Genomic DNA, 72,089 nt, shown 5'->3' with positions numbered 1-72,089 from the left:
ATTTCAGTGAAATAACATTAAGGAAAATTGTAATTCAATTTAAATTCGATTCTTTATAAAAAATGTGTGGTTTTATCAGCATTGAAATTTTTTACATTTCGAAACGTAAAACTAAATGGTGAATGTATTGCATGTTTTTGGGGTCTTCAACTTTTTGCTGCTTGGTGCCCCTAAAACGCTTATTCCGCTCCTGATAGCACCTCACACATTCCATGTCTCTATTGAAAAGGAACTCAAACACAACAGCATTAGAACCTTTATATCCTAAATATTTTTAAAGTTCCTTTGAAACGTTGAACAGAATATACATCCAAAGTAGCCAAATATAACTAAATGAAATTGTAACATGTTGCACTGAATTTGGCATCTCTAATTTTATATCATTATAGAAAATGTAGTAAAAATAATGATTCACTTTCACTTTTTACTTTTTCGAATCAGTTAGGACAAAGACAACTTAGGATTTATTTTGTCCGACAGTGCCACATTGTATAAGTTCCGTTAGAAAAAGTATTTGGCCTAAGGCAGGTGTACATATAGCCCGTAGAAACTTTTATGTTTTACATCTACCACAAGAATACAAGCCCTGCAAACACTTTTCACAATATTCTTTTACTTTCCTCGCTGTAATACAGTATTTACTTTCTTCGCAGAAACTATGAGACATTGATGATGTTTTCGTCCAATATTTTTTCAAATAGTATATGCAGATCCAGTTATTCCATTTTCCCCTAAATGTAACGCCACGCGTCGTAACGTGACATCGCAGAATCCTAGTTGTATCATGGGAGAAAAGGGGAAATTGATCATATTTACACGAAATTGGTACAAGTGAGTGATAAGTATGTTTACGTAAATGGTAGTTCTTCGCATTTGAAACATGAATATTTAATCGACTTTGAAGTTGAACACTAGCAAATAGAGGCATCGTTCCAGCACTTCTGGCACTCAACAATCCAAATCGAACACGTCATTTGTCATTCGATCGTATTAGCAAACACTGCGCTAATTTGCACTTCACCAGAAGCTAAAGGATTTGCAAACAGTGATTCCATTATGGTAATAACAGGCAATTAGATTGCGATGGTGCTACTTTTGCCACCGATCGGTGGCAATCATTTCGACAAACACACTCCTAATGCCACTGTTTACTACATGCAGACCGTAGTGCTTCCACGGATGTGCAATGATGAAGGTGTGAACCGCGATAGTTTTTCAATCGGGCAAACAAACGGAGGGGTTTTTGGAGTCTCGAGAACCCACCGTTTGCTGGAAATTAACAGACTCCACCAATAATGGACAAATTGATCGCAAACTACCCGAAACGCAGCCTCACCCACAAAGCTCATCGATTTTGACCGATTGTTGACATTTGTTAACGCATCGCAATACTTTGCACACGTGGTGCGGTTTAGTTGCGAAATCGGATTTAGAATCGCTTTCCACTGGAAAATTGGGTGCAAAATTTAGTTAAAAAATAGATTCAAACACCCTTCGCTCGAGCATTTTCCGGTGGCGAAACGATCGGAGGAGAGGGTTGGTTGACTCATTAACTGCCTGTCAATAGGCGAGCGGCAAATCAGCATCCGTGTCGTGCAGAGTTTGCATTTTGGTGGACAAATTGTGTGCGGGGGGGTAGGGTGGGGGACCACCGCATCCGGTTTCCCCACAATCGACGATGCCAGCGTGATTATGACAAGTGACAGGTGAACCGGAGTGAAGTGGCCCCGGCTGCGAATCGAACGGGATAAATTTGATTCACTTATTGGGGTTTGCCTTAGTGGCACACCTCGCCTTTGCTTTGTGTGCACCGCTGGGGGGGGGAAGGAGAAGGGAGGGAAGGGGGAGCTGAAGTGCAACCGATTGGTCCGATCGCTTGTTGTCAACCATTTGATGCTGTTAATTGAAATCGAGTCCAATCGAGGCCCCACTTCGCTCAATCTGCCAGCCAATTAGTGCGCTCGCTGATGGGAAAATATGATTTGACATTATTCTATGCGCTGTGGGAAGGCCTAGCACACGTCACCGGGGAAGCGGCAAGCGGGTGGCAGGTGTGGTTTTGCGCAACACACCGGGAAAAGCCGCCAAAAACGCACCCCCGGGTTTGAGGTTTTTCCTGCTGCAAGCAAGAACGTTCCACAAAATAATCCGCGTCCGGTAGACATTTAATGCTTCCCGACATAAATGCGCTTTTGAGGTTATGGCAACAGCTTAACGAAATAATTATGACGTAAATTAAAAATAAAACAAATACAGATCGCGTTTCATTAACGTTTTTTTTTGTTGACTTTTATGACATCAAAGACATGTGAGTGACATCATTGAAACAATGTGCAGAGCGCGAGAACCACTACTTCATTAATGTGATATTCCCCATTTTATTCCATTGGTTTTTTTTTCTCTCTATCTCTTTTTCTCTCTCTCTCTTTCTCTCTGAAAAGCGGATAGTAATAGTCCACCACGGGTAAAAGATTGGTATTAAATAAATTGATATTTAAATTCCCCAGGTCAAAGTATATGGAAACCACGATTAAACGTGTTGAATGAAAGCATAAAGCACATTGAATGAGTGAATTGGAAGCCCGGGGCAAAGCCTTTGTATCGTTGTTTGTTACATAAACCTCACTTTCCTGCATTTATGCACTAGAAAAATGCGACAATGTTGCTGGCTGCTAATTAAGCCGTCAATTCGTAACGTATTTCTCTATGAGCTTATCGTAAAGAGTTAGTAAATTAAATAAAGTAAAAACGTAAGATTACTGATTTACGGGGTGTAGTTTTTTAAACTTAACTGAAATAAACTCTTTATTCGATTTACATCTCTAAGTACATCGAGAGAACAATGGCATGATATCCAAATCGAAATCAAATGGCAAATCGAATTCTCCTTTGTTAGAAACGTACACGCTCTATTGCGCCATTCGAATAATATCCCAAAATATGGACCAATCTTATCAGTCATATGGTAACGTAACTCGATTTCCCGAGCGAATAAAGGATCGTTTGCCAAACCTCGCCGGAGAAAACGCACCGGCTTTTCAATTGATTTCGATTAGTTCCAAACCGTCGCTTTTCACCTTTCCAATGGCTTTACGTTCCGACCGGTGGCAGGCAGCTCCCACCGGAGCCCATTAAGATCGTTACCCGGGAAAACCCATGCCCTGGATTGCACAGGGCAAGTCCAGAAGGAAATCTCCATTCTCAAACTGCACTTATGCAAATGTACCGATCCGGTGCGAGAAACTTCACCCAACATTATCATGATTTTTATCGGTCCCCAAAGCTCCGAACGTCATCATCCCTCCCCTTAGAGGGGGTGGATTTTCCGCCCACCATCGATAACGGACGCGGCTTGCAGCCGAACGCGGGAAAACGTGGTTAAATTTTATTGTACTCTTGAAATTTGACTCGCCGCAGCGGAACACCGGATACTGTTGTTGGGCCCGCGGTCTTTTCCGATGGCCTCCCATGCCTCCCACACCTCGTAATCTTTTGGGAGTGAAGGGAACAACCTTTAACTTCATGAAACTTTACCTGAGATCATTCACACCATCAAACGACGAACGGCGCGCCCCACTTAGACACTTTCCTTCCACATGTCGCTGCAGCGTAAGGATGTGAAACGCGCGCGCCCCGTCTTGAAGAGGTCCTTTGGGAAATTCCAGTTTTACAACCCATTACCCGGGGAGGAAACGGCTGGACATTCCGCTGCCCAGGATCAGGTGGTTGTCCGGCCCAGGAGGGAGGGGGGCCTCCGGGGTGGACAGGAACAGGGACGGATTGGACGGCTTCCGATTGACGATCGGGCGGTTCGGGAAAACAACTTTCGTCAGCCTTATTTTACGAACTGTCGGAAGTTCGCAACAGTCATAAAGAGTCACGAGTGGCGGTCCGGGCTCGTGTGGGTGTGTGTTCGTAGCCCACCATCATCACCATCATCTTTGAAGCACGATCTTTAGCGCAAAAGCCGATGAAATGGGCGCTGGAAGTTATGGCCCCGCTCGTGTGCGGCCCCGGGAAAAACCTTTGCCACAGCATCGTTCGGCGAAGTTTTCGTGTTAACCGACACCGGGCGACGCCACCTGGTAATAACAATAATCTATGAAGTGTAATGGAACTTGGCGTAAACTCCAGATTGCTCCGGCAACGTGGGGCGGTTCGATGCGGTGCAAACAAATCTGTAGGATGGCGCGTTCAATCGATTTAAGCGTAAAAACATGCACTGGTACTAGCAAAAGCAAACCTCACGCTCTAAAACACGCCCAACGTGTTGCTTCGGCGTCCTTAAACATGGCCATCAATACATCAGCGGAATGCTGATACCGTGCCTTTCCTCAGAGTGTTTGATTTGGAACAGCATCTTTAAACAAATAAAAGACGAAAACTCGCGGGACGATATAAATCACTATCAATATTCCCTCGAGCTCGTCCTAGGAAAAGGTTACTCGTGCGAAAGCCGTAAAACTTAATAACCCGGAAAAACAACAGGAACTTCAGCGAGTATTTTTCGAAGAAAAGAAATAAACGTTAAGGATCCTCTCTAGGGGACATTTGCGAGTGTCATGTATTTTCGTTGAAAGTTTTGAAAGAACCAAAATAACGAAATTTCCTTAACGTCAACAGAAAGAGAGGGAAATAAAATTAATCGGATAACGTTTGCATTAAAACAAATAGACAAACTTCAACGGCATTTCATGCAAAAACGGAAAGCACTAGTAACTTTCTGTTCAAATCAAAATAAAGAATTGCATTTCTTTTAACTATTGAACAAATTTGACAACTGAACCAGTTAAATTGCCGTGACCAAAACATTAAACCATCTACGTTCAATAGGGTGTTAAAACATCCAGATTTATCGCGAAACATGTGACCAAAGATTATTGAAAGACGGCTACAAGTGGTAAAAAACTCTGGTACTTTACGTTGCTTTTGAAGCTTGTTACAGAATATAAAAAAAATGTTTGGGTCCCTTAACTCCCATAGAACGCCATATTGTGGCTGAAAACCAGCGAGAAGGCTTTGAAGAAAGTCGCTGCTCTTTCTGTCAAGACTTCCGGCGTATGGAGAAGTGTATAGTGTGCAGTACCTTCCGGAATTAAGCAACTTTGTCAGAAGCTTAATGTTTGAATCGGTTGAGTTGAACGGGTGAAAAATAATTAATATACCCCACAGTGCTAACCAGCCTTATGCCTCTCAACTACAATAAATCGAAAAAAACAACCAACAACATTTTAAAGTCCAACCGAAGTAGCATTTGGTCATGAAGACTTCATAACAACTGAAAAATATCCCTAGATAACTGGTTTTGTCAGCTATGGCTAAAGTTTAGGCTAAGGACTGTAAGGCCGGCTTACTGGCCGTCGGAATATTTTTTGAAAGTAGTTAAAAAATGTAACTTTACAATAAAATTTATTTCATTCAATTAGCTCGGTTAATTTTTTTCTTATCACCGATGAAAACGTGTCTATTTTTTGTAATGCAAACGTTAAGCAAAAAAATGAAAATTTCTCTCATCACATACGAGCATCAACATCAGTACCTGTTACGAGCAAGTACTGTTTTATTTGGTAATTTATTATTCTAATAGACATCCCCCCCATTGTGAGGAAATTAGTTTGCAAACAACATCTCCATGGCATTCCGAAAAGAACTCGCTGACGCTCTGTTGACACGAATAAAAGTGGTCAAAGATAGGAAAATTTTTCCAAAAACCTTGCAAGCTATAATAAAAAGAGGCTAAAAACCTACACACACACTCACACGCACACAAACTAACTCTGCCACGTGGTGATCCAACCCACGCATCTCCACCCACTAGCCCGTACACTTTGGCGAATGATCCGAAGTGGAAAATTTCTCATGCGAATCGAGAACATCTCGTCCGGTCGGTGGAAAGCTTCTTTGGGTTTGGAGGCAGGCTGTTGATTTGGTGGTCCTTTTTTGTGTGTTGGCCACAGTTGTAGTAGTTGAGTCTTGAGGTACAGAGGGGAGAAGGCTCAGGCCGGGTGGAAAGTGGGAAAACTGTTTGCTACCATCTGGTTGTCGGAACCGTTATTCTTCTACTTTCTGGCCGGAACTTCCTCAACAATACTTTATTAATTCCTTTTGTCCGGACTGGGGTTCCTTTTGCCTTTTTTCCCACATTTTCATTCTTCCCACTCGTGCTGCTCCTCGGACCTTTTCGCCCACACCGAAACCAAACATGCTTGTATCCAAACGCCCCATAATATCCTTCCTTCCTTCCGGCCGGACCTCCGCTGCCATTCGCTTTTCTTTATTTTACTTCATCTTTCAAACCAGCATTGCGCTTCGTTTCCCCATCATTGGCTTCATATGAAGAACGGATGCGGCCAGCACCGCTGTGAAGGACTCCCAAGGGACCACCGCCGAGGCAGTGTGTGGGTGTGTGTGCGTGGGTGGTGGAGACATGAACATTTCCACCAGGCGAGCGAGCTTCATTCCGAATCCCGAGCCATCGCAACAGTTATCGGTTGCCGTTGATGAACTTGTTTGCCGATTTTGGTCCCCTTCCGTTACGCCCACCCGTCCACCCGGTCCTCTCCCCCCCTTCCGAACCGAATCACCACACATGCGGACCGTTGTTGGACCGCACGATGGTATGGAAATTGATTGTATGTTTGTCGAAATGAGTAGTACAGCTGTCTAGGGATTTCCCTGCCATCGTCGGGCCGAAAGTTATCTTTTCTACTTTTCTTTATTCTATGCCCGTTGTATTCTTTGTTGCTATTTCCACTCTTTCTTATACATTCTCGACGCTTTCGACGCAGGTGCCCAACAATGAATGGGACGCTCCGAACGTGCCCGAGTGACGGTAAAGGCTGGTAACTTTTCATTTTCTCAACCAGTTCCGGTTTTGTTTGCACATTCCCGCACGCTTCCGTTTCGATTGGGTTTGATTTTTCTCCATCCTTTAAAGTCATCGGTTGTGCTGTTTTTTATTTCATTGTGATTTTCCGGACTTTTCATTCTTTTTATTTCTAAATGTTTGAGAAACCGAACAGGAAGCATTTGGATTTGCATAATGTTGGAATGTAGATGAATGTGATTTTTTGTTGTTTTTCCTTTTCTCTTCTTTCGAATTCGGTTTGTTCAATGTATGTTGTCCTACTAGAATACACACGTTTTTAATCACACGTTCGTTTGAGTCCTTGTTTCCCAGTCGAAAGCCCTCATTCCTTGTGGGTCATATTTTTCCCCCACAAAAGACATTACAGCACCTCGAGAGCACTTCACAGATTTAATTGAGCGTGTGGCAAGGAAAAACGAATAAAAGGATGCTTCCATCCGGACAACGCACACGTGTTTCTCCCTCGCTAATCCAATCTCGGTGCTCAGCTGCAGTTTGCCCGTCCGCCAACCTCGACGCCCGACGGATGCGCCCTAATCCGGCAAAGTGTGATTTCAAAAATATTGTCAATCACTTTGTCACTCCATTCATCGCGCCATGCCACCGACACAATATGCTCGAACATGGCAGCGGGGACACACTCCTTCGTTAAAAACCTTCGCTCGGCTCAAAAGGCCATCGCTACACGGACAAAAACGCCAGCGAACCCTGCCATTGACAACATGCACTGGTAAGCATTTTATTAAAATAAATGACAGAGGTGACGGGCACACTTTCCGCGGACGCCTCGGGCGAGGTGATGAGAGGAAGCGGAAGAGTGACGAGGACGTGTCTCACTTCGCGAATGAGGCAAGGACTCGCTTTGCTTCCCTCCAGTAAGTGCGGCGGAACCGAAAGTCAATGGAGTGACGTGCGTTCGCACAAAGTGCAAGTCCACCAACGTTTGGCAGGAAGTTGACTGTCGGCGAGACTATGTCCCGCTTCCGACCACCCTCGCTCGACGACATGTTGCAATGTCCTGCGCCCTGCGACGAACCGCCGGCCCGAGCAGATAATAATGCGAAGCCAGCGTTTTCATTATTGACGTTCGCCTTAAAAACAGATGTGCAAAGTAGTCACTTCCATCACTTGTTGGAAGATGCCGGATCCTCACCCTCACCCTCCACAGCTTCCTTTCTATCCTCCCAAGCGCGGTGACAGTGATTACTATTCATAATGAACGCCATGACGAGTGAATCATCTTTCCCTCTTTTTTTTGTCCCTTCCAGCCTAAGGATTTTTGATAAGGGAGGAAAACCGAGCGCCACAAAAGCGCCACACGAAGGCTGTCAATATCTTTTTGCAATATGCGCGAGAGCTCCTCAGCAAGACTTTCATTCCATCCGGTGTAAATCACTGCTACTTCCAAATGCAAATCCCGTGGCCACTTTCACTCGTCCGCCGAGAGGAAGTTCCGCAAGCATGGATCTTCAAAACGGTTCTGACAGTTCCCTTTTCGCGCGTGGTCTCCTTCTCCTCGTCCTCCTCCTCCTGTCAGCGGTCGGTGGAAAATTGCTTTCAGAAAGATTAAACCCAAATGAAAATTGAAATTCGCAGAAGGGCGTCGCGGGAGCCACACGACTCGCCGGCGACACGTGGTTTTCCCGAAAGGTGGAACACCCATGTGGAATCAATCCTCGGTGCCATCTAATCAGCGCGAGTCTCCGGAGGCCGACTACCGCGAATCCCGGTTCGATTGTCGGAAGAAAGGTTCTGTTATGATTGAAGCGGGCACGATGTTTCCCGTGTCCCGAGAATTTCCAAGCTCGCTGGTGAACGAGTTAATCGCAACAAGATCCGCACGGAAATAAACAAACCGAGTAGGAGGAAACTCTTCCCCGAACCATTCGTGTACGTACCCAATGCGTTGGTGCACCTTTTCTCATTAATTTACCTTTCCGGAAGCATAACCTCACGCCGGGTGTAACTAATCCCGACAATCGTACCGGGCGCGCAAATCGTATCAACTTCGTTCCGCTTGACCACCGATTTTCCGTGCGTCCATTTTCCAATCGGCCTTTGATTTCCGACGGTCGCACGGTTTCGGCAACGGTTTTCGCAACGGCGGGCCCAGGTTGCGACTGCTTCCCGATTGGCATTGTAATGAAATTTGCCCACGAATCCCGATTAAATTAGCAGCCGAAGCGGACACTCTTTCGGGAGCACGTGGAAAGGAAGTTGAACAAACGCTGCTGGCGAACATCGGCCCAATCGCAGGCCCCATACGCAAGAGTGGAAACTGCATTACTTCGAGGCGGTACGAAAGCGGAGATGGTTGGTTTACATGGAGATTAAATTTGAATTGTTTCGGAAGGATCCAATTATTCACACGCTGCCAAACGCTCGAACCTGCGATGATCGTTGGCAATTTTTATATGAACGGTAATAATTTCATTTAATAACGTTGTTGAAAACTATTAACGTTGTTAAAACTGGGACTAATATTTTATTATTAAAACCTGCTAATATGGTAACATATTATAGATTGGATTTATAATAAAAGTTTATCATTTTAATAATATTTTTCCAATACTTCTTTTTTTAAGGGACAATTTTCATTCGAAAAATCAAACCAAGCGCAAAGTTAATGTTCGCTCGTCCATGTCATCACACACACTCACAGGGAATAAAACCCGTATTTTCCGCGCCCTGGACGACCTTTGGGTGCAAGTGATATTTATTGTATTTCCCACTTTAATATGTCGTTCTACTGTTTTATTGAATTATAATCGGGTTTTAGTGTGCTCGCGCGAAATGAAAAAGCCGATTGTGGGCGGGTGGACGTTGGGGGGTTGTAATTTTTACGCTCCGGAAACAAAACTGACAATAGCAATGGCAATGATGTTGGAAATTTTCTACCTGACCACCGCTCGTTGAAAGCGCCCAACAACCCTTCCAGCCTCCCCCCATCGGTCCAAAATGACGATAAAGGGGGGATGTTTTATATCTCACCCAATGCAGAGCTCAACCCGAACACGGCTTGGTGCACCGCATGTCACCAACAGGCGCCATCGATTTGGGGAAGCTGGAGAGCTGGTTTCGGTTATGATGCGTACGGTTTCATTCCGGAGGCCCGAAACATTCATAATTGTCGTGAAATGCGAGGGTTGGGTTCTCAAAATCGATCGAGTTTTCTCGAACACACAACAACGATTTTTCCACTAAAACTAAATAGTCGCATAAAAGGCTGGAGAAGCCCTCGTGGAGAGCTATTTTTGCAGCACATTTGCTAACATTTTACCGTTCGGGAAAACTCGAAACAAACCCCGCAACATTATCTCGTATACACCGTTTTCTAATTGTCTGCACACCCGCCTCGTCTCAGCCTGGGAGGGTTTGAAACGTGATACCATAATAAAATAGTTCGCTGCAATCGATCGGAATGCATTTATTTTCAAAACGATCCACTTATGATTGAAACAATTTGCCCACTTTCCGCACGCTAAATATAAATTTCGCCGAGCTTTTGTGCCGCTCGCTACGGTCCAATGAATTTTCCCTACCTGGGTCGGTGTTTTTTCCCCGATCCCGAATTCCGATCCGGCGTGCGTCATTTCATGTGGTCCATAATGAGCAACCGAACACCGTTACTAGCTCTTTCCGGCCGATTGAATTTGAATGAGGTAACGACCAACTTCCCACTGGATCAATGCCAACGCCGCCCGAGAGGAAACGGGAGACGGGGCAAATAAATTGTTGAAACCCGACCCGAAGCGTGGCGGGTATGAGTGATTTGGAAAATTCCAATGCAATATTTATGTCAATGATTAGTTATAATTTATACATAATTGAAGCTATTTTGCGGTGTAAACGCCGAATGAGGCAATATTGATGACAGTGTCCCCATCCCACGGAGCCCATTGTGGGAGTTGTAAAAGTGGGCAGCATATTTTACCGGTAATCGCATTAAGCTGCACTTGAAACATTATAATTGTTGCATTACTTGCACGCGGGGTTTGCTTTTAATTCAATTGGAGCGTCGAAGCGATCAATATTTGCATTCGTTTTCTACTGAATGCCATTCATTTCCGTTTGTGAGCCTCGAACTGTTTTCCAACTTCCAGTTTGAACGATGTCTCCTTCGTACAGTACACTACTGCTATCTGTGAGAAAAGTTAGCAACTGGCGAATGTGGCGAATTCAAAGCTCTCTGGACGAAATATTTCAAGGACTTTTCTTTTCCTTTTAAATTAATCGTGATCCTTGCGATATCCTTATACAATTGTAATTCTTAATCGCAATATTATTAACTAGCTACGCATATTTCCTCACAATTTTTAACTTAATCTATGATTCCACGACAAAGCTCCGGCTATTCGAGCTCAGTTTCCACTTAGAATCCTTTTAAATTAAAGGGATACGTCACGTCACATTGAAGCAGTCAGATTTATTGCCTCATTTCAATACAGGAGTTTAAAACTGAGAATTATAAAAGTAAAGATATGAAGACATACCACAAGACACACGATACTTCTTGCAAATGCTGTGGCGAATGAAAAGCAAACAGTTGGAAAGCACAAATACCACGATTATCGTATAAAAAGTTTTAAATATACTGGTTTAATTTTTATTATTTGGTTTGTTCCCATTATTAAAACTGTGAGTAAAGTTAGAAAACCAACTGTCGTAATAAAATAGTTTGTTATGATTCGTATCTCAACTTAGTCAAAATTAATGTATGTGAAGGATCTAAAAATAACAAAACTTAAATTATGAAAAAGCCAAACGTGGACATGGATCCAATATTTAATAATATTGATTTGCAATTAGCAAATTATTTGCTAGAAATGTACTCCGAATAAAAAACAGACTGATCACAAGCGTTAACAGCTCTTTAACCAGTTACAATTTGATTACAAATTCTATCACTTGACTTTCTTTCCATTCGCTAACCCCTTTCATACTTCCTACTTCTGTTTGCCATTCTAAGCGAACGGATTGAACGAACCTTTCTCGAGACGATCCCATTCCCTGAGTGGGGGCGAAAAGGAAATGAAAAATTCAAGTCGTCTTCCCTTTAGGCGACGCCTATCGTTTCTATTAGGTGTAGATATGACGGAAGAAGATGTAACATTCTGGACCCGAAAAAAATCGTCGGCTTTCAAGAAGTCTCCCCCTCCCCAAACTCCCGGACGGAACCGTAATCGAAAACCCGGCCCGTCTTGCCAGCCGAACAAATCGGTTTACCAATTCCGGATCAACCGGATCGAGAAACGAGTGGAGTGGGGAAGGCTCGTGAATTATTGAACAGCGAATGGGCGGCTTAACTTTGTCCGGATGCTTAGCTGCCAGTCCAAGGGTTAAAGTTTATTTGCCCAAACTGCCCAGTGGTCGCTCCTTCTGGGACGAAGATGATGATGATGACGATGATAATGATGATGATGGATTTGGTACCTCCACTTCTACTTACGGCATCGGGGAAAGGTCTTTTCCGATCCACCGGATGTCGCTCGGGTCCGAAAAAGGTCGACGGTGTGAAGCCATGATTGAAAGGAGTCAATTAAATTATGGTTCGTTGACTTTCACAACGGAGCGGTCGGGGGCCGACAGGGGGGGTGCATTCGAATTTCCTAACGATGCAACGAATTTCAATCAAAACTTTTTTTTGCCATGCAATTGTTGAATTGAAAAAGAAAATGATTCCTTAAACGAGAAGAATTGCTCTCGAGATGGCTTCGAGTGATTTGAATCCGCATCGTAGTGAATCTTTTTGCTTCCGCCCAATAAAAAGTTGATAATAAAAATATGCAAAAGTCGAAATCGAAAAAAACACAAATTCCGAATGAACTTCGTTCAGCTACGCTTCATTTGCATCGTATTGACTTCGAAAGAGTAGATCACATGGAACAAACCAACGAGAGGGAAGCGTCTTACGATAACTTTTACTATCGCAAGTAAATCTCAATTTGATGAGATTTTTACACTCTTTAACTTTTATTAAAACTTCACCCTAACCTTCTGGCACCCCTTTTCTTTCATTCAACCAGAACACAATGTCCAATACGAAAATGTCTCCTCCTGAAGGACTCACAGTTCGTCCACTCGAGTGAAGTTGGAAGAAGTCCTCGGGCGAAGACTTTCGTCCACCAAAGACGAACAGCTAAAACGAAAGGCTCCTTGCTGTATTGTCTCATGTGTATTTCTCGGTGACATGGTCGGGAGAACTGTCAGTCCAACTTATTTTCCCGCCCGTTGTGGCCCCATTTCTATAATTGGTATGTCAGATGGCACGTCGCATCTTGTGGTTTGCTTTCCGATACAGTAAACTTTGGTCACGGTCGTTTGGCAGACTCGACTGGACATGCTATGCCTGTCCTGAAATAGCCCCAGAGACGCAACGACGCATGGCCGGAGGAATGGACAGAAAACAGGGCTTCGATTGACTCCATTGACAGCCATCTAATGAAGTCCGACTTTTTCTGAGGAGGATGTTAAAGTGTCAAGGACATCGTTTGGCTTTGGAGGAAAGAAGAAAGTTCTTGAGGGAATACGGTTGAAGTGATGTATGACAATAATAATCTACTCGGGATTATGTATTGACAATATGATTTTTAGATATAAGCAGATTTTTTTTAATAAAAGATAATTGAACAATAAAATATTTAGCAAGAAGTACTATGCTAATGAGTATGAATAAAATCAGGAAAAGCTTTTCGACAGGTGCTTTCGCATGCCGTTATGATAACAACCTCGGTCAAGGTATCACATCTTGCAAGCCGGAAGATTTACGAGCAACAGCTGGTTGGGCTGGAATTAAAATAACGCCCAAACGTAATCCTCACGCAACGCAAATACCACAAGGCGCGAAAAGAAAGCAACCGGTCCGAAATAAAAACAAAGCAAAACCCCCATCGCACATCAATTTATACATGCGCTATGCTGATATCGGATTATCATTACCGGTGATTCGGGCACGTGATTACAATACATTAAACTCCCGTTCCACCCACTCGGGCTTTCGGCATTCCGTTCGGTTCGCATGTTCACGCGCGTTCAACCGACAGGGCATAAATCAAACCCAATATGAAACATATTTACCATTATCCCCAACACACCCGTACAAGCGAACGTAGGCGTTTCAGCTGTTCCACGGGAAAAGGAATCCTTTTTCCCAGTCGGGAAAGTTTCCCTCGATGGTGCTTTAACCCATTTTTTTATTTTTTAGGAGAATGAATTATTGAAATCCACACACGCTGTTGCCGGTCCGAAAACTTTCACCACAGAACTCATTCATTTCAAGGGCTCATCGTAGCAGCTAGAAGAATCTGGTTGAGATTTTTCAAGTGTTTAAGGATTATTCATCGTCGAAGTGGGCGTTTTTTTTTGTGGGTAAAATAATTCACCAAAAAACACTCCCTTCGATAAGATTGCAGTAAACAATAAGGAAAAATTCCACAGCCTTTTTGCAATACAACGCACTTGAAATTTAGAAAGAAAATTCCTTCACCCATTTCACTCTTTTTCTGTCTTGGAAAAATGCGAACGATCTTCTCGAACACTTTCGAGCATAACTTTCTTCTTCACATGGTAATTACCGAACATTTTCGCATCGGAGAAGTTTTCTTTTGGATAAGGGAAAATTTTTCAACTTTACGCCAGGTTGCGTTCCGAAGTGGGAAAACAACAATATTTTCTTTTGCGGAAAGCAACGATTGCTCAAGAAACGAGTTCGTGGTTGAAAGAAATTTGTTTTGGCCATTATTTAGAGTCGTTCAGGTGTGATGGTTGAAGAATTCGTACCCTTTGTGTTGGATTACTAAGTTAGAATAAAACTTACAATGGAATACAAGATGGAACCGATGTAAATGTCGATAGCAAAACGGGTTTTCGGTCCGAAGCCACTTGATTTGGTTGAGTAACATTCTAGGAGTATTCGGCAGCAACGAATACATTTCCTAAAATATCGATCCAGCTCTCCAGGGTATGTTTCAAGACATCTCTTCTGCAAGTTTGGCTCCAAGTTTTCATCTCAACAGAAAAAAACGCCCCACAAAAGATATCAATAAAGCCATTTATGATGCATCCATCAAATGATCGTAACATCAAAGAGACTTCAATATTTCCGTTTTTGCAATGTAATATCAGGCCGTTCCGTCGGTGGAGGGATTTATATTTTCGCTTGTCTACAAACAACTTCAACCCTCGAGGGCACCCACTTCCGGAAGGGAATACCGGATCTCGTAGTCCTCTCGCCAAATTGGCCGTTACATGGCCTCACGGTGTGGGGGTGGGAGGAGGATTGTGGATGTAAACCGTCCTCGAGGGATAACCGATTTAAGGGCAACAAACGATTCAACAAAGCAAATCACGCCACTTTAGCGTGCCATCAAGCGAGTGAAAATCAACAACTTGGCGTGGCCACCCTTCGCAAAAGGACGTTAGAGAGGTGAGGAGAGACAGACAGAAAAAACCACCTACCACCGTTTGTTTGGAATCCCGGTTTCGTCGGTTAAATATTTCCTACCGTTATCGTCTAAATACGCTTCCTGCAACGAGGCGGAAGAAATCGCTAAAGCTCGGCACGATTACGGCGAGTAATTGAACGATCGCATAATGAATCCAACCACCGAACCACTCACTGGGGAGTCCAATTCAACCGAGGGCCATTGAGTGGTTCCGTTGAGGGGCGGTGGAAGCAATGCAACCGGAATTGCACCGGAAATAACACCAGCACCGGAACCCAGCGAGTTCGAGCGAGGGAATGTGAAAAATCTTGAGAAATTTCCTCCATTTCGACCTTATCTGAGTCGCTATTCATCGCCTGGAAAAGCGGTACCCATTTATCCCCGGTAGCCAGCCCGACCCAGGGACAGTAATTTAATATACCGTCGTTTCGGAGAAAAATGCTTGCTGCTTGATTTTTCCTTATCGTTCATTTCCCGAATCGACGAAGGGAAAAACAAAGGATAAACGAGCGTGACGTTGTGTGGAACGGTATGTGCAACCTGTGTTCTGGAGGCTCCTAAGGTTCAGTTCACATTACTGTGACGATTATTATGGAACGCACACTAAGCGAGATGTTTTATTCATAAGTGGCACAGCATTAATGGTCATTAGTAGGAAGTGTCCGTTCCAAGGCTCTTAAGCTATTCGTCCCGTACGGTGGAGTTCCTCGTGGTGACATCTCAATTCTATTTCATTAATACACTCCTTAGCCGCACTACTGACGTCCAGTGTGGGAAAAATGTCTCCAGACCGGAAAACCGGCAAATCGTTGGATAATCCTCGTAGGAAATATTCTGGTTGACACATTACGTTGTCTCCTAGGTTGACCTCTGTTCTGGCAGTAGAAGGTTCCAGTTTTCTGAAGTTCTTTCCCTCTTTTTTTACTCAACTTTTCAAGTGTGGTTTAATTCTTTGCCACTGACTTTGGTTTATTTCTGAGTGAATAAATTGAGTGAGAATGTGATTATACCGAGAAGTAAAACCGACGAAAATGGAAACATCAACCTGCAACAAACCGACATTCCCTTGGGTGAGTTCTCACGAAAATGATTTTAATTTTAAACCTCGAGTGTCCTCAACGAATATAACACAAGTGCACTCACCAGTCAACCGCGTCAACCTGGTGGACATATCCTCGTGTACGGTGTCCTCGCTGTTCGAGAATTCCACCTACTTGCAGACAGATGGAAAAACAGATACAGGAAATGGGTGGTAGTGCAGATTAATATCCTGTGGAGAGTTTTTAAATCGTCGCCTGGTCCAGTCGCTCTCAGGTCCAGCCCTCGATTGGCACCGGTAGATCCGTAATTTGATAATTTGATTTCGGTAAGTGATTTCTTTTGTCTCTCCACTTCTCCTACGTACTGAGTGTTTTATCTTATCACCCTGGCCAGCGGGAAGCGGAACACCAACGTCATCAACGCTGGGGAAAAGTTAAAGCCATTAAAAACAATTCCTACCGAAGGGCACTCGTCGGGTGCGCCGGGTCCCGCGTTGATCCCGAATCGGTCCTACTTCCGGTGACAACTTCCAAAGTAATTCAATTAAAGTCACGCAAAACAGAACCGCATTGCTGGCGGGCAGCTCGCCCACGCCATCCGTCCCACTTGTGAGGTGATGGAAGTAATTAGGTGGTGGCAATAAAATCTCTGTTGGAGATAGTAAAAATTTACCACCTCGAACGTGGCAGGGTTTCTGGTTTGATTGGGGAGAAGAGGACTTTTAAACTGGATGGTTTTCCAGGCAGAAGGAATCACACAAATTCATTGTGAATAGACAAGAATAAATCTGTGGATAAAAGAACGATAGATAAACAAGATGGTAAAACAACGGTTTGACAAAATTGAAGTGTTTTCCTAAGATAATTCGTAGGGATTTTATTGTTCGTGTTGTGAAACAGGAATAAATTTTTTTATATACTTTCTAGTTGTAGTACTTTTAAATGGTTTAATCAATTTAATTTTTTTTTAAAGAAAGCACTTTTTGTGAATATGAAATTTATAATCAATTTATTTTTCTTTTTTAAAATTCCTTCCTCAGTCGATCCTACAGGTTGTTTTCCCTAGTACCGAAAAATTTCCTTTACAGTTCATAACATATACAACAGTGTGTATTCTTTGTGTGCATCTTTCTTCCATCAAACCAACCCTATTTGCTTATGTATGCGTAAGCTTCTCCTTTTCCACAATGCACGTCCTTCCCCATGGTAATAATCGCTTGAAAAAACCTCTCCAGCCGTTGCTGTCTCCCGAGTTTCGAATAGCGGAGTGCCGAAGGCCGGGAAAATCCAGCCTCCACGGAAGGGGGAAATCCTCCGTCTGCGAAAGACGAGCGACGACCGACCGTGACGAAATGCGACGCGCAGGGAAACGAGCGGCGATGAGATGGTGTTGTGTGTAAAGTGAAAAGTTGGGAAAACTCCCGCCGATCGGCCGGCGTGCGACGGATTGTGCGTCGAGTCGCGTTTCGGTCGTAATCAGGGACGGTTGATAGATTCGATGGTGTTGCTCGCACAACGCGCGTCATACGCCGAAAGGAAATTTTGACAACAGTTTTTCGTCGGTCTTGAACGCCGAAAGTGACGAACCCGATAGCAAATAAAAAAAACAAATAATAATATTCAAATAACAAAATTTAAATTTAAGATAATAGTGTGAACTAAGAAAGTGAAATGAAGTTTAATAGGAATAAAAAGATTAAAATAAGAAATAATGAAAACTGATTCATAAAAAAGAAACAATGTTCAAGTGAATAAAGGAAGTGATTAAAATAAGAGAAATTGGTGAAAGCTCGCAAAATCAAATGTTATAAAACCGGGATTTTAAAACGGGATAAAACCAGGAACACCATACAAAATGACCATGTCCAGCTCCAAGAAAACATCAACTGGTGAAGAAAACATCGACGACTTCGATCCCGACCGGCAAGGGGCATCGGCCAAAGGTTGGCTAAAGAAGGTGGAAACATTCGCCCGGGAAAACCACCTCGCTCAGGATCAAATATTCGCATTCGCTCTGGGAAAGCTCAACGGTGTGGCCAAAGAATGGCTTTCCCGCTCGAGGGTAATCAGTTGGCCCGAGTTTCGGCGAGCGTTTGTGGTGGCTTTTCCGGAGGTTGAAAACGATCGGACCGTGCCTAAGAAAAGTCGCACGATGGAGAGACGCAAAAAGCTGCCCAACGAAACCGTCCATGAATACATCGAGGGCATGTCGAGGTTGGGAAAACGATTGAAACTTGCCGAGGAGTCGATTGTGCGGTGCATCGTGGACGGACTGGGGGATCCGGTGCTGGACAAAGCGATTCCCCGTGGGATGGGATTACAGCAGCTGCTGAAGGCCCTCGAGTGGCAGAAGGAGGTTGAAGGGCTGATGGAACAGTACGATGCCTCTAAGGTGTCCGTCGAATCTTTCGACCGGTTGGCCGACGAAATGGAGGGCTTCGTGTTGGATGGGGAAAGCTGGACGGACGCGATTAAGGGAGACGAGCAGGTGCTGAAGACGATTTCGAGTGAACTTAACCTAATCCTGAGGCAACATCGGTCGTCCTTGTCGTGCGGCTTGTTCGATTTGGGAACGTCCAAAACTCACCAGATCGTAGTGAATTTGGTGCAAGACGCTCTAATTGACGCTGACAAACCCGAAGTGCCAGTAGAAGGAACCCACGCTGGATCATGGCAAACTTCCGTAATCTCACTGCTCGCCTGTGATGTCATTCAAAAGTCGTCCTCGTCTTCCGTCCAATCGGCTCACCTCGAACCGGACTCCGAGCTACTTCTCGACTTGAGCCACTTAAATGCGATCTGCTGCCGAGAAGCGGCCAACTTCCTGCGACCACAACCGCTCCTGTCGGCGCTATCGGCCTTTCGGTACTTCAGCTTGCTCGACTTCAACGGAGGACACTTGCAGATCCCGCTGGAACCGCACGGTCCCACCCGGAGCTACTTCTCCTTCCGCACACCGTTCGGGGCGTTCGAGTTCCGGCGCGCTCCGAAGAACTTCGCCAACACAACAATTATATTCAACAAAATTTTAATCGAACTAGCTCGCAAACTCCCCCCGGCCGATGTGGTGGTGCTGAACGACGTCCTCGTCGTCCCGGCCCGCGACACGTCCGACGGGCTGCAGAAGTTGTCCCGCGTCCTGACGGCGCTCCGGGCGTTCGGATTAACGGTCGACTTACGTCGGAGCAGATTCTTCCTGCGGCACGTTCAACTGTTCAATTGGAGCGTGCAGCACGGGAAAGTCATTACGAGCGGATTACCATTCGAACCGGGCCGCCCGGGGGACAGATTGGCGCTGCAAATAAAACTTTCCGACGACGGGACAAAGTGTGAGGCTTCGCTCGAGCAACTCGCGGAAGACAACCGCCGTCAGATGGTTGGACGTTTCTTGGGAGATGCAAGGAACTCGAAAGATGCGCCCGGGCGGCATTTTCTCCTGGTAGAGCATTTGACGAATGCAATTGAATATTTTAAACAGTTTCTACTTTTTGCTTCATTCGATGTCGTTTTGAGAAGGGAAGATATCGCAATCGAACAAATTAAACGGAAAGTTTTGAAAGTGCAGCAATTTGAGTTCAAAGTCCTTGTTAGTGACGAATAAAATTGAAGTTGTATTCTCTCATCAAAAGTGGATTAAGCACCTTTCCAAAACAATATAGTATAAAATATAACTTGTGATGAGCTTCTAACTGAACTGAACAATAAATGTAAAACAAACAATTCAATCATTTTTTTCATTTTTAATCCAGCGATTCTTTCCACATTTCTCTGATATCAAAAGGACGAAATATAAATTGACTTCCTCTCCTTCTACATTAACGTACTTATAACGCTATTACTTCTAGCGGTTTCTAGCTTATGAATACATTAATAAATTATTGCCTCCTTCAAAAGCAACTGATGACAAATAAAACCACCACGTCTCGACGTCAACTTCCGGAGAATAAAATTAACCAAGAGGAAAAAAAACATGCAATGAAAGAACAGCGAAAAAACCGCAACCAACCGAAACCTTCACCTCCGCGTCACACTAATTCGCGACACACAACCGTAACACCCACCGTAGTAAGGGTTTTTCACGTCCTCCTCCTCCTCCTCCTGGCGGATGAATAACCATAATTCGATTAAGGATCGCATTTCATTTCGAACGCGAGTACGGTTCGTGTCCTTCCCCGGAGCAGGAAGTGATTTGGCTGGAGTTGGAAAATGCAAAATCTCAACCGCTACCAACATGTCGTCCGAAAACCGAAAAAACCGCTCTATTTTGGAGTTGGTTAAAGAATTTTCTTTGCGGCCATGAATGTCTGACGTGGGTTATTTAATTTTAGCCATTTGTCGTGCTCCGCAGAGAAGAGGAAAACAAAAAACAGAGGAAAAGGTAAGATTAAGGAACACAAAATAGAAAAAATTATAAATAATATAATTAATGAAACGAATCCTTAAACCCTGGAAAAAATGGATATAACAAACGAAAATACAGATTAAATCTGATCAAATTCAAATGAAAAATCACTGAACAATGCTATATGTTACTTAATAAGGAACCACTCATGTAATGCAAGAGAAACTAAATTGTAGAGAAAAAATAAAGAACCAGGTCGGGTTAACATGAAGAAATAAATTAAAATAACTCCGTAAATAAAAAAGCAACTTTAGATTGAACTGTATAAACTAAACAAATTTGTATAACAAAGAACGGCAGAACGATTCATGCAATAGAAATGAAAAAATTTGGAGAAGAGAATTAAAATAATAATACAAACTTTTAAAAAATATGAAAGAATCAAAATAAGGCTCAAGAAAATCGCATAACAGAAAGAAAGTGTATCAAATATACATGAAAAGTCTCTGAACATGGTATAGAAATGTAAGCAAACTGGAAACACCCCGTGTCTCCTTTTCGACACGACACGTTTCGACCATTGCTTCCGACCGGAATTGCAGGAGACCATCGAAAACTCCTATTCCCCGCTCCAGGAATTGCAGTTTGTCCCCAGGGAAAAAGTAACACTACCACCAGGAACTCGTCGTCTGAGGCATTGTCAGCGGCGAGTGGTCGGTCACGGTTCGCATATTAACAAGCCTCGTGGGGGGGCTGAACTCTGTTCTGTTCTACTACCGCGTCGATGGCGATGACGGACAACGGATCCCTACCGGTGGACACGTCATCATCCCTGTCATTCTGCGGACGTGTCAACGACGACGGGGTAAGTCGTCGAATGGCGGAAAATTGACGTGCCAGGGTTCGCCGGGCGTCGGGGTGCACGTGACGGACATCTGATTCATGTGGTTTGTTACGGTAGGACACGGCGAGATGCGAAATTGCGACGCACGACTTGTCATTGTTGGCATCAATGTCGATGGGAGCGCGTTGCAATGGAATGGCCGAAGTTTAGTGGCATGTTTGAGGTTTGAGGCATGTTGGATAATGTTTTTGTTACCCAAGAAGAGCGGAAAGATAGCTAAACAATTTAGGAAATATGGTTCAAAATACAATTTCCAATGCCTTCCTTCAAACTGATTCGCAAACTTTTCCTATTTTAGTTGGAGATGCATACACCATCTTATCCAAAATGGAATCAATTAACCACTTTCCAACTTCTAAACTGCAAATAAAAACATCAAATAAGATCTGTCCACCCGTTGACGATGTTCAAACAGGACCCATCCTCTAGTCTATCACCACCAAACTGCCCTTCGTTCGGTAAATAAACTCCGGTCCCGAATAGTGCGTGAATGCACTATCACAAGCCGACCGCATCGACACACCGGAAAAGGGTTTTGCGATGCAACATTTATCATCACCGACCAACGAGCTCCATTTCCCTCCCCACCCCCCCCCCCCTTTTCCATTTATCTCTTGGCAAAGCACACCAGTCTTGAGTGTTTCCCCGGAATGCCCGACCCATTTCCGTCCGGCCGGGGTCGGTGTTACACTTTCCAATTTAAATTAGTGGTCATTCAGTTTTGCGAAATTCATGAATATTTGCATGACAAATTACGCACTGTGTTCAAAGAAAACTAGTTCCAGCGGACACTTGAGCGATGGCTGTCGGTTGTCGAGTGTTTGTGTGCCAACCTGCTACCCCGTTGCCCGGTGCGGGAATGCATCGGATGCAACGGACCGTAGTGCACCGGCGTCACCAACATTAAGCAATCAGCATTGGAAAAGGACACTGAAAGTCAGCATTGGAAAATTCCCCTAGGTAAGCGGTATTTATGTTTCTTGTACAAAACAGTGTATTTTGCAAGAAAGATTAAACTATAATTTGAAAACAAAGCTAATTTGCAATTTTAAAATGTGTCCTCTTTCTGACCAGCAAAACCTGCGAACAGGACTGTTGTTGAGCTCCCCCATTTCCATTATTCCGAAGCCTTAAAGTGCGTAATCAAATTTTCTAATTATGCAAATGGAAATTAATTTATTCAATCGATCCACTATCATCGGCTGTCATCGGATCGGACGATGGTCAAAGGTTGCAACCTGCAACCGGGCCCTGCTATCCTGATTGTGCCCTTAATGTACATACTTACTGCAGCGACTACAACGAGGCGACGCATTGGTGCATCGTAACGGGAATTGATTTTAAATATAGTCAACAGCATACAGTTGATGTTAGTGGACACCAAATTTATTAAAATAGGAGAAACATGACTATAGTTTCGTAGATGTTACAAAATTCGGTATCGTTTTTAAATAGCTCATCGTAAAGCGATCCTATTCCATTTTTGAAAATCATCGTTTCATTTTTCTAAAGCAAATCTCAACTCAATGTGAAATTATGAATATTTATGAGAATCACTTTCATCAACTTCTTCGCGTGGAGATGGAGACATGAACCGCTCTCCAACCGAACATCCCCATCGGCGTTGAATACGATGTCCTTGGGATGTATTTTTGCGCGAGCGCTTCTGGTAAAATATTTCATAAAATATGCACCACCGGGCTTGGGTGGAAGAAGCCCTTTCGTCGCGATTGAGTCGCTCACACTAATGACTAACAGTTTTAACGGCCACCTCCCCGGAAGAGTCCTTTTCCACGACGAACATTGGAAACTTGTCTACCGGGGGCGGTTGTTTGCTCGGGTGAAAAATAACAAGCAAAAAAGGCATCCACCTTTTCTTCGCCCAAAAATGCCGAATGCGTTTGTATGAAGGGGAAATTACCTGCCATACCTTTCCCAGTTACCGGTTGGCATGGAAATGCGAAACGGGAAATTTGTTTCTTCTGACTCGCCCGATCGCAGCCCTTTTTACTCACGGCATTTCCTTTCACCGAATCGGCATCCGGTGCGGTACCGAGGTTAAGATCCGGTATACGTTCATCTTGAAACTTCGGCAAGTGTACAATCGAACCCGGATGTCACCAGATTTGATGCGAATATGAATACTATTGAATTTCTTGTCCGTCGAAAACGCGTCACGAATAAACACACATCCATCCGGCAAGAACCGTCTTTCGGGTCTGTGGGAGGAAAAATGTTTATCACAATCATCGTTCGGTAAAGTAACATGGGATTTGAGCAGAAGCTGTACGCAAAACTTGATCTCGTTAAAATCCCCTCGATAGGGAGCGTCCAGTCGGTTCGAAATAACTCCAACCGTAACGAACTCACGTTGCCATTTTCACTCCATTCAAAAGCAGCGTCCAGTGTGCGTAGTTCTTCCTGCAATTCACAGGAGCGTTTCCATTAACATGCAAATGTCACATCCACAACCGGCGTTGAGCGGGTGCATTAACGATGGCGGTAGTTTTGTGCCCGGACAAGTTGGAAAGCGTAACGCTTCTGAAACTGTGAAGAGCGATAAACTCCTATGAAGGTGAAGGTATGAATATTTGTTGTGTGGTAGAATTTCATGAAGAAAAAATCATGAAAGTGATATACTTTATACGTCAGGAAAATAATAGTCAAGTACTTCAAAATCAGTTGAAAAATAAACTACTAACAAAATAATGAAACATTCCAACTCGCCACTGCGAATGAGAACCTCGAAAAATTGTCCTTCCTGTTATGGCCGCTTACAACTGAACTGTAAAAAACAGGAAGTGGAACTAGAAATGCAGAACTGAGTACCTACGTTTACATTTGCATTTTCCCCCCTTCGAACCATCGGAGTTTCCCGCGAGGCCGAACTCCAAATCGCGTCATTCAGGAATTTTCCATGTTCAATCCTCCTTCCTCAAACCCGACCGATGACGCCTAATGCAAAATACAAACTCAATCAATAGTCAATTGTGTTCGAGTGGTGTTACTCGAGGTCGTGTTTTATTTTGCATCCCGGTTTCTGTTCACCTTATTTTTCTTGCGCTTCCGGTGCGAGCTAGATCCGGAGTTTTTTCAATCTTCCTTCCGGATTCCCTGTTTACACTGCAGCGCTGGTTGCGTTTTTCACCACACTTTTTGCAGTTTTCAGTGAGGAAATCCGGGGCGCGGGCAGTCGTCAAAATGTTGCAATCAACCAAGGTTTTTTTCCAACACCTTCCTCCACTCCTTTGCAGTGCATTTTGTCGATGTTCGTGATTTAGGTAAAATTTGCATAATCATTTTACCCCTATTCAACGGGACGGGGATGAATCTCCCGGGGAAAATGGGTAGCCCGTCAATGAATGATAAATGTGATTGAGTGTAAATTCATTACACGACTAGTGGTGCAATTGCTGGCTGATGGACGACAATTGACTGGGCATTTTGCAATCCTCTGCGGTGGAATCCAATCGCGGGAGGGAAGAAACAAATGGGGCTGTTGAAATTCCGAACGAATTTTTGAGCAAACGATTTGATTACCTCCAATCACAACTGAATCCCTTTGATTCCGTCCCGTTCATTAGATAATGAAGTTTTCAGATGAAATAGGAATAAGAGAGCTCTCTTCTGTTACTAGTAACATTAATTGTGACGTTGTTCCTTTTTTCTATTTAAATTTAAAAATTCATTGATTCGTTAGTTTTGGAACATTTTTTTTCGAATACTGTTGCATGCAGGCCAATATTGCATGCAGTCCAATATTGCATGCAGTCCAATATTGCATGCAGTCCAATATTGTATTCCAAATGTTGCACACAACTGTATTTACCTTGGTCGACAGACAGTTTTCATATAAATAACTTGGACATTTTGATCCGGTTAATCGTTATGTTTTGGTTTTGATATTTACAGTCAACTCTCTCGTAACGACTATCCCTGCAAGGAGTTTTTTATAACTAAAAAATCGAAACACTGCGAAATACTTTTTTTTAAAGCAATCTGGTCTTATTTTGCCTCGTGCAATACATTAATATTTGCTCTTCAGTACCGAAGTCAAAATAAATCAACAATCGGAACGATTTGAGAATTCATGCCGGCTTGCTTTTCAAGTGATCTGGTACTTACTTCCCGGTTGACAGAAATTGACATTGTTGCTGGTACTATGTAGTTCCAGCAAGAGTCCCAGCAATCTGCCATGGAAAAACTTGCTGGTACTACATGACAGCTGCAAAAAAATTTGAATTTTTGTCAACCGGGTTATGTCTTGCTACAACTGCTGAACGGTCTTGGCCTGACGAAGCTCCATCCGCAACCGCTCACGGTCGCTTGCCAAACTGGTCCAATTCCGTATCCCGGCTTTACTGGTGACTTCGTATCCTTCCATCTCAATTTTGGCCTACCACGCCTCCTCTGTCCTTGAGAACAGCCTTAAAGGACTTCACGGGCTGGGTCATCCGGTGCCATTCGCATGACATGGCTAGCCCACCGGAGCTTGGCGAGTCTAATTTGCTGTAAAGCAGTGAGGTCTCCGTACAGGTCGTCATCCTATCGGCTTCTCCATTGTCCCTGCTCACATACGGGGCCAAAAATCCTCCTGAGCATTTTCCTCTCGAACACGGCCAAGAGGGTTTCGTCAGATTTGGACAGAGTCCATGTATCGGAGGAGTATGTGAGCAATGTCACTATGTACTTGTACCTATCACCCTCACGTAGGCTTTCGGCAATTGTTGGCAGGGTCGCTGATGGTGATACCATCATCTTAGTATTTCCCTCTTTAATCTGCAGTCCGAGGTTATTCGCCACTTGCTCGATGCTGTGGTATACACTGGAGGAAACAAGAATAGCACCACCCTGTTTTTTGCCAATATTTTTTATATTTCCATAAAATTGGAGCTTTTTCGAGTTTGGTACGTTATTACAATCAGTTTCACAACTTTCCAGTGGATTACGGACGCTTTAATGTGGAGAATTTCCATTTAAACCGAAAAAAGCTTAAAAATGGGGAGGAAATAAAAATAGCACCACTTTGGTTTTCTGTTCAGCAATTGAAGATATATAAAAACTAATAATCTTAAATGAGTTTTTAAGATATTAGTAGGTAGTATGGAACCTAAACTATAGAAAATAAATATTATTAGTCGTATGTTATTTGATTTTCCAAGCCATTTAGAAGACATGGGTCAGGAACAGGGTCGCTTCGTTAAAACCGAGCTAAACATCAAAACTGACCATGGTAGCAGAGGGCTGTTCCCTGAAAATCGGTCTGAAAACCTTCCGATTACATATCATAGCAGTAGGGTTGATGAAACATTCCGGTAACGACGGCCACAAGGACCAACGCGGGAGTAAAACCCAGGTTACGGAGATGGATATGCGAATAATTTATAAATAAGGAGCAAACCAGGGACGAAAAGTGAATCTAAATCATGCAGAATTCAACTTAAGGTACTAATAAGACATTTGCAGCAAATTACGTAGAATGGGGAAAACTACAAGTAGCCACAAAGATTCCGCAAGTCCAACATGACAGAGCGACATGCATTGAATCGGTTCAAATTCGCTTTAAGGTATCCTTGTTGTAGCGACGCATGAAAAAAAGTTCTTTTCAGGCTAAATAAAGTTCATTCTTGGTTTCCTACATTTTTGACAATACTTTTAGATAGATCTTCAACAAGAACCTGGTGTTAAAATGAGCCGGAACGTTGGTGGTGTTAAACCATTGATATGGGGAGCTCTCTCACTGCAGCGAAAGCTTACCTTGCCATGCATCTGACTGAGAATGAAGTTTGATGTACTAGAAACAAGATTAATTGAACAAAATTAAACTTGGATGAGCTTAGACTTTGTTTTCCTATAAAAATATACCGGATTCCATGAGTTGATGTTAACTACAGGTTGGATTCCTGATATAAGAATGGAGCTATCAAGGTGGCCAGCAGGCTTTTTGTATCCTAATCTCATAAAAAACCTTTGGCCTATTCATGGTCATCGTGGTTGTCTTCAAATGTCAAACAATGAAGCAACAATTACGTGCTAATTCGTATTCGTGAATGCTGGGAGCGCCATGAGCAGAACTCTCTGAAAAAATGTATTATGTACCTCTAAATCACCGCGTATTGAAGGGATTAGATACCAATACTCTTATATTTACTAATAAAATCATTAAAGTATATTTTAATTGAGGTTTTGTTAGAATATCTTCAATTGCTGAACAGAAAACCAAAGTGGTGCTATTTTTATTTCCCCCCCCGTTTTCATGAATTATTGGGTTTTAACGATATTAGCCCACATTAAAGCGTCCGTAATCCACTGGAAAGTTGTGAAACTGATTGTAATAACGTACCAAACTCGAAAAAGCTCCAATTGTGTGGAAATATAAAAAATATTGGAAAAAAAACAGAGTGGTGCTATTCTTGTTTCCTCCAGTGTACTTCTGCTATATAGGAGAGTCTTCCACCAATAATATTAATATCATCAGCGTATGCCAAGATCAGAATTGGCTTATAGAAGATGGTCCCCGAAGTTTCCGCCTCCGTGTCTCGGATCCCCCTCTCTTAAGCTCTTGGTTTGATACAGTTTTACCCTGGCTATTCTATCATATGCGACTATAAAGTTAATGAAGAGATGGAAAGTGTTTTGTTGACACTCTGCCATCTTCTCCATGACTTGCCGCATGGTGAAGATCTGATCGTTGGTTGATCTCCCTCTCCGGAATCCCCTCTGATAATTTCCTACTATCTCTTCAGCGTATGGGTCAAGTCGTTCTTGAAGAACGAGGGAGAATATTTTGTAGACGAATAGAATGTGATTGATCGAAGAACCTTTTACTAAAAAAATAGAGATCTGAATTTCCCTTTCCATTTCCTGAATTCCTCAGATCCTCTACAGCTGAGGTCACCACAGTCAAACCCGCTGCGCAATCCCGGCCCGGCAGCTAATTTAATAAGACCTTTAAACATTTTCAATTCAGTTGCGTAAACAAATTTGATCACAATATGCCAAAATTGCCTACAGTGTTCTGTGTGCACAAAATAAACCACCCTTTCATAAAATAATTTGAGGGAAGGGATAATTATAAATAAAATAGAATAAAAGAACTAACTTGTCGTGATCTCACGGATTATTTCTCTATTTCAATATATTTCAACTTCCAAATTTAACTACTTGTTTCATTTTCACTATCCACTCTCGTCAAATTCAATCACAAGACTGATGGTACAACCCTTTCCGTTTTTCCAATGTCTACTTTGTTCCATCTTTTTCGATCTGCATATCCATCTCGGTTCAGTAGTAGGCCATTTAATTTTCGTAGCCAACTATCTAGCGATTAATTTCATTTTTAATTTTTCGTTGCCTCGCATTCAAAATTCATTCGTTTATGAATTCGTTCATTATTACTATTTTTCTAATTATTCATCTAGCTCGGCTAAATCCCTACATAACTGTCTAAATGTGTATCTTTTATATAATTTTTATGAGACACTTTTCGAGTTAACTTTAAAAAATACTTCATAATAAAATGTTTCATAACACTTTCAAAACCATAAAACATCATATGTGCAACCTGACCCGTGGATACGATTCTTTTTTAACATCTGGCCCTTTTTGGGATACGTTCGTCGACCCCTGCCCTACGTTTGACCTCAAACATAAATACGGCATATTTTACGGTAACTTTTCACTCGCGCGACTTCACGCTGCTCATGGCGAGGTCGCTACTGTACTCAGGGAGGCAGTAATGATGTTATATGATTTTATGTTTTTTTTTTAATTCGTAGGTTATTTTGTTGCTTATTTTGAACTGCTAATAAAATATTATCAAATATGATACCAATTGTATTCGAAAGTACGAAACCTACAGAATCAGCGGAAATGTTTAGCTACGTCCTCTCCATTCATTATTTCTCTGCTTTTTCACACCAACTCACCTTTTCCCGGCTCATACGATGGATCGCATGACGGTGTTCTTCGCGTCATGCGCCGTTGAGACCGTACATGATTTGGCAAAGAAAACGATGCAAAGCAAACCACGGATACCTGCGAAGCGAATAAGCACGCAGTAGTCTTCCGGACCGCGGGTTGTGTTGTATGGAGTGTAGTTTCGGAATACGTGGCCGAGCCGAAGAAATTTACTGCTTTGCCCTGGATGGCTTGGGTTTGTTCGTTTACTTTCCAGTGTTTACCGTCGTTCGACGATCGCGGTGCTAATTGCACGTCTACACCATCTGCCGAAGATAGTCCAAACATTCCCGTCTGGTATGGCTTCAACATCGATGTTCTTTCGGTTACGCATTATTGCATTTCTCGCATTTCTCTTCTTCTTGCGCGATCGTTTGTGCGTCATCAATTGCCACCATTACAAGGTGTGCTATCAGTTCCATCGGATACATGAAAGAAAACACACGTGTGTTGGAGTGTTCCGCAAGGGTTTTCCTTATCGTTATCCTTGTGCAGTGTGATTTCGGAAGATCTTCAATTCGTTCCATAACTGTATCCTGTGAAAATGCGGCATTTTTGACAATCGGTATTCGAAACATCACGCGTTTGGTAGGGGAAACCAAAGTGTATACATTTGAAGGTGGAATCTGAGAGGATTTTATTTTCCTAAAAAGTGTCTTTACGGTTAGAAAGGGCTGTAATTTTCTTGCGTAAAACTTACAAAAACATCGCAAACATGTTAAATCGTACTAGTGGAAGTTGTTTGATACCCATAATTCCGAATTACCGTCGTATGTTGACTATTTTCGTTACGTCAAAATGCTCCATCTCACAAAACCTGTTGGGTGTTGTGCACCTTGGGGAGAAGCATTGACATTTCGCCGCTATGTGTGAGAAAAGAACGACCAGCTGTTACAAAAGAAAGAGAACAGGCACCGGGTTTTTCTCGCTGAACCTGAGAAGGACAATTTGAAAACTCAAGTTGTGTCTCTCTCTCACGCACAGTAAATTTTCTCTTAAACTTAAATTAGTGGAAACATATTTTGTTTAGAAAAGATGATTTTCGAAAACCAAATCGTTCAATGGAGGGACCAGTTATGGAAATCAGTCGGAGGACACAAAAGTTACAAACAAATTGGCATAATTTCAGGTAGTTTTATCTCTTTCTCACACATGACTTTTTTTTGCCACAATGTGGCTAGGACGAGAATCTGTCAAAACAGCTGCGCGGACGCGCGTTCAAACAAATTGCACCAGAGTAGTCGGCAGGTTGGTTTTGTGGAAGAAAATTTCCCGATAATAGTGTTCTGTGATAATTGAAAATCGTGTTTTAAGCTTGTTTCACACCACTGTTAGCGTTAGTTCATTAAAGTTTGTGAGAAACGTGCAAGTTTCTGTTATGTAGAAGCAATCAAAGTGGAAGTGAAGGCTCGTTTATCGATCGTACTTAGCACACTTTCCTCGTCCTGTGCTATCAAATTGTTCGATGAATTAAAACATTGCTCGAAAACATATTGTGGAAAAACCAATTTCCTTTGGGTAGCGATCTATGATAGAGAGTGAGTAGAAAAGGCACAATGCAAACACGTTGTTCCGAATTGTTTACGTCCATCGTAGCAAAGGTTTAACCAATGCGGCAGTGGCAAGGATACGCATATCCTTGCAAGCTCAAACTGACAGCACTCCTCATTTCTGGGGCTTGGACCTGCTGGTGTGCATGTGTGTGACCGAGTTCTGTCAGCACTCATACCATTCCGGGGGTGCCGATTCGGTGAGCTTTAAAAAATCGATTGAAACCATCGTACGATAAATGGCCAGACGCTGCGATGGAACCGGTGCTAGTTTTGTGTGTGAAGCAAGAAGAAGAAAAAAAAGGTACACCAGTGCAACCGATGGTAATCCAATTACGGGAACGAAACCAGGAAACGCAAGTGCGCCACAACATTGTAGCATTACATAATTGAATTGTGCCCGAAATATTGTGCGTACTGCAGGCTGGTTTGGTTTTTCCACCCAGCACGTGAATTTGACACAGTTTATCAACTCGCCGTGCGCCGAGCAAATGGACCATTTAAACCCGTTTTCTTCGTTGGTTGGTGCTTTCAAAGGTTGAAACGGTCGTCTCGTCGGAAAACCCATACGCGTGTGTGCACGGGCGGGTATGGGGACTTATAAATAAGTCATCCGCGGAAAATACCGTGCGCCTCCATACCGGACGCATTGCGTCGGGAATACCTTCAAGGAAAATTCAGGACTTCGAACACGTTGACATTCCACTCTCGGCGCGAGTACGAGACAGGGAGAGAGAGGGAGAGAGAGATGGAGTGAGGAAATCGAAAACCAATTTGGTTCCTTTTTAGGAGCAGAAACCATCAGCAAGGCACGTCCCACTTCCATTCGGGATTATTTTTGGCTTCGATGGAAAGTGCCTTCAACATCAAACGTGTGCTGTGTGCCCACTAGGATGGGCTAGGAAGGAAGAATGTAACACAAACCTATTTCCGGTCCACAGGGTGGTGCAACAAACGCGGTGGGCTAGGCCAACTAAGTTGAATGGGTTGGTCGGTGGCCCATTCATTTTAATGTTTTACATACGATAACAGGCACGCAAAGCCATATTCTGGACCCCACGAGTAATGCTGAGTTCGAGCGTTCCAATGTTTTATTTATGGCCGTTTGTGAAGCTTAAATATTTACCCACTGTCCTCCGTCTGGATACGCTGGTATTTTTCCATTCCAAATTGGTTTGATGAGGCGAGGAACGACCGTTGACAGAAGGATTCACATTAGCATCATCCGACCACGTCAATGTAAAGCCACACGAAGGAGCACATCCCTTTGGCATGACGCAAGAAATGGCATATCATTAGGTCGACCTGTTTTGAATCGATCGAAATGGAACGGCTCCACCAGCACCGAATGGCGAAGGTCAGTCGAGATCGATACATTGATAATGGATGAGCCAGCTGTGCGTTATCTCACGCGTTGAAGATTTCTTGCGTTTACATTGCCTCCTTGGATGTCCTTGAAGAAAGTTACAGCTGCATCTCGTCGTTATTCTGAGCCGAATTAGGTAAGACCCGTCGGGACGACGAGTGGTGAACCAGTAAGGTAGTGCGTTTTATGAGCACCGCCTCTGTAGGTGGAATTCGTTCACAAATTACCCTTTTTTAGATGGCGTCCCCTGGCTCCCACCGAACCTGGCGCAAAACGTTCTTAGGATCCCGATGAGCTGCCGCATTGCCGGTTTTAGATCGAAACTGTCGCGCATGTCGACACTCCAAAGCCGATTGAAGAGTGACGGTGCGGAATTTTCGTCACATCGAGGAATCTCGCCGCCCGTCAACGTGGCCAGCATGGTTAAAATTCTTTATTCCAATACCCCGCGCTCCCGTACCGATCCCGATGGGCATGACGATGAGTGAGCCTTAGTTGGCGGCCAACAGGATTCGCGCGCTCTCTACACGCGCTGGATTCGGAGAGCACAAAGCGCACAAAGGCCGCGAGAGTAGAAGTGGTGTTGGCCCTGAGATCAAGCGTGGATTCGCGTATCACGATCCGGCGCAATTAACCACATCAGTTGATTCTTTGTACTGCTCGGCGCAAGATCGTCGCAAGACAAAGTGCCGAAGGTGTCGTCCGTTGTTGTGACTTCCAGGGCGCAGGGCGAGCATCATAACTCACGCGGGAAAAGAGTCCAAAAGGGCCCTCCTCTTCGGGTGTTTGTGGGCCTCGCCCTTGCGATAAGCAAGCCCCGTTCTGCAAGTGGGTTAATGCTGGTTATCTTCCGTCTTTTTATTTGCAGTGATCCGTCGTAAGTAGCCCGATTGGCAAAGTGCAACGTGCTTAAAAGAAAAGAGAGAGACGCTGCAAGAGAGACGCGTTACCGGAGTTCGTGCGAAGAAAGTGTGCAGAAAGGCAGCATGGTGACGACACCGAGCGGTCTTAGCCGTTTGCAGCGATCGGGCCAAACGTTAGAGGTGGTTTAAGAAAGGCCCGGCATGATGATAGCAGCCCACTAGCAGTCGCAGTACGGCATCGAGTGCAGTCGGAGGCCTTCGAACAGAGCTCGCGGAAACGTGTACCCGGCACAGTGGACAAAACAAGTCGCAAAAAAGTTGGTTACACCCGGTTCGGCTTCCCAGCAAAGGCACTAAGGGCTGCAAAGCCCACACTGTTGCATCCGCATCGAATCGTGCCAGTCAACGACTCCACGAGGTTGTTGCAAACGATTCGCGCAATAGAAACATTAAAAACCGGTCCCACCGCACATTGTACCGCACTCGAACGACGGCGGACGAAAGCAGTGAGATTTTAAAAGCTTTCACCGCGGGACGCGGATCGAAAGAGCGAAAAGAGTGATCAGCTTCGCTTTGGAAGCGTCCGTGCTCCGTGCTCCGTGGAAAACGACACCCCATCGTGAGTGAAATTATTGGTGAATGTTCTTAGTACCAAACAGCTTCTTGGTGTGGTTGAAATCGGCAAAACGTACCATCATGTCCAACACGACCGGATTTTGTAAGTATTATATATCATTTCTTTGTAAAATTTATCTTTTCATTATTACCATTTTTGGAATTAGAAATCAATTCAAATATTCTCATTTTTCCTTCAAATTTCCTCTTTTTTTAGTATTGGGTTGTTTTAAAACAATAGTTATGCCTGCCAACGTTTCATCAGAGTTATTAAAGTGCTGACTCCTTTCGTTGTAGCAATTGAACCAAAGCCTAATGCAAAAAACTCAAAGCACAAGAAAGTTAAATTGAAGAGAAGGTGGTAGGATTCAAAACATTGATCATCTCTATTAAAATCCATTGACTGATCCATAGACTTTCCTCACTTGCAAGTGAAATAAACAAGAGGTTAGATCTTCGCCGCGACCAATTTTGAGCTCAAAAGAAAAATAAACTCATTATTTGATGCTAGGAGTAATTTTCCTCTTGACAACAGCTACACTCTCATGCGTCATAAGTACTTTATAGAGTCTTCTTGATAAAAATTTGAGGATTAATTGAACCAAAAGTCTTGACGACAATGCACATTTCAGTAACACATCGATATTATCTTTCCATTGGAAGGGAAACCCCAATCCTTTGAAAAAGTGAAACGCTAGCTGAGGATTAAAATAACGAAACACGTTCCTCGTCACATTAGATAAGGATCAAGATTTTTTTTATGGCTCATTACGTAAATGCAAACCTTCTGTCACATCCTCCATTTCGGCACAATCATCCTTCATTCACCGGTGGTAACATAAAGGGACGCTCGGAAGAATCGAAACCGAATCGAGCGATTTCAAATCGGTGTAATCCAACGGCGGCTTAAGTGCGTCGATAAGATCGCACCGAGCGCAATAAAATAAAGCACTGCGCTATCAGCAAGGTCAAGTATTTTAGACCTCGGCTACTGACCATTGGTTTGTCCAGAGTGACGACAGTGATTTGGAGGCGGGAATGCGGGTCCCAAAAATGGTGGCTTTGAAGGGTGAATTTAAATGCCTTCCCACCCCCAAGAGGCGCCGATTTTCGTGAATCAATTATTCCGGTTGCTAGCAGCCGGATGAGAATAGCAGAATAAAACGCCGGAGGTGATGGATTAAAAAATCGTTAAAACTAATATTGGATTTTTGGAAGCTCGCCGTATCGTTTACCGCATGCTAATTAGTCAAACATTACAATTCAAAGCATCATTCATAAGTGCGTTTGAAATGAAATGACGTGCCCGGTTTATTCGCTTCAACGCACACGACAGAGTAATCATTCGTTCGTGGTGCGCCTATGTTATCAAACCGATAACTCACCCGCGGACCGTTTGTAAACATAGTTGCCGGCGGCTGGGCCGCGATCGTTCACCTCTCGTGCGTTATTATAGCTGTCCCCCGATGGGGGTTGGAAAAGCCAAACGAGATGGAGCGAGAGAAGCTGCGTACCATCTGCGCAAAGCAAATTATGCTTCAGCATGCTCGTCTATGCTGCCGGCGATCGACGGTAATGTTTACGGAAAAAAGTGAATACACAAACACAGCCAGACGCAAATAATTTCCTAGACAGCGCTCTAGCCGGGGAGGGGGTTTGGCATGAGTGACCGCGATCAGGAGTGCGATCAAGAGATTGGGATTTCACTTCGCGCGGGGATCGTACGCTGATGTGCGTGCGCGCGGGTGTGTGGCGTACGGGAAAAGTAATTAAATCGGGAAGCATGAGGCGTCTGGTGAGGCGAATCATTCCGCAAACGAGTCATGGGAGAGAGGGGGGTAAAAATAGGGCTAAAAATGTAATGCTGTAATCATAAAAATTACGCTCTTATCTCACACTTCGCTGCTCCGCGACGCGCGGTTTTGAGGTCCAACGTCGGAGGAAAATGGGGTGCGAACTCTCCTTGCCAGAGCGCGGGGAAGGGGGAGGGGGGGGGGGGAGGGTTAACCGAAGGCCGACCGACGAGCCGCCAGCGGCAAACTTACTGGCGCAGTACGCAACTGTCAGTACTCAGTGCTGGTACCCCGGGAGCCGGGAGTGTGATATTTTAGTGTTTAAAAACCTTTTTTTTCCCTATATCTTTATGTGCGTTTCTCTTCTGCGGAGTAGCACACGATCACGACCTTTCCGCGATCGTTCGTGGTAGTGTAGCGCAGCTTGCCTTCTGTTTTCCCCCTCCTCTAATTTCCCTCTAACAGACACATTGGGGCACTTCTGGTCGACACGTTTGACAAGTGAAAGTAAACAGGAGTGTCTTGCGGAGGAAACTGTGCAAACACTAATAGAAAAAAAGCGCGTGCGAAACCAACTCGTGTGTGTGTGTGTGTGTGTGTGTGGGAAGTTACGAGCGACTTGAGCGGATCATCTCTCCGTTTGGGAGCAGAGCCCAGTGTCTCGGAAAAGCTAAGATGAACATCATCAAATCTTGGGGTAATAGTCGTGTATGTTTCGTGCTGTGTATTTATTTTCACACTCGGTGTTGTGCGAGTTGCGCTCGAGCGGGTTTTTATCACCTCGTGAACGTTCTCCACTCACTGGTTCTTTTGCCTAACTTCCGCCTTCGTGGCATGGTCCCCCCGGTACGAAACGGAAGGGTGGAGTAGATGTTTAAAGAATTAGTTTAGAGGCTAGTGTAAATATTTATCGTTTGCTGTGAGAAATGTGATTCACTCGCGGCGGCTGGCGAGCGATCGGCCACGGAGTTGCTCACTCAAACGCGCGGACGCGGGGAAATAACGCAAAACCCTTTTATCTGCAGCGGCATGCAACATGGCCCGAGGCCTGAGCTGAAAGGCCACGTTTGCGCGTGTGCAGTCCGCGATATATATCGCAGTATCCTAGGTGGTAGTGTGTGGCCGGGAATCGCTGTCACGTGTAGCATAAATTAAACCGGTCGCCGGTTTGTTTGCCGGCTTCTTGCTCTGGAAGCTGCGCACCGTAAGTTGTGACTAGACAGCGATTAAAACCCCGGCTAGTAGCGGAACCGGTACCGATCAGGTGATCTCTGGGGTGCTCCGGGATAGTTAGATATCGTGTGTGAATAGGTCACAAATTAGGAGTACCCCTTTGGTGGGGCTTCATCTTAGCACGAGCTCTATAAAATGACGTGCAGTTTTTTGTTACGTTCCCTTGCGCAACAACAAGCTTACTTGAAAGTGAAACATCATGGACACGAGGTTTACTTTTCGATAACAACACACGCGGTAGAACTGATAAGAGGTCCACCTTTTTGGGTAGCTAATACTACACCATTACGACGATAACCGGTCCAATGCTTGCTGATAAGGGGCGCTAAAGTGATGATGAGAATGAGCAAACAAAACTTGAATGAAATTGATTAGGGTGCGTGTGTTGTTATCACGATATGCCTACTATTGCAACGAGATGTGATATATGATTGTTTCCTATGCCCTGTATGCCTTTCGATGATTGATAGCTTGTTGTGAATTATAGAATAACAACAAACTCCCAAATTTTTACCAAAAAATTAATAATTCTAGTGGTACGAATTCAAGATACTTAAAGTAAAGTAAAGCGCTAAACTAACGGCTTCATTCTGAATACTTTATTGTTAAAAACTAAAAATTAAAGTTGTGCCTTATGGATCTTTTAGCGAGATTCTTTCATATGAATCTTCCATTCAAGATTCATTAAAATTTAGTCTTGAATTTTTGAGGAATTGCAACTCAAAAAATTGATGAATCTTTCGAAGCATTCATGAATCTTAATGAGTTATTTTATGGATCTTTAATTAATCTTCATGATTCCTTGATAGGTGTGAATCAAGCGACCAAAAATTATCTTCCCTTCCCATTTTTTTTTTTTTTGCTTCATCAATCTATTGTTCAAATAATCATGAATGTTTGGGATTAATGAATCTCTCATTCAAAGATTCATGAATCGCAAAATCGAATCAAAGAATCATTCAGACTAGTGAATATGAATCTGGTTTACCCAACTCTACTAAAAATTAAACTATCGCGAGTAACGCATCGGTAACGGTGTACCCACAATTGCATATATTCCGGCGTATCGACCGTAACGAGATCGTAACGCGTGTAACTTTTAGAACATGTGACGCGATTAGTTTTTCGTACAGTTGGCAAAGAATATATATTTTCTGCTTTTCAACTTTACCACATCTGTTTTAACACATTTGTATTATTTTTTTTTTTTGTATTTCCAGTCGATGAGATCGAGGAGAATCTACAGTGCGTCGGTGGAACGACCGGTGCCGTCGCGTTGACAGTGGCAGCCGCGGCTGTAACCTACTACTATTCGACCAGACCAGTACCGGAGAAACCACTAGTGCCTCTAGATAATCAATGTCCAATAGAAGACGTAAGTAACACCCACGCGCACGCACGCCGTGTAACGAATAATACAAATCGCTCTGTTTCTCACATCATCCTTACGCCGTCGATTGCGTTGGCCATTTGGAGCGGAGCACATGATCGAACGGTGACGTCTCCTCGGAATGACAATCGGAAAAGGGAAGAGGCTGAACGTCCCGTATATGTTACGGGCGGCGTCCTCACCGCCATACCAGACAAGGGTTGCCAAAAGCACCCTCCCCATAGGCCTTACCTCACCGTGCGGGATAGCATCATCGAGCGAGTCGGAAAAGTCAGCGCAATGCGCGAATCATAAATAGATTCCCTTGTCACTCAGTCAGTTGTGTGTCGATGTCGTCTGCCGAAGATATATTCCGCGTTGGTGGGGTGGTTGTTGTTGGCTTGTTTTTGCTCTCAAGGAACGTTCGCTATCACCTAATAATAGCATACCTTACGAGCGTAAAAAAAAGAGAGAAAACAACATCGTTTGTACACACCGAAACGCAGCTCGTGCTCCAACGGACCGAGCGGTGGAATGTTTGGCTGTTATGCTCGGCCAAGCGGATCGATGGAAGTAACTATCTTGCATCGAAGGTCGGACAAATTAACGAGTAGCACTGCGGTAAGAATTGAAACCGCCAAGATTATTGCTTCCCGTTGCGTGCGATCATTTGTTTTCCTCTTTCAACGGCCCGCACCGATTAACCGATGGAGGCGCATGGTGCCCCGTACGCTGGGAGTGCCATCCCATACCACTGGACAGTGGGAAATTCTCTGCCCATCCTGCTGTGCGTCATCGACACGTGCTACCGCGCAGTTGTTAGTTTACATTTCAAGGACCTTGCGTGTGGCTATCACCTAGCGCCGGTACCGATAATCAAACATTCACGTTGCCCCGGCGTCGACGAGTGTCGATTACCATCTTCGACAGGGTCATGTCTCTGCACCCCATCTGCCCATCGAGAAGGTTTGATTTTCGGCCGTGCAGATGATGATAATGTTAATTTTATTAATTCATCTATAAATAAACTCACTGGCCTTAACTGTGCGGTTTTGGGGGGGGAAGCCCAGCTGGGCGGTACCATTTGCCACTAAATCGACATCGAATAGACGCTAACGATCGATTTGTGCAAATTCACACCATCATGTGCGGTGTTTACTCTTTCTTTCGCTGCCAAAATGAAAATGAAATAAAATTAAACACCCTGGTGCGATACAGAAGTAAATGTTGCATCTGTGGACAGTCCTTCGGGTGTTGGCCACTTGTTTCCATTCGCAAGTGGAGCCGGTTCGGCCAGAGGATCCCATTTCCGATTGCTCGAAAGCAAGTGAGGCATCAGTATTTATTGTTAGGAAAACAGTAGTTAATCGAAATCGTTCTGAAGTGATTCAATTAGGTGCGATTGAAGATAAACCAGGCACATTCGAGGCGAATGAATATTCGATAAAGATCTACGTTTACGTATCGACCAAAGGGGAGCAATAATTACGCTTCAATTTCACAAAACTTTCATGGTTCTTATTTTCTCAGTTCGTGATGAAATTAGCTTTTAAATCTGCTCATTGCATCATCTTCTGGAGGGAAACTTTGCGCGTGCTGCGCCGTGCCTTTAGAACCGCCTTTTCGGAGTCGATTAGCGTCCAACGCTACGTGCGGTACGCATCTTCCTTAATGACGTGCACTTAAGCAATCATTCCCAAACGCCAGCTGGGAGGTTGGGAAGCATTTGTCGACCTCTTTCCTTCACTCACGTCAACACTAACTAATTTGCGGTGATGTTCAGTGGATCAGCTAGATGAAAATCCGGCAGCTTTTTTTTGTTCTGCTCTCTGCTTAGACACCAGAGAGGGGGTTTTCCCGCGTTAAGCACCCCGCGATGCGATCGGGCAGCTTATTAGAGCGAGAAAGCGCGATCGTACGCAGACTCACCGAAGTCCGAAGGGTGGCGCGGCCGGGAAGCTGTGCGCAAAGCCGTGGCGATTGTCGTTGGTCTTTTGGTCAGTGAACTAGAAGACGTCGCCGGCGGAGGATGTGTCTTGAGTTTTCCTGCTCAAGCGAGAGAGTGCGCGAGTACACTTATTAGACGCGGTGTTGGTGTCGGTGTTCGAGTGACCTTAACATTGGATGAACACAATTGTATAAAAATAATTCCTGATACCAATGAAAAAGAAAACCTCCTAGGCATTCGGGTCTATCTTTGGGATGGTGCGTTTTATTTAATAAAACACAATCAATCTGTTTTCCTCCAAGTGAAAATTAGTATCGAATCAAAATTGGAAGCGAATCGTTGTGACAACTAGCGCGACACGGTTAATTGACAGTAATTTGTCGGATCAGTGATCATCGTCAAGATTGTACACGATCCCCCGGTGGTTGGTAGTGGTGCAGTGTGGGTTAGAAGTGAAAATCTATTTCATCTAGTTTTTGTCCTTTGCGTCGCGCTCGTCTGCTGGTTTCTAAGGTCGAGTGTAACAGCTGAAAATATTGTTGGTGCTTCAGTTTAAAATAGCAACGAAGGAAATAATAGCGCAGTGTAGCGCAAGCAAAACTAAGGAAAAAATAAAACACTCGCACATACACGCACACCCAAACCCCCGGTGGAAGGAGTGTAAAAGGGGTGAAGTCGACGATACGATCCTTCGATTCAGTTGGCCAAAACGCAGAAGTGGGTGAAAGAATATGATGATCCATTTGCGCGCTCGCTCAATCTTTGCGATGAGCATGATGATGGTGATGATGGCGATGATCTGCACCCGTTGCTAGTGGAATATATTAGCTCAAGGATAGAAGGCTGCGGTTAAAGTGTTGTGTTGGAAACTTGGTCACCCTTAGATAAACACACGTACACCCTTAAGTTTAAGCATATGCAACTGATGCACCCGTGAGCTGATCGTTAAGTTGAAGTTTGACAGCTGTACGCAAAATACCAGAAATCAACACAAACCGCTCCGTGGGAGGACAAAACGCGGCCACAAAATGTCATGCTGTGGCGCACAGGAACCGGTCCGGTTACCGATAAATGCCAACTTTCAAAGTGACATCCTGAAGGTAAAGACAACCAAGTACAACGTTTGTGTGTGTGTGTGTGTGTTGCTCGACAAATTGTAGCCAATTTCAAGGGTCTCAGGGTCCTCGCCTAGAGGCAGCTAAATCTATCGAAAAATGAACCAATCGGTCAAGTGGAGTTTATTTTTACTCACGCCACGTTTGGTGAGGGGAGTTTTCCGTAGTTCACCTAAAGATGATCACCTAAAGATCTGCATATGGTTGGATGATGCTTCTTGTTGTTATTTTAGGACCTGCTCTATGGAACCATTATGACGCACTTTTCGCGCCCGTTTCGTCCAGTCCAACGCACTGCATTTTTGCGCCGGAAATGGAAACACTGCCGGGCGGAGATGAGCGTTGGACAGACGGTTGCAAATAAAACACCCACCAGCGCAACAACTCGCGCTCGATCGTATCCATTTTTGAGCATCGACCGTGGCGTGGAAAATTTACGAACAAGCGAACCGTAAATGCGAACGCAAATCTATCCTAGGGCTAGTCATGTGATGCATCGCTTTTTCCGAACGCTTTGCAACCCGCTGCGGATAATTGAGTTTTTCCGTAACGGCTTACGAGTAACATGGCTGTCGACAAAACACGGTGGTTGATATTTGAATCACGTTCCCCGCTAACCTTTATCCACGAAACGGGGGGAACATCTGTTTGAAGCAAAGCCATAGAGCGTTATGTTGTTATTTGAGCAAATGTCATCGAAAAAAGGACATTATAATCGCTGATGATCGGATTTTTAGACTAATGAGGGAAGGTTAAGTCAAATACCATTGAGTAAGAGTTCAATCAGCAGATGGATTCATGAACCTTTTGGGATTGAAATCTTCAAACCTTAATGAATCTTCATGAATCTTTCATCGATCCTTGACGAATCTCCACTAAAATAAAAACCGGGGTCCCACGACCCAGTTTTGGCTCAGAAGTTTTCAATTATTGATGCATCTTTGCAATCTTTCCTCAAAAGATGCATGAATCTATAAAACGCAAAAAATAATTCTGATTCATGAATCTGAATCTTAGTTTGTTACACGCTTGTAACTTTGGGTTGAGAATAGGATTGTGCCTTTTGAATCTTTAAGCGAGATTCATTGTTATTAATCTTTCACCTCAAGATTCTTTAAATTGATTCATGTGTCTTCTGGGATCTTTCGAAACTTTTATAAAATTTTCACGAATCTTCATAATTCTTTCATTGGCATGGATTAAGCGACAAAAAAGGGTGTCTTTTCCAATTTTTTGGGCTTAACTGTTCTATTATTTTAACATTTATGAATCAATGGGATTCATGAATTAACTGAATCATGAATTTCAAAAACGAAGCAAAGAGTCATTCAGATTCGTGTGTATGAATCTGATTTAGCCAACCCTAGTTGAAAAGCATCCTTTCAATAAACACTGCTGAATACTATTTTTTTAAGTTGCTTTGCAGCTTGCAAAGAACTTTTAAAACGCTTATTACTTTCTAAAATATTGTTTTACCAAAAATAAAGATATAATGAAACATAACAGCTGTAGCAATTTCAAAATTGTAATCTTTGTGATGCTCAGTCTTACTTGGTTTGCCAAAAGCGTGGGTTAAAACATTTCATAAACAAATTTTATCTAAAAATTTTTGTTCTAAAAACAACTTGACAGCCAAAGTGTTAATTATCTTATTTTTTTTTTTATTTTGGACCCGTTTGAGATACAATGTTTTGCGTCATAGCTCATCTGAAATTGCTCTTTTTAGGCACAAAAATGGATAGAGATTGCATCAGTGCCACTTATGGTTGATTTATTGAGACAGTGGAAAAGGAAGAATTGGCGATTAAAATAATATTTGTCACAATTTAACTCGCCCTGTGTTTGATTTACTATCTCAGCAAAATTGCAATTATTTCGTTCGCAAGCTGGCAACAGCAGCGTCGTCTGCAGTGCAGTTCAAACCCCTTGCTGCAACATTTAAGTCGCGCATGTCGGTGATCACACGACGATCTGCACCTCGCGCAGGCTTTCGTAATATCTTGCTTCCCCATTTTCATCCACTCGGTTGGTCAAAACAAACGTTGTTTTTGTTGGCAAAAATTAAAAAAATAAATCGCAAAATTGTGCTCCCCACTTTGTGCTGATGGGATGTGCGGCATTTTAATTAATCTCAATCCTCTCCCGCAACCACCCAGGAAACCCCGTGCTTTGCGCAAGCGGAACAGGTGGAAATTATTCTTTAGCTGGCCCCGATGGGTTGGAAGGCGGGTTAAAGTCTGTGCCACTTCGAGCACGCGAGGGTATTCTTTCGAGAAAATGAGGGTATCTGGTTTAGTTGGTCACAACACCGTCGGGAATGCGCGTGATCTCCCGGCAGACTTCTCGAGACGGGTTGGCAGTCCCTCGCTCTCGGTGCGGGAATCGGAGACACTAACACCCGTAGTGGTAGGCAGTAGTGAACGTAAATAATCACCCTTGGGAAGAATAAATAAACCAACGCGGTGGAAACTTTCTCACCTTGTGATCGCTTTGAAAGAGATCATGTTTTCGAGTGTGTTTATTTTTGCTAGTGAGTCATGAGCAGAACCTCTCGGTTACGGTGCATTCCTGATCACAATGGGTTACACTTCATGAATGAAACACACATTTTTGTATTGGCAATCGGATTACGAACTGTCTTGCGTCAGCCAATAAGCCAATAGCATTTACAACGCTCATGTGATCAGACATCACATGAGTTCGTCTCGCATTGTCCCTTCCTAGAATCGTCCCGCAGGACGACTTCATGTGGCTCATTAATCCTGTTCCCCTGTCAGCGATAAGGTCATGCTGCCTTTGGTCGTTAGTCACCCCCCCGGTTGTAACATCCCCTAGCCCCCTGTGGGGTGGCATTCTTCTGTCAATCACTCGTGTAGTAGATGGACAGAGAGTACAGTCGGGCCTAACCATTCCCACCGTCCCATTTTTGCACTCCCTCCCGACAATCCGCGCCGTTTCTAGAACGATCGGAAACAACAAACGGACCTTGACAGTAAATTATGGCACTGTTTCACTAATTTTGTTGCGAAGGTAATTTATTACCATCCCTTTTTTTTGGGTGTGTGTTACATTTCACCGCCTTAGGATCTTTTGCACCGTTCTCGTGTTTGTCGTAAGGACCATTGACGGTGTGACGGTATCGATAAAGAAAGAAAGCTGTCCAACGGCACGTAAACGTTTTCATTTTGACTTAATGATTATGTTGCACGTCGATTTGGATATTATTTATAAGGAAGGAACAGAAAAGCGTTCGCTATGACGGTGTTTGTGGCCTTCGAATATGTCGATTAGGCGTATCCAACACATTTGGGAAGAAAAACAAACATCCTTCTTTCTTCTGTCACGTTTGGCGTTTGTTTTTCCCAACGATGGCGTTTCCCATGACTCCTTTCGGACCTTATTAACCCTTTGCCGGCGTTGACAGGTTTGCGCTAAATAAATCAACGCCCTTCCTTTCGTAGTGTTTATGTTTGTTCAGTCAATAGGGCCGCGTCTCGTAACGATCAAACGTAACGAAAGTCATTCAAATCGGTCGCCAAATAAAACAAACGCCGAAGCGAGGATCTTGCATCGATCATCCACGCTCTCTTCGCGATCGACGACGTCAGCAATCGAGGCGAGGCGATGTTGCAGGGCGATGTGCTACGGCATCGCGACATTCGGCAAGGTGCTGAACTTGAACTTTCAAGCAACAGACAACGAACGAGGGTTGGGATAGTCCTGTTGCTTGTTTTTCAGCTTTTTTTAAAAAAAAAAGGTATCTCACTTGGCACCAACAACTAACGATTGCAAGACTATGTCAGAGACCGACGAGGAAAAGGTGTTCGAACGACGACGATTGTGGTGACCGTGAAATGTCTTGCTTCCGGAAGCCGCGTGTGTGTGCGGCAAGGCGTCGTCGACTAATTTTGAGGTATTCCCACACCATCCTTCTACCTTTGGGTATTGTCACGTCCCACGCGTCGGAATTTGTGAACACCTCACCTCACCTAGTGTACCTCTGAAGCATGCTGTCATTAAGGAACCTACCCTCTACTCTGAAAGGGACGGAAAACCGATGACGCCACCAACGAAGTAACCGATCGGAAAAATTATGAAAAATGTTCACCCGTAGTGGGACTATTTTTAGGGTTGTCCATCGGGGGTAGAAGTGTGTGGTTCGTTAAAATAACGGACACCGCCGATTAATATCGCCGGGAGTGAAGGTCTGTTTCCTTGTCCTTTTCTCACCGTAATACCAGAACATGGTTCGAACGCCATCTGGTCACCGATTCTTGGATTAGTTTTAATAATTTTAACGAGCGAAGGAGATTTGTTGAAATGAGAGGAAAACTATCATAATGGTGTTTGTGGTTTGTGGAAAATCATGGACCATTCCGGATGATCCAAATGAGAGACGAGTCCGTCATTCATTCACGCAAACATAAATTTGACATGCAGATCTATGTTTGTGGGTTTTATGAGTCGATTAATCTGTTCTTTGGATTAGCTTATTTTGTATATGGTACTACATGATTTTTATTTGATTGCGTCTCCTCCACGATCAGATCATTCCATGGATTTAGTTGTCTGAAAGCGTATCTTTCAAAGTAAATCACTAAAGTTGTGATTAAAATGTTTACTTCGAAATAATTGTATCATTTATTAGCTTTGAAACAAATGGAAAGACACGTTGACTGCCAAGAATTCTTAGCACAATTTTTTAGTACAATCATTTTTGATAAAATATGTGTGTAATATTGATTAAACCGACGAAGGCTTAGCAAAAGCTTAGCTTCTCAAAAATTGGTATTAAATAATACTATAATTTTTTTGTTACATTTTCAATCATTTATGGGACAAAAACTTTTTAGAACTAATGACAGCTGGCTACCAAAAATGATAGCCATGGCAGTCAACATGTTAATCGGTAGACAAATTCTCTCCAAAACGGGTTTTCTGTATGAAGCAAAACTGCAGTCTCTTTTACGATGCAAAGTCGATAAATTTCCCCTCTTTACGAGTCATTTGGTGCCAGGGGTGTTGACGGTCGAAAGGATTGTGCTGTGAAAACAGACGCCTACATACGTCCAATATTTTTTTGGTCCAGTTGCAACAGGGTTGTATGGGAAATTTATGGCCTCTCTGCACTAAATATCCACTTCGTGACTATAGGATCACGGTCAAGCGTAGGAGTACGCTTAGAGAGTGCGTTCATTGTGACCGGATCGGCGTTGTTCGTCCCATAACAGCTTCTGCAGCTTCCTTCTTCTCCTCCGCCCGGAACGATGACTTACGATCAAGAGGCATAACCGATCATCCGTTCGCAGGACGGCTGGCTACTCCTCCAACGGGCCGAGGACCAATGATGTAATGCGCTGGGTATATTTTTCCCCGTCTCTGCACTCCAATCCACCGACAAATCATTTCCAATCGCTTTACGGACAACGGCCATTTTTACTAAAACAGAAAGGCGAAGAAAATGCTCAAAGAACACGATGAGATGAATTATTACCAGTGTCACACCGGTTTTAAGGCCACGGGGAGGCAACACTTCGTAGGGGGAGTGCGGATGGATATTAATAACCTGATGAAATTTAACTCATTTCAGGCGTGGCATTTGGCTATCATTCAATATTATTCATTTAGAAGTATCAAAGAACATCAGCAACATATTTTAAAATCTCTTACATTGTTTCCCTTCATGTTGGTAATAATCTACTTTTCCTTCCGTTTTTCTCAATCAGGGCCCGGATCAGGTACACGTTTCCAAGTTCTACAAGGAAGCGAAGGACGGCAAATACGTCAGCTGCCTCGAGGATGACGTGCGAACCCTGTACCAGTCCTTCCGCAAGGGTGCCCATATGTCAAACAATGGACCTTGCCTCGGCTGGCGAGAAAATCTACAGTCACCATATCAGGTACGTACCGTGGTAGGATTGTTTTCCCTTGCAGAATATTTGCTCAAATTAATATTTCTTTTCTCTCTATGTCTCCCTCACGTTACTTTTAGTGGATGAACTTCAATGAAACGCTACTGCGCGCAAAGAACTTCGGATCCGGATTGATCTCGCTTGGTCTGCGACCCGGTCCGAACACGTACATTGGCATCTACTCGCAGAACCGTCCGGAGTGGATCCTGTTCGAGCAAGGATGCTACTGTTATTCGCTGGTGGTCGTTCCGCTGTACGATACACTCGGTCCGGATGCGTGCGCCTTCATCGTCGACCAGGCCGAGATGCAGGTGGTCGTTGTGGAGGACGACAAGAAGGTGAACCTGCTCTTGGATAAGGCACCGAGGTAAGAAGATGGGATCCACAGACATGCCCAGCGTAAACGAATGCCATTAAATCCAACTTCTACTATTTTCTAGATCCCTTCGAAAGATTGTGGCAATCAAAGAGGTGCGACCGGCAACACTGCAGCGGGCAAAGAACGTCGGCATCGATGTGCACTCGTTCGACGAGGTGGAGAAGATGGGCGCTATCAACGATCATCCGGAGCTGGAACCGCAGCCGGACGATCTGTGCACGGTTTGCTACACCTCCGGCACGACGGGCAACCCGAAGGGCGTGATGTTAACGCACGCTAACGTGCTATCTGGAGTGACCGGAGTGTTGCTACAGCTCGGTACACATCGACCACGCGTTGGCGACGTTATGGTGTCATTCCTTCCACTTGCCCACATGCTCGAGCGCTGCTGTGAGAACGGTGTGTACTATATGGGCGGCGCGGTTGGGTTCTTCTCCGGCGACATCAAGGAACTGACGAACGACCTGAAAGCGTTGAAACCGACGCTGATGCCGGCCGTGCCGCGCCTTCTCAACCGGGTGTACGACAAGGTGTTTGCGGAGGTCTCACGGTCTTCGGTCAAGAAACTGCTGTTAAACATGGCACTCAGCTCGAAGGAGGCGGAAATCAAACGGGGTATCGTTCGACGGAACAGCATTTGGGATAAGCTGGTGTTCCGGAAAATACAGGAGGGCTTCGGTGGCCGACTGCGGCTGATGGTGGTCGGTTCAGCGCCTCTCTCCGACGCGGTGCTTGCATTCTCCCGAGCCGCCCTCGGGTGTCTCATCTGCGAGGGCTATGGGCAGACGGAATGTACCGCACCGATCACCCTCACGGTGCAGGGTGATTTCGTCGCGGGACACGTCGGCCCACCAGTGGCCTGTAACGCCATCAAGTTGGTAGATGTGCCAGAGATGGAATACTACGCTTCGCAGCAACAGGGAGAAATTTGTGTCAGGGGCGCAAACGTTTTCATTGGGTAAGAACCACAAGGTCGAGAAGAAAGCAAGCAGCTGGTCAATATCTGACTTTCATATTCCTTATCTTCCTTAGGTACCTTAAAGATCCACAGCGTACGGCCGAAACGATCGACAAGGAAGGTTGGCATCATACGGGCGATATCGGACAGTGGCTACCGAACGGTACGCTGAAGGTTATCGATCGCAAGAAGCACATTTTCAAGCTAAGCCAGGGCGAGTACATCGTACCGGAGAAAATCGAGAACGCGTACATCCGCAGCCAGTACGTGGAGCAGGTGTTTGTCCACGGTGAAAGCCTAAAGGTAAGCTCCAAGCCCGTAACACTGGTTAGCATCTCAATAGAATATGTACCGTTATTTACGTTAGCCTTTTTTTTATACTACGAACAAAATACTTTGCAAAAGCTTTTATCAAACACATTTTTTGAACTGTTAGAAAGAAACAATGAGCTAACTTGTAATATTTAATGCTTCATAATTTTATAATATCAAAAGATTCAAAACTCGAGTCTAGTCATCACCTAGTATTACGAACGGCTCACTACTGATCTATAATATTCCGTCGATTGATCACAGTAGCTCTGTTCGGAAAAAAGGCCTAGTGCCACTAGGAGATGTTGTACCACTTATAAAAGGACTATGTTTTTAAAATAGTTAAATAGTTTAATATTTAACACGTCATTCCATGCGTCGTGAAGTGCGTTGAATTTCAGAAAGAAAAAACCAAAAAAATTATGCATTGAGAGTAGAGTTGTGTAACTCAGATTCAGATTCATGAAGCAGAATGATTTGTTGTGTTTTAGAGATGCTTGAATCTTTTAATGACAGAATCATGAATCTTAGAGATTTATCAACTCACGGAAATTGATAAGCAAAACATGGTTAAAGGGATCCCTGGTTTTTGGTCGCATGATCCACGCCAGTGAAAGAATCATGGAGATTCGTGAAAGATCCATGAAAGATTCATTAGCATTTCCAAATTCGAATCCCAAAAGATTCATGAATCCATCTGAATGAATCTTATTCATAGATTGTAAAAGATTCATATGAACGAATCCCGCAAAAGTGCATAAGGTGCAACACTATTTGAGTGCTTTTGTGGCCGATTTTGTAACGGGTTGTAACTCCTCCGCTGGTTTGGAACCTCACGGAATAAATATTGCACTGCTTACAAAAACGCGTTTGAGATTCAAACACTGTTTAATTACAAACAACCACACGAAGCAAAAACGTGTTAAATTTGATAATTGTCTAATTTGAAAAAAAAAGCAAGAATGTATGGCTGTTTTACAGTATTTTCTTCTTTGTCCGTTAAAGGTACAGAAGTAACTAAAAATATTAAATTTGGCAATTATTGGCAGAATCGCATATGTAATCGTTAAATTTTAACAAAAATATAAAAAAAAACCGATCAATTTCGATGGACCTGGGAGTTAGAAAGCGGCATCGGTTAGTAAAGACCGTTTTTCTTATTTTAAATTAAATCAAACAATATTAAACAAAGAAATTTATGCGATTCCATCCACCCACAAACAAAAACTACAGAGATATTTAGTTTTTGGTCATGTAATTATTAAGAAGACACCAAATGAAGTATGAAAGTATGAAGTAACAACATCTCCTCATGTTTAACAGAATCAGTATTTTCCATTTCCCTCAAGAGTTACATGTCGTAAATTAAACTTATTGTTACCTTATTATTATTTCTAGAGCTGCATAGTGGCAATAGTGGTCCCGGACGTTGAAGTAATCAAGAGCTGGGCGCAGGAGAACAACATTCCCGGCACGCTAAGCGTACTGTGCAACAATCCGGACGTCAAGCAGCTCATCCTCAACGACATGACTCTCTGGGGTAAAGAGTTTGGGCTCAAGTCTTTCGAACAGGTCAGTACCATCGCCCCGCTGTCCCATCAATTTTTTTTTCTAATCGCTTCCGCTTTTGTATCCTCCAGGTTAAAGACATTTACCTGCATCCGGATCCATTCTCCGTGCAGAACGGTCTGCTGACACCGACGTTCAAGTCGAGGAGACCGCAAATACGAAGCTACTTTGCCCCACAGCTGGACGACATGTACAAACATCTTGACTGAACGCGGCGATAGTGCAGTGTCGGTGTGTACGATTAGCTTAGGGAGGCGCGTTGCATCATGGATGATCGCTCAATGACTATGACTCGTGTCACATTCGATCGATCGGGAACGATCGAGAGAGAGAGAAAGAGGGAGTGATCGATAAACTATCAATAAGACCGCTGCAGGCACGGTGATTTAATGGTTACTTAAAAGGCTCGTCCTCGTTGTTCTTTATCCTCTCCCCCTCCCCATCCCATATTAGTATTGACAATTATCTTCGGATCGCATAGGAAAAGTTTGTTAGCGGAGTGTGGAACTAGGAACGATTAATAAAAAACAAAAAAACAAGAAAACTTAACTACAATGCCCAAAAGTACCATCTATTCTGTTGTAATGCCGTGTTTTGCGTGCGCTCGTGTAAAAATCCTGCTAGAAGCATCGTAAAACACACGCTATAGAACCACGCTTCTTTTTAGCCACGCGCACTTGCTGTCAAATATCACGGTAATCGCAAACGAGAACAGCTACAATCTGCACTCACACAAGAAAAAGTGTTGAAGAATACTAGGGAAACAAAAAACTAGGTGCATGATACTTAGGCAAACTGCTGTTAATTAAAACACGAACGGTATTTATTGAAAAAAAAACACACACACACACTCACTTATGTCGCTTTACTAAAAGTTTGTCAATTTTTCATAATCATTTAAACATAGGGGAAATGTTATATCCAAAGGAATACGGCGAAACGATTGAATAATATCGGCGAAGCTAACATTATTTCATCCAAAATAGGTCGCTAGTTTTTAGATTTAATTTACTCTTTATAGGAATTCCAATTGAACATAATCCAAATTAGACGCACGGCAAACGCGGTTATCGTTGCAACATACCCACATTCGGCACTCGCCGGTGGTGGCCGGTGTGGTTCCTCTGTACAAACGCCGTAAAGAGCACTAGCCTCCGCGCTCCGTGTGAGAATGAATTACGCTTGTTGTGTTTATGAAACCGAAATGACTATGAAGACTATACCCGACCTCCTCTGCGTCCAGTAAAACCTGGACCTAAGACTGTTGTGGCAAATTGGAAAAGGAACGAGGTGTGTGTGCGGGGGGGTGGGATGCGAGATGGAGTAAACTGTGTTCCTTAATTCACGTTGGCGAGAAAACCTTTCTTTTGTTTAATGAAACTCTAGTCAGAATGAGCATTAAAACCAGATTATGGAAGGAAAAGAATGTAGCATCCCAGAAAACCTCACACCTATGGCGTTCTAGCGTTCGTTTTAGTTCAATTCTTGTTTGGAAAGTTGGCTAAGTTTTTTCTAACGTTTACCTACCGTCGACCCCCTTTTCGGTGGGTGGGCGATTTAATATCTTAATTTATTACATTATCCCACACCGGAGCTCGTGCGATGGGCATGCGAACGAAACCGTGGCAAGCGACAATATTTACGTATATCAATAAGTGGTATTATTCTGAAATATGCTGATGGTCATACTTTCTCACACGGTTTGGGAATGAATTGCGTAATGGACGCCGGCAAAGTAGTGTTGGGCAATCGATGGCGTTAGGTTTTAGGTTTTCATTCACTAACGTTGCGTTGTGTGAAGAGTTCTGGGTGAAACGATAGAGCAATTAGCAAGCGGATGGTAGGTATTATAGGGGATGATTGCACAAGGAGCATTCATCGTAAATTTTACCATTAAAAAATTTAGTAGAAAAATAAATTACAAAACACCTGATGAGCATGGATAGGTAGAACGAAAGATTTGGGGGAGAGGGGGGAGTAATAGTAGTGTTGCCGGGAAAATATAAACACATCGCCTCAGCGGAATTGCGTAGCGAGGTGCAAATATTGGACTGGGCTTAGGTGAAACAAATCGTTGAAAACTATTACAAAACACAGTAAATGTCACGAATAGAAATCATATTATGATAATTATCATCGCATTGAAAGGTGGAGTTGAATTTAAAAAGTACATGAAAATAAAGCAGACAAAATACCGACACACATGTCCACACATGGGCGTACTCAGCCAAGGAGAGCCGGGCTAGTGAGGGTTGAAACGCGTGCTCGATAAATGGCATGCACAGTTGGAGGGTCGAGGCAAGTGGAAACCATTAGAGAACGCGTCTGAACCCAAACCCAACTGACTAGCAGTTGAACTAACCAAAAACAAATTACTAAGTAAATAGGAAGCAACGGTTCGCAAAAGGAGAAAGTATAAGTAAAAAACGAAACCATTCTTAAGAGAACAAAAACATTAAGCAAAATAACTACACAAAAAACTTTTTACTACTGGGCGCCTATACTTAGATCAAAACTACAATAAAATTATTTAGTTAGTTGAAAGTGAACACACACACACACAAACACAGTGTAATAGAACTTTAAGTGATCAATCCTAGCCTAAAGTGTTATCCGAAAAGGGGTTTCATTAACTGGGACTTAACTGATCCTGCTTGAACTGTTTGTGTATTTATGCAATTATTTTTCTTACTTAATGAAAGCATCTATGTTCATTTCAGATTCAATAAAAATAATGCTTATTTTATAAGAAATAGTTCAAAAATAAAAGCCTAGCTATACCACAATCACTAAACAACACATGTAGTAAATTATTCTCGTAATCAAAGATAATACTTATCCATACATTTTATTCTTTCTGAATAGCAATATTATTACAAACACATCAATTAATTTAAGTTTGTTTCAATAACAAACTCTTGTATGTTTTCAATATCATTATTACATACATACAGAGCGCGAAATTGCTATAAACGCTCAAACTTTTCTCTTAGTTCCAATCTTACTGTTGACGACAAAAAATTATTTTTACTATTTTGGAAAGATTACTTGCACTTTAACCACATTATTGTGAGATTTTCAAGAGTATTGGTACGGAGACCATTTTTTAATGACAAAATAGTTGTTGTCATAAAAGGAAAATCCTATCAACGCAACATAGTATCCTTGAAATTCATCACAAAAATTACCTTTCAAATCTTCAAGCAGAGTTTAGTGTGTTCGACATTATTTAGAAGTGTTTAACAAAATGGCTCGGCATCAAACAGGACAGCAGGTCAAGGATAGCTTGCACCATTCTTCTGTCATAGTCGATTGAATCTCTCGAACAGTTCCAAACTACATTTCCAGCGTAAAATCGTCTGGCTAGGATTTTCTAAAGATTGTTTGCTTATACATAATCGTAATCGCACCATCATTTGCAAATTTCATCTTCTTGTATACCTTAGTTCTTATATCTGTAATTTTTGCTTTTTCGTTCATAGCTTAAGTTAATTTACTATAACAAGGTGCAACGCGTTTGGTATTTTTATGTATACGTAAATGCAAAAAGACAAATATTCCAGTTAATGTGTTGCCTTTTTGAAAGAAACCTGAATAAGAATTCCAAAGGAAAAACTTGTAACGTTAATGTAAAAGCAAAAGTAAGTGGACTACAAGCAAAAGACTTAAAGAAAGAGTCTACAAGTTACACATATTTGTTACTCTTTGAAAATGTGATATATTTATTCATACATAAACCCGATTAGTAACCCGATTAGTAACTCCAACGTAAACGTTTGCATTCCCGCATTGAAATACTCAAACCTGCATCTAACCTAGGATTGGCAGAAGTGCTTGAATCGCTGTCTGCACCCTTTACATCTCAAAACGGTGCATCGAGTCGACCCGGGCGAGTCCACTCAATCACAGTCGGGACGAGTAATTTAGTTGTCACCTACCGAGTTCCCTGAAGGACGCACACGAGCCGCCGTCTGGAGTCGCGTTACCGCTCCCGAGCGGGTTTGGCCAAACAATGGACTGTCGGGAAATGGAACCCATGACTGTCTGTAAGTGGGAGGTAGTGGCGATGCATTTCACACTTAGCCTGTCCTAAACTCGCGTTCGCCCCTCCCCCCCTTACGTTGCGTAATGTTTGAGTGTCTGTCTGGGATGGAACACGAGGCTGTTGTTTTAGAATGGCCAGACGAGAGCGAGGAGCACTTGAAGCTATTTTCAACCGGCCCGAACAACTGATAAACCATATTGACACTTCATTTGCACCTTCGCCGCTCGTGCTGATGCCCAACCTGTCGACTGTAGAACAAAGCAAACGTTCCAAACTCGACCTCCAACAAGCTGTTGACTCAGACGCGGCGCGTGTAACCGATGGACCGTTTAGTTCCTCGCGGAATGCGTTCAACGACCCATCTGTGACCTTCGACCTCCGCAGGAGAAGCCTATCAGTCTTAGTTGGACGTTTGATCGCCTATCGAAATGCGGAATCGTACTCCAGGGACCGTTTTCGGCCATTTGATCGATAACGACCACCACGCCGCAGCTGTAATGTGTTTCCCACTCTAACGTCGGGAGAAATTAATTAGTTGCAGTTGCAGGAACCGCCGGAGCCGCAGAGGCCGCAGGGACCTCTGGAAATGTGGTCACCGGGGATGGTTGAATTACTCGCTGTAATGAGTTCTGTAATTAGATTGTCGGCAGTCACGCCTCGAGACCCGTTTTTGCGGCCGATTGATGCGTTCGAATTGACGCGTTCTCCGAGTGGAGGACAAAATTTAACACCCAATCGAACGAGGGCAAAACCGAGTTGATCGATCCATCTGATAATGGAGAAGGTACACCCGGGAAAGCTAGCTTTTCCATTGTCCTCGCGAGTGGGTAGAAAATCCCTACCCGATAAAGCTCTCAACAAGTACCCCGACAAGGTAGCACAATTTAAAATGCACAACATTTCCGGCCGATTACAAGAGAACTTTTCCACCCGGTTTCCTTTTTCCACCGGGGACACAGCGCGAAAAACCAAGTTGGAAAGAGAATTCTAAATCTGTCTCGGGAACCGGATAAAAAGGTCTTCTTGTTCGTGTTCTAGGGGGGAAAAGCGGAAAAGCACCTTTTCTGTACAAACAGTCGGCGGGACGAGCAAAGCCTCCTCCGACAGAAGATTAAAAGTTCACCTATGAATATTTGAGAAAGGAAGGCCCGGGACATACACACATCATAGCAACCCGTGCACACTCGAACAGAGCAGGAGGGCAGAAGAGAAAGAACTGCTTAAGACTTCCGGTACGGTATTCCATTTCCTTTGCGTGAAGAAAACGGGCTTCACGGGGGTTATTTGCAAGAGTATAAAAGAACTTTCATTTCCTTTCGCCGCTGGAAGTAAGGGAAGCTGGAAGAGTAAAGGGTGGAAAACTGGTGGAACGGGCAGGTAAGTTTCCATCGGTAACGTCATCGAGGAAAAGCGTGTCCCTCGGCTTAACACTAGAATACATTGCTTTGGAATCTTGCCCGAATGGTTTTTAGGGGTCATTTTGACCCCTATTTTTAAAATGCTATAACTTCACCAGTTTTGAACATTTTTCAAATCCATAAACTGTTACTTTTTAGTATATTTGTTGACTATCTTTAAACGTTTTTAAATTGTTGATGTACCCATTCATCATTCCGTTAGCTCGGTGTAAGGCAAACTTTCATTTTATTTTTTACATGTATCATGTAAATTCAGAAAAAAAGTGTGCGCTATATGCTTATATATTAGGGCACCTTCAAAAAATTGCTTCATATTTTTAAGATAACAAATGATGCCACAAATTGACCTTGAAGATGTGGATTTTAACATTTCATAGGTTTCCGTCCTGTGCTTTGTTCCGTTATTCCGTACGCGAGCGTTTCGAAGCGTTATGCGGGATACGTTACTATGGGAATTGGCGTTATGAAGCATTTATGAAGTCATTTGTAATTGCAAAAATATGATTTTATTTTTGAAATGTTTCTGAACATACTATCTTTGTAACACACACTTTTTTCTGCATTTACATTACCGGTTTTGAATAAGTAAAAGCTGATAAATAACTTAATTTCGACTGTTTTTGCTTTACACTGAGCTAGCGGAATGATGAAGAAATGCAACGAAAAACCAAAAACGTCAAAAGATAGTCAAAAAATATATTAAAAAGAAACAGTTTGCGGATTTGGAAAATGAACAAAAGTAGTGAAGTTATAGCGTTTTAAAAATAGGGGTCAAAATGTCCCCTAAAGGACATTCTAGGGATAGAAGGTCTTAGAACTGGTCGAAAATCTGAAAATTTTGTTTTTGATATAGCTGTAGATTTTATGAAAGGCTTTTTGTTTTTTTTAAATATTCCGACGTTTTCGAGATATGAAAATCAAAAATTGCGTTGGGGTCAAAATGTTCCCCTATTCGGGTTCTAGTGTTAAACGGTTGTCTAGGTCGAAGGGACGCCGGTACGGCGAAGTGAAGGGGGAAAGAAACGGAAGAGAGCGAGAGCACTTTTCAAGTTGAAAGGAAAATCTGTACTTACGTGCCCCGAACGGTTGGATTCCTTTTTTTCCCCGTGAACTCCTGGTAAAGAAGAAACCGACGGCGAGAAAGGAAAACGTTTTTGTCTACTTCTTACGTCCGCCGTAGCGCTTGATGACCATCGGGTGCTGTAACTTTCACCGTAAGACTTTCGCTGCACCTGTGGACCGGAGGACGCAGGTGAACTGTGTTCCTTCGGGTTCTCATCGGAACGGTGGGATGTTTCATCAGCGGCTTCGGCAGGACGTTCATGAATCCACCATGAGTAGCGGTGAGTTCGTATTTAGATAGTTTATTTATTTAACGTGTCTCCCAAACCAGCACGGGATAAAGTATTCTCAAGCTGATGTAAATTGGATCTGTTCAAACACCACCAAAGTGGTCACCACGGTTACCATTTCCCGGATAACTACGGTTACTAGTTCAAGTGGAATGGTTGCATTGCATTCGCAAAGTTATGTCAAGTTGACAGTTATAGTTTGAGGCACCGAATTTTCTCCCCTTTTCTGCCGCTCGGTAAAATATGCAGACGTATTTTCCAATTTGTAACCAAATGCAAAATGGCCCAACAATGCATGGCAAATTAGTCAAACACGAAGGAAACCTTCAACCTGGCAGAATTGGCATTTTCGGTGGTGGTAAGTGACAGCCCAAGCCTTCGCCGAAAGTTGCCCGGCGAACCAACTCTTGCCACTTGCTGCGAAGCGAAGAACAGTAACGATGCCACCGAACGGGGATGCCAAGGGATGATGCATAAGTCGAGCACTCTTGTGTTCGGTAGCTCTGGAACACGTAACGTTGGGGCCGGTAGCGGGTGTACCGTATCGTGTTCGCTTGTCCGCTCACGCTCGTTATGCACGGGTATTTGCACTGAAGGAAACTTGTGCTCATCCACAGTCCCACATCCCGGGGAACGTAGCAGCCGTAGCGTCTTTGTCTGGCTTAATCCTTTCCGCAAGGAGCCCGGTCCGTTTGCCCCGTAGGGACCGTTCAGTCAATCTGCCCCAACCGAGCATCCAACTCAAGATCGGTCAAAAGAGAGGTCGATGCAAAAGAATTTTCTGCACAGCTATTGTTTTGACAGCTAGTTTGAATAGTGTTTACAAACATTCTTGGATTATATAGCAGATCTTCGTAAGAATCTCTTACATGAAATAGGTAACCGGAAAATATAGATCACAGTGTTTCAGTTGTACCACATGGCTTCACGCATAGTGACGTAAAATAATATTCCGGGAAGTAGAAAGTGCTGCTCGGGTCAAAGTCATGAGACATGGATCCTGTTCGTCGCCGTCATATGGACGCAATCAAGTGTGAAGTCGTTTCTTGCATCCAACCTTCCATCCAACGCCTTAATTACTTGTTCAGCTACTCAAGTATACTAAATTTCCTTATTTTACACAATCATTTCGGGCCACCCATGGAAGGTAAATACAACTTCAACCAACTGTCAAAAATATTACCACGATTTTTGGCTCTTCATAGTATGCTTCCACCTTTTTTCTTCACCGATCTTGATCCAACCTGCAACACTGTTGCTATCGGGGATGGGCCACCTTCACCACCGACGACCATGTCCGGGTATCGTCTTGCAACTGAACAAGAGCAAAAAATTCACCTAACGATCTCTGAGGGATAATGACGTAAGGGAGTGCAAAACATGTTGTAATATTGTGCAAATTTACCACCCAATCTAGAATTTATCCCCATCCTCAGCCGTCCGGAAACTTTGCTCCATCGTCTCCGCACTTCCACCCAAACGTGCCCCTCCCTCCTCTCGCCATTCAAGATGGTTGCAAATATTGCAGATGCTGCATCAGTCCATCCATCCATCTTTCCGGAAAGTAAAATGGGGATCCCTGCTAAATCCCTCCGTCGTTACCATCGATTGCGATAACTTACCTGGGGAGTAATCTTCCCTATGGTTCGCTCTGGATGTACCAGGTTATACCGGAGATACCAGAGACGAGATAATGGCGATAACTGAGATGCCGAGGGGGAAGGATGGGCACTGGAACTGCATCAACGTTATCTGGGCAATAGTCTGGCCAGTGGAATCATACTTTAGGTAAACGGATGGCGAGCATAACAAGCCATTGTTGAGGTAATGAGGCCCTGTGTCGGTTCGTGAACGTTTTGGGAAGCCCAGGGAATGCCCAATTTGCCGACAAAGTGTTCCTCGAATATTTGGTATCTTCTGGGAGCCGTTATGGCAGGGGCCATTTTATGGACTTATTCACCCGCTTAACGTTTTGAAGCAGCTCGAGTACTTCAAATAACTGCACTGGGGGGTTGAAAAGTCAACAGGCAGCTTTATTGATGGCTCGTTTGATCTATTATGGAACAATTCGCAACACTAACACAAACACTTGTTACGCCCTTTGCCGACCGTTCAGTCATCCAACAAGTCCCAGGAACGCGTCCACTCGCGTCCATTCGATTCGGGGCGTCGCTTCACTTCCTTCTCCTCGTCAATCTCCTCCTCTTCCTCCTCCTCTTCCTCTTCCACAGCTTCCTCTTCCTCCTCCACAGCCTCTTCCACCTCCTCTTCCTCTTGGGGCTCCGGTTCACCGTTTGCCTTCGTTTGTTCCGGTACAGTCTTCACGGTGTCCTCGTCCCGTTGGGCCCAAAAATCTTCCACCTGATCTTCTACGGCGATGGGCCTGTCTACTTTCGATTTCCTTATCCATATGCCATCATCTTCCTCGTCGCGATCGTCGAAGGGGCTGACGAAGTCATTCGCGTCACCGGAGGCTTCTGTGCCGATGCCTTTGTCTTGTTCCGTGGACTCTTCCGATGCTTCCTGGACGCCGGATTGTTCCTCAGTCTTTGCCGGCTCGTTTGTCTCCATCCGCTCGAGCACACCCTCACGATCGAGCAAGCGCTTAACGTTCTGGATGGGAAGGTCGAAGAGGACGGTCAGTAGTAGCGACGCGCCGAACAGCATGCACACCTCCGCCCGGTTCACGTAGGAGGTAAAGCTGAACACCTCACTGCCCCGGGTCGAGCCGGCAAAGTAGAAGAACACCAGAAACTGTACCAGCGACAGTGAGTACGAGAGGTTCCCGAGCAACACCATCGGGCGGGAGCTAAGGAAGCGATTGAGAAGACTATCTTCCACCGTGACGCAGAAGTAAATGAGCCAGCAAAGTCCCAGGGCGAAGGAGAGTGGTGCCAGTGCGGCAAACTGAGCCGCATTACCCGGATCGTACTGGAAATCTTTGCGCACAATGTCGAGCGGGAAGTAGACACACCAGAGTAGGGAGATGGCTGCACCGAGCCAACCGGCATAGTGGACACCCCGTTCCTGTCTCTGCCGGCCAGTCTCCTGTAGCAGATATCCCAGCCCAAAGCCGGCTAGGTACGGCGTGAGGCGGTGCAGCGTCTCGGCAAAGGACAGATTGATCGTCCGATAGAGCTGAGTGAGACGCACGCCGTTGAACACGTACGGGGTGAGCCGATCCTCGGTGGTGGACGAAAAGCGAATCGCCGTTGAAATGCCGTTCAGTATCACATAGGCCGCAGTTCCGTAGAATGGGTTCTTCACCAGCACGATCATGAGGAACGGTGCCAGAACGCTCAGTTGCATCTCGATCGCCAGCTGGACGGTATGTGGAGCGCACTGGAAACGTACCAATGTTTATTGGCTGAATAGCCACAGTCCACTGACGTCGGTCGTTAAAAACTTACCGCTTCCTCGACTGGATACCAGTTTTGGATGAAGAAAAGATTACTCAGATAGTTATGCTTGCACAGGTTCGCGTTCTTGACCACCACATCACCCCATTGAGGTCCACTGCCTAGATGCTCCCAGATCCAGGCATAGAACACCAGAACTGGTATGAGCGGGAAGGCTAATCTGAAATCCAAAAGGTCGTTTACTAAAAGCTGCTACAGACTCGTTCCAGCCAAACACTACTTACCTAAGGTAACGTCCAACGATTCTCTTAAACCACGCGACCTTAGCCCGCTCCCGATACTCCCGCACCATATGGTACGCGGCGAGGAATCCACTGATGACTAGGAACACGTCGGCGTACAGCATCAGCAAACGCACGGTAATGCTCCACGGGGCACTGAAGCTCTCCGTGAACTCGTTTCGGTTTGTAAAAGGTTGGAACCCGAGCGGTACCAGCCGGAGGGCTAGGAACAGCGCAAAACTCGCCAGTGCCTTCAGGCCGTGAAGACATCTGATGTCTTTCCTCGCAGGCGTAGGGTCTTGTCCATCCTCACTGAGCGTCGTATCGCTTCCGATGAGCTGATGGAGCGTTTTCTTGAGCGAGAACGCCATCAGCGTCTGGTGGAACACGTTGGTTGGAAGCTGATCCGGCGATGTAGCTTCCGACTCGGATGCTCCCAACTTCGAAGGTGGGTCGATTTTGATAAAGATACCGTAATCGTTCATGGTGGCCACCAGTGTCACCACGACTATGAAGGTGTAGAAGCCACTGGGGAGAAAAGGGGAAGACCATTAGAACTCTGTCGTATGCGATGGTAAGGGAATGACCTACAGCACAGCGACAAGTTGCCAGTTGTCCTTGAGCAGGCGAGACCAGGTGCGCACCTGGCGCACGTGGCAATTGCCCTCCTCCAGCTCCAGGAACAGCTTGATACCGGTGGAGTTGTACGGACGCACGAAGTGCTTCACGATGTTGGCCGCGTCCTCGAAGGTGCACGCCGCCGGTAGACAGATACCCCAGTTAATCGTGGTGAAACGTGGCAGGAAGTGGTCCGGCTACAAGAGAAAGGTAATCCTTTTCAGTAGAACTCAATCATGCGCTACAGAGAAAGAGATAATTACATCGTTTAAGGTACTCTTGATGAATCCGCGACCCTGGAGTAGGTGTACCGGCAGCCGCAGTTCCTCGTCCTCCGCAACCACGTCCACGTGCGCCAGACAGTACTTGCCCCGCATTCGTACCTGTTCGTTCTGTTTCACCTGAATCTTAGTGGCAATCCCTGTGCAGAGATCAAAGTCCCCCAGCTGGTTCGCGTTGCCACGCAGCAGGCCGGACGTGAGCTTCGCACTCGCGTCCATCATCTGGAGGGCCCAAAGCCGTTTTCCCCGAAGCTGCCGCTCGAAGATATGACCCTGTCGGCGACACTCCTCGTTCGGCACCAGAGAGTAGTCCGGCACGAACGAAGGCACGCGCAGCAGCAGCTGCTCAAAGTCCTCCGGAGAGATCGCTATCCTCTGCTTTACCACCTTCGCCGGACCTTGCGGTACCTTCTTGGCCTTCTTAGGTGCCGTTTCGATGCTAGCTTCCTTCGGGAGTTCTTCGGCACTGAAGAGCGCCGCGATCGGACTCTCGTTCAACAGTTGAACGAGCTTTGATTCGGGTTTCGGTTTGCGACTTCCTCTGGTTGCCTTTGCGTCCACTTCATCGCTGTCATCCTCTCTGCGGTCTCCGACAGGTCGAATTCGAATTTCCTCGTTCGAGTCACCATCCGACCCGGTGTCAAGTGTATGCAACCAGCTGGTGAGTAGATTGATGAGTGGATTTTCCTTCTCCTTATCCTCATCGCCTCCGTCGTCATCCTTCGCCGACGGTTTATCCTCATCCTCAGCGGTTAATTTTCCGAGCCAGCCCAAAAATCCCTCCTCCTCCTTATCCTTGCTAGCGATCGTGCGAAACACATTTCCCAATCCTGCCAACCAGCTCTCGATCGCTTGCTGCGTTTCGTCCTTCTTATCGTCGCTTGCTGCGGTTTGCTTCTTCGATTTTCCCTTCTCCGGAGTAACGCTTTTCTGAACCGGTTTCGGGGGAGTCTTTGATGGTTTGGTTTTTCCGCTTGCAATCTTTGATCCCTTTTTACCGGCCGGAATTTGTTCGTCCTCATCATCATCATCGTCATCATCATCATCGTCCTCGTCATCTTCGTTGTCGCCATCATCCCCGTGGACATTGTCTTTATCTGCAACCGAGCGCCCGGTGACGACATCACCCAAACGCCATTTGGATCCGCTAAGTAAACCGAACAGATTAAAAATAGACCTCTCCTCGTTTTCTTCACCGTCATCACTTTCGACGTCACCATCTTCGCTGTTTTCCTCGTCATCATCATCATCGTCGTCGTTGTCGTCATCATCTTTTACCACTTTGGAGTTTTTCCTGTTTCGAAGTGCGGGAAAACCACGCCGCGCTCGTTCCAAACGCTGCTGAGTGGCCTTCCGGATCGAGTCGCTCTCGCGCTCTCCTTCCTCATCGTCCTCATCCTCCTCCTCGTCGTCGTCCTCATCGTCCGCTTCCTCTTCCTCTTCCTCCTCCTCCCGCACGGACCACCGCTTTCTGCCACCGATCAGGCTACTCTCGCCATCGAACCCCCTCTTCAGGCGCGGCGAAAGGTTCCGTTTGACGGTTGCCAAACCGGGACGGTCCTCCTTCAGCCGGAATGCGTCCGCCTCCGACACCAGGGCGGCCCCGACGAGCAGGCAGACGAGCAGGGCAGCATACCAATGCCGGAAGATCACTGCCATCACCGCACGGATTTTTCGCTCGAAACCGTTTCTCCTATTTCCCACCTTAACAAATGGCTAACCGATCGATCGCACCTTCGAATGGAACCATGTCCCTGACACTCGACCGAAAACCGTACCGTTACGTAGCGTACCGTAGCGCGAAGGAATCCGTTTCGATTTTCACCTTCCCTTGAAAATGTTACTCCACTGAGCGAAAGGGCGAAAAAAAACGTTGGGAGAAAATACCAACAAGGCCGAAAAAGAAAACAAAATACCCTAAAACCCCCGGGTGTGTGTGTCCACGCCGGTTGAATGTTTTCGTCGAACTAAACCATTTCATACTCTCGGCATTGAAACACCTCCACCGGGCGCGATCTCACCGGACCGGTGATGAGTGGAAAATTTAAAATCCGCTCGGAAAAACCGTACCTTCTCAGCCAACCGGTCCGCCCGGTTGCGCAGAAGATTGCAGCCCCGCTTGGCGATCGCTGGGAAAACTCGCTTCCTCAAGCGCAACTTTCGAGCGTGTGGAGCGAGTGACAAATTTAAACCATAACTCTTGGCGCCGCAGGTTCGTTGAGGTCGGCGCGTTTGGGCGGGCTGGGACGCGACGTTGCATTTTCCGAGATAATATTAGCGAACCCGGCGTGGTGTGAAAACCCCCGTTTCCTGCTGACCACAAGGCAACCGCACTGTTTACCATGTTTATTTATGCTACCCCGCCTGGCAGCCTCCTTAAGGAAGGGTTGGTTTTTCCAATGTAAATATAAATAAATGATTTTTTGATCAGTCACCGATCGTTAAACCTCGCGATCAGCTAATGGAAGATCATTTCAAAGTGGAAGTATTAGAGCAAATGGTCAGTGAAAAATCAAATGGAAGGTTGGCGCATGAGGAGTATTCTTGCACATGCGCATCGAATGGAAAGCAAACTCTATGAAATATCCCTGGTTGTTTTGTATGAAGCATATATTCACGAAAATCCTATGTTTTCGATTTAAAAAGCTCGCATGTTGCATCAATGTCTTTAATTAATGACCCACTTCCTTTGAGTTTTAGATAAATTAAATTATTTAACGACTAATAAACATGAACCTTAACGTTCATTTCAAATTTACTACTCATCTAAATACCACACAAATGTCAAAAAAGACCCGTCCTAGAGGTGTACGTTCCTCTCCTGAGAAGCGCGAGAAAATATTATTGACTCAAAAAATCGCCTATAGTTTTTCTCACCAGTGAACAGGGAAGCATCTCATCGTAGTTGGAAAATTGCTCATTATTTCCACAATATTACCTCCGATTAAGTGAGAAGTGAAAAGCAAATGAGCTGAGTTGTTTTCCCCGATATTATCATTGAGTGAGCTTGAGTTTTCCTTAACTTTTCCAAGGGCAAACATGGATGGAGTGGATCGACTTGAAGCCACAAAAACATACCACACCAGTTTCGTAGGAAAAACCGGGGGGAAAACTTTCAAGGAAACTGCAGGAAGCGGTTGTTCGTTATTTTCCCCCAGTTCGGGTTGTACTTCCATTCCTGTTTTCACAATTTCCTTGTTTCCACTGTTTACCTTTCCACGATCCTTGTTACGTTCACCCGTGCTTCCCCTCCGTCCAAGGTAAACCCACACCAAGAATCCTTTACCAACCGAAGCGGCGGGAAGTTAACGATCAGGAATTTATTGCTCCTGTTTTACGCGTTCCTGGAATGCTGTTTTACCATGCAGTCCCACCGACACTCCTCCACCCACCCCGCTGATCGGTGACGGATGTAACTTTCTGTTTTCCCACCGGTCGATTACCGCAACTATTTGCTTCATCGTGGAGTTTCCCGGTTTTTTCTATTCTTTTCTTTTCCTTTATCTACCCACACACGGAGTGCATTCCTTTTTCGATAAACTTTTCCTCTTCCCGAGCACCTTTTTTATTCATGTAACCGAGGTTGGATTTTTTCCCCCCACGAACCTCTTTTGCTCACGATAAACTATAGCTTTCCCTTTGCTACCTCGGCTTGCCCTGCTTCTCGCCCCAGTGCCCTGTCATCGGGCAGTGTTTATCGTTGTCTGGATATTGAAATATTCCGCGAGTAAACCTTCTGGAAGAGATGTAAATTTAGCTTGCCAGGAGCAAACAAAACGGGTGCCCATCTGCGAAAAGTGCATCAATAAACGGTTGCATTCATCGGGGTTGGAATTCCGAAGCGCAAACAGACGAGTAGAGTCTAGGTGTGCACAGTTTGATTGATTCCATCCATCCGCGTAAGGCATCCCCGTTTGCGGAATGTGTTTTGTAATTAAGCGCCCGGCTTGTGTTATCAGCCCTTTTCCGAGCGGACGGGGAGATGCCTGGGAGGGTTCAAAACCCTCCCGGGAATGTTATGCATTACGCAACAGGAACAAAGGCGCAAGGGAAATAGTTTTTACCACAAGCACACAATACAATCGATCGATAATTTTTGGTTTTATGCAGTGTGGAAAATGGTTTTTTCTCCCGCGCAATAAGATATTCTCCACGTGAATAACGCTTCGAGATAAATTGAACAAAACGAAATAAAAAACAAAAAAAACAAGGAAACATACCATCTACTCGATTTGATTTATTCAAAACTCAAACAATAGGCCGAATTCAGGTTGGCTTTTTCTGTTATTGAAAAACCCGCCCATAAAATAGCGCCGCACTTCCTGATTCCGATCGGGCGCTGTCCATTTATGGCCTGGAAGCAGCCAACCGATGCCTTATGCTAAATTAAAACTATGTCACGTTGCCCGGTCGCTTTTTTGCACTCCTCCCGCTTCCTATGCGTAACGTGCGAGCGCTTGTGTGTTGGTGTAGTTGTATGTGAGCTTGACTATTGCCTTCAAATCCGTCCAATGCACAACCGTTCGAAAGGGTGTACGACGCGGAGGGGGTGAAAGAGTGTACGGCACAAAGTGTCACTATGAATATTTGAACCGAAGAGTGTGTGCCCTTCCCTGGCTCACCCATTCCTCCTCCTACTCCACCCCCTGCCCATTCTACCCACGTTTGCTTGAATCTGATGCAATAATTCATTCCCAACACGGGCACAAAGCGTGCCGCATTGGACGGCCAGCTTCTAACTGCTGGTGATGAAAATGCTGTAAATAATTTAATCCAGTTTGCAGTCACCAGCAAACCCGACCACCCGACCCCACCACCACCCAAACGAGCACCACCAACCGTTCGTTCGTTCGTTTGACCAATTCTAAAATCCGAACCCTTCTAAAGCCTCTCCCCTCCCCCTAGGTTTCCTCCCTGGCCGCCGTTGCAGTGTGCCATTTCATGCTCCAGCATTTGGTTAACATCTTCCCCACCCGCCCCGCTGAGGCGTAGAACAATGCATTTTTATTTATTCTGCAAATGCACATACGTCAATCTCGGGGCGGGGAGGTTGCGAGATGGGAGCGGCAACGAATGGGGGAGGTTAAGGTTTGAATGGTTTATTTCATCAATTTCCACCCACCTAGATCTCAGATGGAGGTGATCGACGATGGGACGTGGTTTGTAGAGCGATGTAAGGGAGCGTGTTCTACAAAAGACTATCTCAAAGTGAATATAAACAATTTGTAAATTTTAAATCCATTCGTCTACTTTATTTAAAATTTAGTTCAATCTATCCAAAGTAGCCAAATAATGCATAACATTTTTCAATTCGTTTATTTTCCACATTTATTTGAAACTGTAGACTGAAAAGTTGAACCGTTAGGTAGATTATAAACTATTAAAAAGACTTAAAATAAACGAAAGATTTTTATTTTGCGTAGGACTGTTTAGATCTAATACTGATAAATGTTTTGAAGTCACAAATGTTGTTTAGGAAGAGTTTTTAGTGATGAAGGCAGGTTGAACGGCATCTGAGGCTGTTTCGGTTGTGCTTCCTTTACATAAGTTTTACTGTCAGTGTCTACAGTTTGTTGTACAATTTCCAACAACTGTTTGACATAGTTTTCATTTCTATTTATTATATACGTAACTTAACCCCTTCACAGTTTACAGCGGATGGAATTTGTACTGCTTTTCTCGAGCCTGGGTCATTCAGTTTTTTGTCGCACCTGCTTCGAAAACACTTGTGCTTGTGTTTATAAAGTTTGATTCATTTATTGGACACTAATCGAATAATTATCTCGACTAGATGGAACTGTGAAGGGATTATATACTTTTATGAAGTTGTTTTATTCCTTACCCTTTTGCAACAATTAGTTATAAACCTCAAAATTAATCTTTTACAATATTCAATCTTTTCGATTCATCTGGCACTATGTAAAAAAATATTTTTTCCCCTCTGGCACATAATGGATCATTTTCCCCTACCTGGGTCAGATTGAAAAATATATGGAAGAAGGTTTACAATGGAACAAGGAGGGAAAGTCAACAGCTAGAACAAAAGTTTATGAACAATTTTCTTCTGTTTTATTGCCACCACTCACTAGCCACCTATGTGTGTGTGTGTGTGTGTGTGTGTGTGTGGGTGGGTGTGTTGCTTGGTTGGCACATGATTTATGCTGTTCTGCTTCGAAACGTCCATTTGGCTGCGAATCAGATCGCCCGAAGTCAAGTGCGTACCGGGGCAATGTTTTATGTTGCGTTGACGGTTCGGTGGTTCGAGCATGGTGGCGGGTGGGTGGGTGTAATGATTTGCTAAACAATTGAATCGCACCGTACCCGGGCACCGACGCGGCCAATCTGAGAAGGTTGTCATAAACAGCACTATACAAGGGCAGGGAAATTACCTCCGGGCAAGTAAAGCTACCCACTTTCGGAGAAAGAGCGTTCTCCCGACAGGTACTCGTGGGAAAAGGAGAAAAGCAAGCGATAAGTTATTGACATCTGCACCTGCCGGACCACCTGGGCGAATGTGTGGGGAGGGGTTTGAACAACACCCTTAGATCGTAAAAACATCCACCTGCCGGAAAAAGGACCTCGTTTTCCCATTAGGAGGCTAGCACGGGAATTGAATAAAAAGAAAAACCAAGATATTAATGTCCAACTCAAATGACGTCCGGAATCGATCGTTACCGAGGCTTTTACTCTTCACAGACACGCACCAACTTTGTGCCGAGGCAAGGCAGATCCCACCGAACGGAACACTTCCCATTGGCCTCCCGGAAGGCAGCAAAAGCGTCATTACGCGAAAGAAGACAAGCAGCAAGAACATACTCTTTGTGTTGTGTTTCTTTTAGATGAAATAAAATTTACAAGTGCCTCAGGCTTCCGAGTTGGTTGGACTTCATGCAGTTGGCTTGTGGAAACGGGGACCGGAAGGGGTGGTATTTATTGGCAATCGATCCTAGCCGTAAACTGGGAGAACAGCGAAAGCCATGCGGGAGTGGTGGAAAACAGAAATTAATTAATTCGTCAGGTTCTTGTATATATTAATTTGTACAATTTTTTTACTTTATTGTCTACTGGTAAAAAAGAATGATAGTAAACCCGCGAGTATACATACAAACGTTGAACATAACCGATATCACAAACGACCACTTATCTTTCAATACTTCAATCGAATCGGTTGGTTATGGAGTGCAACACTTTTTTCTCTCATTTTCCACCACTATAAGGACATCTACGTGTATTTTTTAACATTTTATTTTCAGTGCACTGCCATCAAGATATCGAGGAAGGTTTTAAAATTGAACACCGGCTTTCCCTGGACCACCCAGGTGCATTATCAGCTTCCATTCATTTCAATCAATTTATATCCTTCAGTTGATTACGGAATGTAATTAAATTCCCGGGAATACACCACGCATACACCTACGCACTTGCTGATTTGCAACACTCACTGGGCTTTTAACATCGCGCTTTCGTGCAACATTGTCGTATAATAATTTTCACTTTCTCGGTGACCTTCCCGCGGTGTTTTTTCCCGCTATCGATACCGAACGTTTGTGGGAGGGAGGGATTGGCATGTTCTGTGGGGGGAGAGGTGAATTTTGCCAATAAAAATCTAATTAAAAACAAAGTATACCATTTAACGAGAGCGAGCTGCTGAAAATGCCCACCGATGGGCACCGTATGGCCCCGGGAGCCTTTTTCCAATTTCCTCGAGTTTTGCTTTCTACTCCGAGCTATGGGAAAGTTTTTGCCGAAACGCTATGCAAGGGGAGGAGGCAGTTCAGAAACTGGTTCCATTTTGTTGACGTTGGAAACTTCCCTTTGTTGCCCCCCCCCCGGGGAGGGGGAGGGAAAGACAGCTGTATTGATCTTTAGAGGTAACGATTTTTTTCCATTTTGTGACTGGTTTTTTCTTCTTGGTAGGATTTGTTTCTTGTGTTGCGATGATGATGACACAAAAGAATGGAAAGTTTTCTCGTTCTGAAGTAGAAGCGAGGATAAAAAAAAATAGACACATCCTTTCCAACGAGCGCGTGAATACAATGGATTTTAATTTAAAAAAGCATCGGAAAAGTACACACTGAACCGAAATCAATCGAAGAAAAGGAACGAGAACAAAGTGGAAACGGAGAAAGGTCGTCGCGTTGGAAAAGTTTTCATTCGATTTTCCCCCATGCCCGCTTCTTCAAAGGTTTCCCACCCTGTGGGTTTTCCCAGCCCGCGCTGGCGGATTACGGCTTCGGACCACCGGATGATGTCGGATGCAACTGTCAGCTGATCGGAAAGAGATTAAGATAACACAATTCAGCTCGGGCGAGTTATGAAAGATGTGACGCAAAAAGTCTCCTCGCTCGAGAGCAGGCGACGTTCGACGTCGAGAGGAAGGATGTAAGGGGAGGGAGAGTTTTTAATCAATTTATTACGAAGGGAAAGAATGGGCTTGGAAATAATTCCATAAAGTTTTAAGAGGGTTAGAGATGGGAAAGTTTGCTTTCCGAGGCGACCGAGGCATGAGGAAAGGATCCGACCGGAGTGTTTAAAGGTTAGCATTTTTGATTGATTTTCTGTGAGCTCAAGAAAGTTTTTAGTTGTTTAGAAAGAAAACCAAAGTTTAAAATGATATGAATTATCAAAGAAATAATTTGTTGAACGAAGAACTTAGCAAGCAATAAATATCTAAAATGACACTTTTCTTTTTCTCGAAACGAGCAACTCTTCCATTAGGAAAAGCCACCAGGTCCTATTGTTGCCTATTAAACATCGTTCAGTTTCACCAGCAGATAATGCGAACCGTGCGTCGGAGGGAAAACAAAGAAAGCAAAAATGAAACTAAATTCAAAATAAAAGACCCAAGCTGCACGGTCATTATCTTCAAAGTATGATGTTCCTTTAATAGCTCATTACATAGAACACCTCAGCACCCGCACCCGTTCGCTTTGCTCTGCTGCCCTTTCATGCTGGGAAAACCAAAACCAAAAAGAAAAAAAAAACAAGAGAAAGAATATAAAAGCGAGTTTTCCACCGAATAAATATTGCCTTCCATCGCTCACCGAGCGAGCGAGAGAATGGAGGAGAAACACCATGCGCCTCCATCGTTCATGAAATCGTGCAACTATTCAAGTATTCATCCACCCGGGCCCATCACCATCAACCATTATTAATCTACCCCGTCGTCGGACAGCGTGGAAGGGACGGTGGGGTGGTGGGGTGTGTAAAGAAAAATACACACCACCCCGGGTGGGGTGGGAAAATAAAATATTTCCACCGCACCGAGAAGCTCATCATGCTTCTGTGGCTTGCGAGCGAAGGCATTCGGAACGAACTGAACTGAACGGCAGGGGGCAGGGAAGGGTGTTATGGATGAAGACTAGCAACCACCCCTTCCCTCCCCCAGTCCTTTCGATTTCGAAACCGGCTTGGAAAGCATAGCGGGGTATTTCGTTTTCCCAAACACCCAAGCACACCGGTGTACAACATCACCGTGTGCAACATTTCGGTGCCGCAGTTCCATTTTCCGAGGCTTTCCGATTCAATTCGATTGCAAAACTGGCCCCAACACCTTCAAACACCAACTCGGGAGGGCTCGAATGCGGGAAAAGCGGTGGATGTGTGGGGAACATTTTCATGTAGAATTTATTCTTAAATAGTCTTTTGCCTTTTGCACCTGTCCACTTGTATCGCACTTCGGAATGCCCCCTTCTCCTCCCTCCCCCCGGCCCTACGTTGCCGGTCACATATACAGCGCTGGAAGGGAGGGGTGCATTTTCCGACTCCGACGACGGTGTATGCGAGCGTTTGTCAGGTGAAAAACAGGATTTATTTCCAACCCACATCGGACCGATTTACCCGATTTGCAATTGCCTCTGTTTCGTGTCAGATTCTTCCTCCAACCGTTGGTATCCATCCCCATCATCCCCATCATCATCATCAGTATCATTAATCAATTCACTGATTTTCCATCACTCGCTGACACATGCACTCCGACACGCACACATTAAGGTGCATTTTCTCCCTTCGTCAGTTTCCCTCGAAGCAACAGAGAAAACAGCCGTTGCATGTTGCAAATACGGAAATGAAAAAATAAAAACCCCCCACACAAACACACCCGCACACCTCTTCGGGTATGCTTCGGGTGTTCGGGTTGCATTGGTATGCGTAACGCCCGGTTTCGTTTATATACTAGAAGTGCCGGCACTTTTGTT

The 72,089-nt window shown here is 44.3% G+C and overlaps 2 protein-coding genes across 3 annotated transcripts; one reads left to right on the top strand and one right to left on the bottom strand.

Annotated features, from left to right (window-relative positions):
- Positions 1–33,652: 33,652 nt before the first annotated feature.
- Positions 33,653–51,280, top strand: LOC131289859 (long-chain-fatty-acid--CoA ligase 6). Of its 2 annotated transcripts, XM_058319196.1 has the most exons (8): positions 33,653–34,054; positions 38,198–38,352; positions 47,136–47,309; positions 47,402–47,688; positions 47,762–48,658; positions 48,733–48,961; positions 50,369–50,542; positions 50,611–51,280. In XM_058319196.1, the coding sequence occupies exons 1-8, from the start codon at positions 33,976–33,978 to the stop codon at positions 50,746–50,748; spliced, it is 2,133 nt and encodes a 710-aa protein (XP_058175179.1). In that variant the 5' UTR covers positions 33,653–33,975; the 3' UTR covers positions 50,749–51,280. The 2 variants fall into 2 exon arrangements, with proteins under 2 accessions (XP_058175179.1, XP_058175180.1); XM_058319197.1 differs by lacking the exons at positions 33,653–34,054; positions 38,198–38,352 and adding an exon at positions 41,323–41,394.
- Positions 51,281–59,454: 8,174 nt separating this feature from the next.
- LOC131285559 (uncharacterized) lies at positions 59,455–63,552 on the bottom strand. Its single transcript, XM_058314417.1, has 5 exons — positions 61,876–63,552; positions 61,586–61,809; positions 60,998–61,522; positions 60,765–60,933; positions 59,455–60,696 (listed from the first exon to the last, which is right to left on the bottom strand). Exons 1-5 carry the CDS (start codon positions 63,550–63,552, stop codon positions 59,467–59,469), a joined length of 3,825 nt encoding a protein of 1,274 aa, XP_058170400.1. The 3' UTR covers positions 59,455–59,466.
- Between the last annotated feature and the right edge of the window lie 8,537 nt (positions 63,553–72,089).

The sequence above is a fragment of the Anopheles ziemanni genome, chromosome 3, assembly GCF_943734765.1.
Source record: "Anopheles ziemanni chromosome 3, idAnoZiCoDA_A2_x.2, whole genome shotgun sequence".
Classification (NCBI taxonomy): domain Eukaryota; kingdom Metazoa; phylum Arthropoda; class Insecta; order Diptera; family Culicidae; genus Anopheles; species Anopheles ziemanni.
Note: the sequence above shows the minus strand (reverse complement) of the source record. Positions and strands in the feature narration are given on the sequence as shown.

What these genes read in the sequence shown, in the direction of transcription:
- LOC131289859 (XM_058319196.1), top strand. Translation starts at nt 33,976, where the DNA reads ATGTTCTTAGTACCAAACAGCTTCTTGGTGTGGTTGAAATCGGCAAAA. An exon ending in ATCAATGTCCAATAGAAGAC is followed by an intron (nt 38,353 to 47,135) that starts GTAAGTAACACC and finishes TTTCTCAATCAG; the next exon opens with GGCCCGGATCAGGTACACGT. An exon ending in TCCACGGTGAAAGCCTAAAG is followed by an intron (nt 48,962 to 50,368) that starts GTAAGCTCCAAG and finishes TATTATTTCTAG; the next exon opens with AGCTGCATAGTGGCAATAGT.
- LOC131285559 (XM_058314417.1), bottom strand. Translation starts at nt 63,552, where the DNA reads ATGGCAGTGATCTTCCGGCATTGGTATGCTGCCCTGCTCGTCTGCCTG. An exon ending in TGGCAACTTGTCGCTGTGCT is followed by an intron (nt 61,523 to 61,585) that starts GTAGGTCATTCC and finishes TTTTCTCCCCAG; the next exon opens with TGGCTTCTACACCTTCATAG. An exon ending in GGTATCCAGTCGAGGAAGCG is followed by an intron (nt 60,697 to 60,764) that starts GTAAGTTTTTAA and finishes GTACGTTTCCAG; the next exon opens with TGCGCTCCACATACCGTCCA.